General features: G+C 41.4%; 2 protein-coding genes across 2 annotated transcripts; both read right to left on the bottom strand.

The window, feature by feature from the left end:
- Nucleotides 1-37057: 37057 nt before the first annotated feature.
- On the bottom strand, nt 37058-53014 carry LOC131577556 (p53 apoptosis effector related to PMP-22-like). The gene is made up of 3 exons (XM_058835525.1): nt 52784-53014; nt 39152-39295; nt 37058-38900 (listed from the first exon to the last, which is right to left on the bottom strand). The coding sequence occupies exons 1-3, from the start codon at nt 52992-52994 to the stop codon at nt 38686-38688; spliced, it is 570 nt and encodes a 189-aa protein (XP_058691508.1). The 5' UTR covers nt 52995-53014; the 3' UTR covers nt 37058-38685.
- A 7692-nt stretch (nt 53015-60706) lies between these two features.
- Nucleotides 60707-71542, bottom strand: PERP (p53 apoptosis effector related to PMP22). The gene is made up of 3 exons (XM_058836648.1): nt 71202-71542; nt 63863-64006; nt 60707-63250 (listed from the first exon to the last, which is right to left on the bottom strand). Exons 1-3 carry the CDS (start codon nt 71410-71412, stop codon nt 63015-63017), a joined length of 591 nt encoding a protein of 196 aa, XP_058692631.1. The 5' UTR covers nt 71413-71542; the 3' UTR covers nt 60707-63014.
- Nucleotides 71543-72089: the final 547 nt, after the last annotated feature.

Genomic DNA, 72089 nt, shown 5'->3' with positions numbered 1-72089 from the left:
ACCTAAGTCTATATGAATGTCAAATTTAACATATTCATCACCAGAATTTCTTCCTCTCGCTTTTTCTTTTGTGCACTCAGCGAAGAGGACCTATCAAGGTAGAATTTCTTGTCATCGGGCTTTCATGATTTAATTAACCAGCTTTCAGTTCAGATAGCCTGGTGTTGCATCAGACCTTTATCTTTGCTCATCTCCTCTGTAAAGGGGCTGCACCAGCTTTCCACCCTGAGCACCATGATACACCAAATTCTCCTCAGAGTGGTAAGATTTTTTTCTGAGGATTTGGTTGGTTTGTGCATCTGCACACTGTAAGTTGACTTCCATCCACAACGTTGAGCTATATCACTGCCACATGTCTGTCCTCTGATACAAGCTCACTTTCCCCTCCCAGAAGAGAAACTTGTCATCAGCTGGGATCAGGAGCAGTATGATCTTTAACGTGCAGAATTTTGTTGTATTTTCCACATCTTCATGTGCTGAATTGATGACACAGCATTTCCAGCTTTAGCCAACTTCCCAAGGTACCTGTGACTGCATTTTGCAGTGCAATGAGGTTTCTGCTTCACTGTTTTCCCACTATCATGCTGGTCTAGGTGCATCTTCGTTTGCTCCCACTGTTGAGCCGGCTCCCAGGGCGTCATGTTCTTCTATTCCCTGAGGCTTTGGAAAAGATGAGGGTCACAAATGCAGCTTCCTGAAAATTTCTAGTCCCAAAGGCTCCTCCTTTATGCTTGCCTTCTTTGTCTTGCAGATGGATTTTTCTGTAGAAATGCAGAAGTCTGGCCATGCTCTGCGAAGTGCTGACATTCCCAATTTCACAGTATATTCTTTTTGAGTTAACAGTAAACAACTTCAAATTAAGCTCTCACCGAAGTCCAGCAGCAAACACAGCAGTTATGGGTAGGTTGTATCTCTTTTCTTCTTGTTGAGAATGAAATCTCAGTCTGTAATAATACCATCTGTATTATAGCTGCCAGAGGTGTGCTTAATCTTTTATCTTAAGCTTAAACTTAATCTTTTAAATATGCTTTTATTTTTAAATTATGTTTTTAATAACAGATATTTACAGTATATATTGTTATTCAGGGTGTAACTCAATATTTTCAGCTCAGGAGAAAGTTTAGCTAGATCACATTGAGATTTATTTTTCCCCAGCCAAAAAGACATATACTATTTAAAAATACTTGCTAATGCATAAAAGATTGACTAAATATCTAATTTAATTCTTTAATGATGAAAATATCATCAGCAGATAAAGTTAATCCAGAAAAGCCTGCAATAAATGGAAGATAAGCACAGGACATCAGAGGTATCATGAAAATGAGAAAATGATGAGTTTATAGGCACGTGGAGCCAGTATATGTTTAAAATCTCTTTGTTTTGAGCTGGTTGAAGCAGAGGCAAGTAGACACAAGAAAAAACACAGATGAGTGCTTTATTCCGAAACTGAATTAGAACACTAGAGATAACATCAAGGGCTGTGTGGAAATCCCCTGGATATGTTTTGTCATATTTTCCAGTGAATTTCTGTATATCAAGGGTAAGTGGATGACCACAGCTGGGGTAGGTTGTGTTTTGGTATTCCGCTTTTGCGGTGCAGACACACAGGGTGGAATTCATCTCTGTTGTCTTACCCTTCCTTGACTGCCAGGAGTGTCCAGGTGATTAATCCAGATGCAGATGTTTACACTGTAAAGGTGGCTCATTTGATGAGCTGAATCTCACAACCCATTTCTAAGGAGATGTTTCCTCTTGGAGAAAGTTAGAAAATCAAGGCAATACACATTCCTGACTAATCAGTTTGATGCAGCAAATGACAGTGCCACTCATAACTTACGGCAACGAGCACATCCTGAAATCAATGGGTGTTACTCTTTTAAATGCTTTGCATTTCTGGGTAATTAACCTCTGACTTTTTCCATTTATATCTGGAAATTGGAGAATATCTGGAAATCTGGAATAAAATTGGAGAAATAGCACTCAGCTCTCCTCAGTAGTTATGAGATTAAATTAATTGATGATTACAATGTGCATTGGCATTCTGAGATGAAAAGTCTGATATATAAATTACAGTAATTATTTCTACCTGCATTGAGGATGTACTCACTGCACACTAACCATCCCATAACTCTGGAATCAACTGAGTCTCACTTTTTGGAGACAATTCCATTTTTCTGAAGTCACTTTGTCTTGTTTTCTTTCAGGTACTCCATGAGATATAGAGGAATCAAAATTAAATTTGTCCAAAGGGAACATGTGAAACCACATGCATGTCTCTGAACTGGACAACATCTAAATATTAATGAACTACCATTCATTAGCATTGTTTTATTACCATTCCCTTGGTTATTTTCACTGTGTTCTAGAAATGTATTTGAATTCTCAAAAAAATTCCTAGTTCAGGGCCAACATGTTCTCATTGTAGAAAATCAGACCAAATGGAGGTGTATTCAGGACAGAGCTGTTCGGAGTAAGTGTTAACGGCAAGGCAGTTGCCAAAACGAATATATCCTCCATGTGCATTAATAATGCATTCAAGAAAATAGGATTTTCCTCTGTACTTAATGGAATTGCATCAAAGATCTACCTGGCTCCATCACCAGTTTCTTCTCTGAAAAACAAAAATCTGAATTTTTTTCCAACAACAAGGAAAAGTACTGAGTCACAATTTTCTGTACACCACTTGCAGCTGGCTGCAGATCAGTGTTCAGCTTATTTGAATCATAATACAGTTGAGATGTACCAGGGAATTTGTATCCGGCTTACACGGTGATTAATGTTATAAATTGGGGCAAATAGAGGACCCACTTGTTTACTCTGAGGTTTTCAGGGTTATCAAGGGAGATGAGAATAAACCACTGTGGCATGAACAAGGAAGTGAAGTGAGAAGTTCATCTAGCTGGCTTTTATCTGTTTCTGTTTTGACTTACTGACATAATCAAGGGATAAACACCCTCTTTGTAGTGGAAAAATATTCTTAATAAAGATAAAATTGTGATTTTAGTGAGACCTGACAAGAAACAGTTAAAAGTTTTAGAACTACAGAAGTCTAAGCATGGAAAAAAAAAAAAAAATTAGCAATGAGAAATACACGGGCAAGAAACTCTTTTTCTGTTAGCTTACCAGGACTTCCCTAAACAGTTTTACCCCTGTAAAACTGTAAGCTCATATTGTGCTATTTTCTCACTGTGCCCCCAATTCTCTTTGTTGCTCTCAGGATGTAATACCCCACTTTGTACTTTCCTGTACTAAAGTGCATTTGTTTCAGCAGGTCTAGTTTGCTAATCCAGCTATTTTATGCTGTCTGACTCCTCTTCCTCATTTATATTTAATTTTCCCAGTTTCTTGGGATCTTTGGTTTGTACCAAAAAATATCAAGTAATGACTTGATATTTCCTTCCTGGACAGAGATGAAAATGTAGAATGAGATCAAATCTGGCACTGATCTCTGCAGAAAATAACTAGAGAAATAATGTGGTAAAGATTTCTTATGGCAAATGTATTATAAATTATGCCAGGGTATCAGTTCTCAGTTTAATGGGCATGGGGTTTTTTGCCAGCAAGAGTTTCTAGATATTTCTGTCCAAGCGTTCTACAATACCAAAACAAATTCCTCACAAAAGTCTATGTATTTGCTTTTATGAACCAGGCCAGAAATTGACATCAGCAAAGCATTGAATTGGTTTATTAAAGAATTTTTTTTTTTCTAATCATTAACATGGAATGACACCGGCTGTTTTCCTTCTTCTTCAAGCAACTCTTGTAGGACTTGTGGATGTAAGTTGCATTCAAGAAGAAGTGATGTTATTTACTTGTACCACATATGAACAATAATTTCCATTGTATTTTTATTTAAGGGAAATGTTAGATACAGAATCAAGATGTTTGCTGAACATTTTCTCCTATGCTTAGAATTTTATTATCTCTAAAGGATAATGACTGATATTAATTGGATTATAAAAGTCCTTTCTTGCTTTTACATTTCCCTCCATGTGATGCAGGCACAATTCAGATTTGGGAAGATATACAAAATGTTCCTAAAGTCATCCTTGTACTAATATTCATGTTATGATAAAGTAGAATTCTTTGAAAAGGTTTAATCATTTTACACAGTCCATCGACCTTCAGTTCTGAGCTGTAAGAAGTTTTGACTTCAGACAAAAATTTACCTAGGGAGATCACCTACAGTATAAATGCTCTCCAGTGTCATTAATCTTCCGTATACCCAGTGTACCTATCTAATCCACAAGAAAAACAAGCAAAATCAAACCCTTGAAAAAGTTTCATATTAGGGAAAATTTTTTACCTACCTCTGTGGAAAAGGTGTAAACCACCCTATCTCTTGGCATCTGAAGTTAGACTTCAGGGAGTTTCAATCCCCATATGTGGGAGAGACATCTTCATGCTGTAAACAAGTCAGATGTCAAAAGAACAAATGGATGACACACAGGGTGCTGCTTAGGGTTCAACCGTCAAGTTTTGGCATTATGTGGCAATGGAAAAGTTCCCTACTCCTACATGTCTGCACCATCCACGCAACTCCTCTGCTGAGCTGCTCCAGCACAGCTGAGGGAAAGACATTTTGCTCCTTCAGTCTGGAAAATGTGATGCTCTTTATTTTTAATTCTACACAATTGCTGTGTTGCATCAGGGCTAAATGAACTGAAAGCACAATATGAGAAAATGGTGTGATGTTAGTTTCCTCTATCAGGTCACTGCAAATTTTCAAGAAGACAGCATTAATTAAAAAAAGTACTAAGATTTAATAGAAACACAAGTAAAGAATGTAAAGTATATTTGCTACCAGAAGAAAAAGTGCCATGTAAGTGAGAATTAAATAGTTTTTGGATTATCTTATATGCAGGATGAGGGGAAAAAAAAAAAAAAAAAAAAAAAAAAAAAAAGAAGCTTAAGAAAGAATTAAATATTTTTATTTTTCTAATTAAAATAAATAAAATATGACAAATTTAGTAGAGCAATGAGCATCAGCCACTATGCTATGGGGTGCTCTGTGGTGACTAGAATTCAGTATGACTACACTTGTCTATATGCCTGCTGAGGCAGGTGGCTAGGTTCCCCTTGTCCAGGACAAAGACTCTTTGTGAGCTCAGCCCAGGTTCAGGCTGTGTTCAAATGTCAAGAGTCCCATCAGCAGCCCTTCCAGTCAGGATCCCAGGCATGGTGCTGCCATACAACAGGTGAGATATGTGGCAGCTCACCTAGACAGAGCATAGGAATGCCCATCCCCAGAAGAGAAATGAAAACCCCTTCTTTTACAGGGGATATTTCTTTACCTGGGAAAGAAACACACCCTAGCCCCACTCAGTGGTGGGTTGGTGTTGGAGCTGGCCTTGGACATAATCCAAGGGAAGTCTGTTAAGACTTTAACTCCAGAGAAACATCCTTTTGGAGTTCCCTGTTACTCTCAGCTCCAAGAACATTAGTTTGCAGCTTGGAGGACTAAGGATTTCTAAGGACCTCAGAAACATTTTTCTTCATCACATTCATGCCAGATAGGTCTGAAGAGGAATCTTCCCCTTCGGAGGCTCTGTCTGGGGAGAGTCTTGAGAGGTGTTTTTACAAGGTGGTATGCAAAGAGGGGGTTTCCCACTTGTGACCACAGGAGATTACCATACTGCCTGCATAAAAAGAGTTAGTTACAACAACAGCACCTATTGACTCAGGCCAGACTGCTGGGAAGAATCTGGGTGAACCAGCTGGGGGTCCACTCCAGCGCCCAGCTGCTTGGGCAGTGTGGTGGTGCTGGGAGAGCACAGCACACCTCTGTGTACCTGGCACCTGGTCACCTCACCTTTTTCCATGTGAGGAACTTCCTCATCCAGGAAGCAGGAGGTCCTTCTAGGCAGGACTTCCATTTTTTCCTCATCTTCATGTATTTTGTATGCCAGCAGACACCAGCACCGCCACTTTACTATGAAGTCCCTGTGTTTGTAAGTTGAGGCATTTCCTGGCAGGGTACTCAGGCAGGTCAGGGCATCCATACCTGTCCAGCAATACCCTGAGTGATCCCTGAGTGCAAGGGCCAGAGCATTCCCCTTGGCATCAAAGCAATATACAAAACTGGGAAAGTCCACTCATTGAATCATATTTTTACTCCAAGCTCAATGAAGCTCCCATCAGTTCCCCTCATACCACACAAAATAACAGCCCAGGATCTTTAAGGTACATGGCAAAACCTCTTGAAGTCTCTTTGCTGCTTCCATAAGCACAGTCTTGGCTGAATCTTCTGGGGGTTTTTTTTAGGTTTTGTCACATTTTCTGTGAATTTTAAAAGCATATGTCTCAGAAAGTCCCCAAACGAGTGTGTTTCCAGCATGGGAGGAAGGAACGCCTCAGCAATGTTTCTCCTGCTCAACACAGCCATCTGCCCCAATCCAAAATGTGCAGTGAAGCATGAGTTAGATCTTAGTTTCTAACCACTGACAATGCCCCAGTCATCCACAAATAGACAAGCTTATTTGCCATTAAAGTCTGGTTCATCCATTCATCTCTTTTCAAAAAGATTCTGTAGAGAGCTGGAGGCATGAGTGTGGATGGACACATTTACACTTCACCAGTCACTTGGGGCAGACCAAGGTGCAGAGCTCTTTCTTTGTCTTGCTCACAGCAAATGAATCAAGGTATCTGTGACCTAAATAATTCCAGGCTTTGAAATTTCAAGAGAACTGTAATTACAAATTTAAGAGGCAACATTTTGCAGAAGTAATTTTTCCTGAAAAATTCTGTTCAGGGTGAAGAAAGAGAAAGCAGACCATTTTGTTGCTATGCGGTTTTTTGGAGTTTTGTTTCAGACTGCAGATTATCATTGTAAAGTTATCTCTGTCAAAGCAACATAAGGTTTTTCCAACATCATTGTACATAATGTCAAAACCTTAACATTAAGTCCTTGCCTGGCACAATACAATATTACTGAAAGGCTGGATAAGAGGACAGGGTATATTTGCATTGTACCTTGCCTTCCTCCATAACTAACGTAAGTTACTTAACCAAAGAAACCAGTAACAGGAAAATGAGGTCTTGCTTACACCATTATTTATCTTGTCACCAGAACTAAGTTTATCATGTCAAGATAACTTCAATTACAAAGCCATCATCTCACTGAATAACAGTGAGAAACAGGAAAAGATAAGTCACACCACACCCAGAAACTTCTCTTGCAGGTGATTTTTTTCCAGCCTTCAAACATTCACTTTAGTCCTCTCCTGTCTTAATCAAAGACCACGTGAAAACCTTAATTAAAAAATTTACCCTTAAGTACTCACTCATACTGTATGAGTCTGCCTTCATACCCATCAGCATTGCAGTACATGGACTCCTCTCAGCAGATCTCCCCCTGTCCCACCTCCTCTGCCCCTCCAGGCATGAAGCAATGGGTGGGATGATGTTCCAACAGGCCACATCTCAGCTCCCCTGCTACTTTGCTTGGACTCTCTCCAGAGAAATATTGCTACAAAAGCATATTTTATTTCTTTTGATCAATACCCACTTGAGTGTAATGGGGATTACTTCACCAGATGTTCCCTACTTTTCCCCTGGATATTAATTATGCATATCCTTCCCCACCTCTTCTCAGTAAGACACAGGGGAAACTAGCCACTGGTGATGGCTTATCTGCACAGATTTCACATGGTTTGTCATCACAAGATAGGGTTTAATAGATTGTGCAGCTTTTTGCTAGACTGAGTGGTTTATTCTGGTTTCTGTCACTTCGCTTTCTTTTGTTCAGAGTCTAGGATTTCCACAGACTGATGTTTTAAAAACAAATTCTGCAAAATTTAGGTGATATCTTTCCTCCTTAAAGTCTCTCTACTGAAAATCTAGGTTAGAAGTATTTCATGGTTCATTCAACCTCTTCCTTTCCCATGTGAAAGTAGTTCTACTTCTTCAGACACTTTATCTAAGTACTTTTCACAGTTCTATGTACCTTAGGTGGAAACACTCATACACAAGTCTCAATTATTCTTTATTTCAGTTCATGATGAGTTGTTTTAGATACACTGTTATCTCCAGCCACATCTCTCAAAGCAACATGAAAATATTGTCATATTTTTTCAAAACGTCACAGGTACTTTCATACATTTCAAAAGTGATTGTGGCCAGAAGATGTCAAACAGGAAGTAGGCCTGTGACTGGAGCAGCACATCCTGCACACTCATCTGGTGTCCTCAATGATGCCTTCAGTTCCCACTGTTCCACTGTCTTCCAGAGGCTGGTGGAGCCCCAGAGCTTTGCTGTGTGCACGGTCTCCCGTCTGCCCTGGCATCACCATGTCTCCCTGATGGTGCTTTCCAGTGGCAGAGACTGTGCCGGGTGACTCGGCTCAGGCATCAGGGCAGTGCCCGTGTGTCGCCCTGAAAACTCAGCTTCTGAGCTTGCTGACATGGTTTTCTAAAGACTTTCCCAGGACAGTAACTGTAAACATAGATATGTGTACATTCTTTCTGTTACACGTCTTGTGATGGGCATCTCTCATGGCCAGTGCGGTGAAAAAGTGTTATCCTGACCATCCAATCCCTGGCCGTGGTCAGAAGCCTATAAATCCTGGGAGGAAAAATAAACTCTCTCATCCTTTTCACTACACCTCGACCTGTGTCCGTGGGATCTATTCATCTTCAGCGGCAACACCCGTGGTCGGCACAGCTGCTGTCGTGCAGTGAGAGTTGTCACACTGGCAGCTAAAATAAGTTTCCTAGTGGGCAGATTCTCCTTCCTAGTTCCTCTTTTAGCCTTATCTTTTTTTGCCTCCCCCTTGCTTGTCACAGCCTTCTCCTGCCCGCTTGGCCAGCAGCTGGCCTGCCTGCCGCATTTCGTCTTCCCCTCTGCAAATGAGCCCTTTGCCCTGTCCCAAACACCGGCTTTCCAGCATCAATCCTTGCTGGGGCACCCCGAGCTCCGCGGGGAAGCTCTGGGAAGCCCGCAGCACTTCACAGCGGCTGCCGGTCTCTGCTACAGCTCAGCGCTTCTCTCCCTCTTTAAGAAGGTGTGGCATCAAAAGGGAAGAAGCGTTTGCCTCTGGTCTAGGAGGTTATTTAAGGCTGCCTGTTGCATAATTGTTTCCACCAAGTGATTAGCAGCCTACCCAGCTGTATCTTTTTTTTACCATGCGCTTGGAAGCACACCCAACCTTTTGCTTTGTGCTTAGCCATTTGCACTTTTCCCCAGGGCTTCTTTTCAGCGGAAAAGGCCGAAGGCATGCTTGTCTTCTGGGAAGAGCCATGTAAAGGCCCCCGGAAAGGGTGGCTCCAGGTGAGCTGCATCCATTCCCTCACCCCACATGGGACAGGCAGAAGGGGCTCCATCTCAGCTGGGTAAGGCAGGGCTGGCTCTCGCACTGCCCCACTGCTCTGTGTTTCAGAGAACGTGATGTGAGTGTACTTCACCTTGTCCCTTGCTAGCCAGAACACCCAGCACTGCAGCTGCTCTGCCACAAGATGAGGTTTGATTTCTAATCGTAACAAAAACAGGGGACTTTGCTACATAATGGGCAACGAAAGAAGTCATTCTCTAGACTTCCAAGAGAAACAATCTAGTCGTCTGTAATCCTCTACAGATATTTTCTATACCTACCTTTTCTGAGGTATCTCCTCCCCTGACGCATGCAGGTACCGTCTCTCCCTCTTCACTCAGACTGTGCAGCGTGCTTCCACATGCCCCACGGAGCCAGTGTCCTTCGAGAGCTGCTGTGCTCTGCTTACATGGGCAAGGCTAAAAATGGCACAAGTCCTTGGGAGAATTATTCCCTTAAGAACCACTTCCTGACATTTAAATAGGCTTTTTTTTCTGGGTTTGTGGGGGGTTTTTTGTTTTGTTTTTTGTTTTTCCTGGCTTGAGAAGTAACATAGCTACTGTTTGTAAATGTTTCCTCCCTCTTCAATAAAGTTCTCCATGTCTTTCCAGTATCTGTTGAAAGGAGAGGAAAATACCACAGGCTCCAGTAGTATAGTGCATTATAGAGCTCAATAGAATATAAACATACCACAGCAATGAGCAAGATACAGCAATGAGGGCTACAGCTTCATCGTCAGAGCTTCATGAGAAATTTTACCCATGCTTCTTTCTAAATGCAAAAAAAAAAAAGGGATGATACACTCTATATGAATCAGGTAAACAACCCATACTTCCCTGAGCACTTAATTTACAGACTGCACTGTGGTCAGCTTGAAGGAGGCAGACAGTCAGTGACAGCTTTCCCATTGAGCAGAGCCACTTGGAAATCCTCAGGCTCAAACACATCACTCTGAGGGCTAGGTTACCAGCGCAGAAAAGGAAGGAACATTTATCTAAGCATCCTCATTCATTGATTAAAACAACAAAAAGAGAAGACCAGAGAGGAATCTCTTCTTAAATTTCATGCAGATTTCAGTGTTGAGACTGGAAATGACCCAAAGAGCCACTAATATTGTTACTGTCCCAAGGGGTATCACAAGCCAGGCAAGATGTTGCTTGTCAACACACTTTAGTTCTTCCATAAAGAAGGCCCTAGAAAACCCCACAGCTACACTCTCCCTCTCTGCCTACAGTTTTTCAGCTTGACATTCTTTTCCTTAGGAAGGTGTTACCTTCACCCACTTTCAGAAAACCATGCAGAAACTGACCTGGCCTTACTTGCAGCTTGACTTGCAACTTACATTGCCATCCTTAAAATCTAGTTTCAAGAAGCAAGCCTGGATTAAGACCACAAGCTTTCCAAAAAAGCTTCCCCTTCATTTCAAACCTTGATTGCTGGTGGAACAATCCGATACCAAAGACAGTAGATGCTTAAAACTACAAATACAGAGCAGCACAATACAGGGGTATTGTGTGTGGTTGAATAAGGGGAAGTACTTGACCTTGTCGCACCCTTAGTTCCAGATGAGCAGTCCTGAACCTTTTGAATCAGTATCTGACAGCTTGCTTTTTCGTCAGGGTTTGTCCTTGAGGTTATGTGTCATATTTTTAATAAAATAATAATAACTTCATATAAACATTTGCTGATGGGTATTGATGACAGCTGCTAAAGCAATGCAGGACAAGCAGTATGTACCCACAAGAACCATGCTGCAGCTGCTGTGGCCCCTTTAACTTTAAGCCACAGAGAGAAAGAAGGAAAAGGTGAACAAATTATTCATTTTATGAAGAGAAGAAATAAGCATTGGAGTTTAGTTTCCAAGGAATATAGCATTTAGTTGAATCTTTTCTAGAGGCCTGTCTGTGAATAAGATGATTTTGTGAGTTTGGGAGGATGTGTGGCAGTTCTTAAGTCTCCGGCAATTTTCTTACATAACCTAGACAAGTCATTTAACCTGTCAATGCTTCAATTGTTGGTGTTTTTTTAAATAGCATTCCCAGTAACACTGATCTGCATAAATTTTCATATACTAGATCAGGTGTTTAAGATATTCTATACAAATGTATATTATATATGCACACCCCTCCCATCTTCTACTGCTGGTGCAGCAAACAAAAATCACTCTCACCTCTTGAAGGTACAATGCTTCTATAAGAGAAGGAGATGGCCAGAAACAGACTCATAGCTGACAAGCACTAAAGGGAGGCTCATAATCACAACCCACTTTCTATTTGGCGTCACAATGGGCAGTTTCATCCAGGACTGACTAAACAGAGATGCAAGATTAGTTTGACAGCCTGTTAAGAAATCCATCATTTCCCCATTTTAGAAGGCTGCAACTATGTGTTTTCTCCAAATTTGCATGAGTCTTGCTCCTGTTACTAGAAACAGACAGAACTTAGGACTCTTACTGGCAATTGACAGAAATGGACAAAAAGTTAATTAATAAATCACCACTTGGGGTAAGAAAAGTCTCTAGAGTATGCTTGTGTAATATTTTATTTGCATACTTTGAAATTTATTCTGATTTATATTGGCATGACATTGATAAATGTTTGAAAGAGTTTTGCACAATTTTGATTAAGTTTTGTAAATAAATTTGTAGTTGCCAGTTTAGATGATATACCCTGGAGAAAGAGTCTTGTTTTTACTGAAAGACTAAGATGAAGGTAAAATTTTGATTAAACTACTTCACCCTCAGAAAAATCTCATTATAGACACTTTCAGCTCACCTTAGTAGTTTTATTTTGAATATTGTAGCTAGTAATGTAGATTCATCTCAGCACTGGTGAGAGAAAGGTGAGAAAAGGTGTAGAAGAAACACCATTGTCTTCATCAGGGAATTTGTGACAAGATTTTGAAGACAATTGTCGTGGTCAACAAGATACACCAATCCCTGTCTGTGGGTCACTTATTTCAGTAGCTATTGTCTGGCCTGCCTGCCATTCTCCATCATTGTTTCTTCTTAACCCTCGCAGCACAAATCAGAGTTCCCACCCTGCAGCTCAGCCTTGTTGGGCAGAGAAGGTTTGTGGTCCACATTATCCTTCCAGAAAACCCCAGTGATTAACCCTGTGATGTGCTTACTGCTTACATTTCACTGTTTTATGTTAAGAAATAGGAACCTAATTTAAAGATTTTATCAGACACAGATACAAAAGCAAAAATTTCCTATCACTGGTCACTCATCTTAATGCTTGACAACTGGGATGCAGCATTGCTTCAGCTCAGACAGAACTGGCTTGAACTTTAGCTCCTTTCCTAAGATGAACCCACAATTTTCACATTTTAAATATACAAGGAACTGTTAAAGATTTTCTATTAAAAAAACAAAACAAAACAAAAAAAAAAACAAACCCTTACTCTTATTTTTCTAATCTATGTAGAAATACAACAGCTGTTTTACAAGGAAAAAAAATCCTTAAAACAAGTAATTTAGGTGTCTGACCAAGAATGAGACAGGTCAAAGAATCATAGATGGAAAAAACTTGCAGTACTGAAGTCAATGATGGATTTTCCTCATCTGTCTGTGAGGCCAGATTTCCATATTCTGCTTGTGAAATCAGCCTGGGTATCATAACAGTTCTAAAAAGCAGGTAGTCAGGAAGAAAATGCATTAGAAAAGTAAATAGCATACAAAGTGGTTGAAAAAAACATAACACAACACTTCAGAATTAAAAAGAAGCAATGCTATCAAAGCAATATTCACAATATCATGTCAGTTCTGCCAAAATACTGTTTCACAGGAAGTGAGAAACTCATGACATAATCAGATGATCTGCTTAAAATTCTCACTTAAAACAAATAACGCTGAAACTACAGATTTTTGTTAAATTGAAATTTCTGTGTGAATCCGAGCTAGAGTAATTGCAGACCTAGATTTCTTCTGCTGAATTTTTATCAATTATATAGAGTTCTTTGGTGGCAAGTTCAATATTCAAAAAAAAACTTTCGAAATCTTTTGTGAAAGAAATTCTTCAGCCTCTCATAGTGATTTTTAATTTTCTTTCTCTAAGATTTTTAACATAAGAATTTGATTTTTTAAATTGTACTAGAAAAAAGCCGATGATTAATATGCAATGTTTATTACTTATTCTGCATGTTATATTTCCCTTATGGAATGGATCAACATTTTCAAATAGGGCAGAGAACAATTTCTGCACACCCTCTCAGAGGCACTGAAGAAATTCCAGATGTGCCCAGGCTGCTCCCAAGGCTGTAGAAATGTTGTGAGCCCCTTCCAGTGCATCGAAGGGCAGTGCCTTCACAGCTATCATTGACAGAAGGTTCAAGAACAAGTAGACACACTAGGTATATATTTTCCATGATTTCTAGAGGGAGTAGAGACTAAGGAGGAGGCAAAATGAGGGAGAAGAAGCAGAGGGAACACGAGGGCTGGAGAAAGGGGGCAGAGATGGAATACTGGAGGTCCATATGGGAGCCCATGCAGCTGGCCAGCAGCTCATTGAGGATGCACACTAGAGATCATGAATATTCCTAAAGGACTGCAGCTTGGAGAGCCCACATCAAAACAGATTTTTTCCTGACAGCAGCTGCAGTTCATGGACAAATCAGTGGAGCAGAGGAAGTGTGAGGAGGAAGGGCTAGCAGACAGAAACCACTCTGTACTGATCATATCCACCCCTGCCATTTGGAGTGGGTAGAAGAGTCTGGATTGAGGGAGTTGAGACTGGAGAAGTGGACATGAAGGGTGTTGTTTTAATGTTCTTATTTTTGTTTTCACTATTTTAGTTGGCAATAAATTACATTGATTTTCCTTTAAGTAGTCTGTTTTGCCCAGAACAGCAATTGGCAAACACTGTCCCTGTCTTTATCCTGGCCCATGATCTTTTTCATTCTATTTTCTCCCTGTGTCCTACAGGAGAAGGAGGGGAGGGAGGAGGGAGTGAGCAGCTGGGTGGGTATTTGGCTGTTAGCCAACATTAACCCACCACAGCCTTCTTTTGGCATCCAAGGACTTCTTTGTGGGAGGGGGCAGAGATGTCATACTTTTGCATTACTCTTTCTCTGCCATCCAGAAGCATGGCTGGCACAGCCTCTGACAGACCAGTGCTCCATATCTGGGATTTCTAGCAGCATCTCAGACTGGGTCAGGGGTGTCTCCCCTTAGTTCCGGCAGGAAATGTCATCCTTGCCTCTGTTAGAATCAGGCTGGGTCTAGCACTAGGGGACAGCTCAAGACCTACACGCTCAAGCTCCACGCTGTCCAAGCTGTCCTGCTCCAGCTGGTTTTGTGAAGAACTTCGTCAGGGTGGGCTGTCCTGCCTCTTTGGCCTGTCCACATTAATTTTACCATGAAAAGACTAATTTATTTTATAGAAAATGATACTGCAGCCTTAATAGGGGTTATAGCAGAAGGCACGTGTGGCCTTTTGTTGCTGAATACAGCCATCTAGTGGCTGCACCTTGTTTCGTTTTCAAAAGAGAGACGTGCCAACAGAAGACCAAGAGAATGACGGGGCGCAGAAACTTCCTTCCTCGTACCTCACACAGAGGATGTCTTCACCCTGGATGTCTTGGCCCTCTTGGCCACTCGGCCATCTCAGCTTGTGGCTATTGCCAGACTTTTTTTAAAAAAAGAGGCATAGCAAGGTCAGGGCACTGAATGCCCGTCAATACCAAATGGGTAATGCCTGACAGAAATGGCAACTGTTCTTTTGCTCCTTGGATTAATTCAGTATTTATGTGAACACATAGCTATAAAAACCCCATACACAAACACTTAGCATCCTGGTGTACGTTTGATCCTTTTCTTTCACACATAACAGGTTCATTTCCTAAAAAAAATACTTTGTTACTTATTTTCAAAAAAAAATCCTAGGCTATTTTAGCATTTCCACTTTGGTTCAGAGAAATGTTGACTCGAGAGTCTTCAAGAAATGCACAAAAACTGAAATAAAAAAAGAACACAAGTATTAACAGCCACACAGTATTATAACATTATAACAGTATTATAACAGTATTATAACAGCCTTATTTCATATAAATTGCTTCACACATCCTAAACAGGCCATGTGGGAACACTTACTATTCAGCTAATAGTCAAATCATGAAATAATAAAAATGAGCTGCAGAAGAAACTGCGGAAATGTCTGACAAGTAATTAAATCATGCCCACACACCATGTGGAGGATGGCAGTGTGAGGAATGAGTGTATTTCAGGCAGACAAAAGGAACAGCAGTTGTGGTCACTTATGCCCAGCCACAGGTCCCCCAGTGCTCCACTGCCTATGTGCTGGAGGAGCTATTTAGGGGCTACAAAGCTGTAGCACCTCCAAGCAATGTGTGAAAGGAGGCAGGACTCCCCCCACTCCATCTCTTAATGCTGTTTGCTTTAACCAGGGACATGCACTGCAGTCTAGATCTTAAAGTGTCAAAAATAAAAATTAAACAGAGTAGCTTTTAGCAGCTATGTGTGTATTCTCATGCCAGTGCAGTTTGCTCTACCTTGTGTGGCAATCTGTCTAGAGAAACAAATCAGCATTTTAATATGGGTGCATACTAATGAGCCAAATCCCTTTTTAGCAGTTATGGACACATCATGAAGACAAGCCCTTTCAGGCACATGTTATTAACATAGAACATATGGTTTTATACATATGGATTTATATATATGGATTATTTGGGTTGTAAGAACGTAGAAATCTAGGCTCAGAGGAAGCATTCCAGTTCCCTGGTTTAACCCTCTGTATCACATCAGCCATTTGTTTCACTGTCAGCCTTTTCTTTCATTGCAAATGAGTGTGAATATTATTCCTGCAATAGGAAACAACAAATTATACTGAGCTGAGAACACCCTACAATCCTAAGAACATACTACTGATACAGCGTGGTCCTCACATACAGATTTCCAGTGAGAAGGAAGGATTCAGGGCCTTCCTGTTGAAAGTTCTTCTATTTTGTGCTATTTAGTGTCACTGAGCTTTCAAGCAATATAGGGCTGGCTGGGCACTGACCCCACAGGTCTCTGCGTGTGTGCTCAGCTCCTGAAAAAAGCTACAGCCCAAAGCAGTGAGAGGGGTCACAGCCCACGGCTCCTCTGAGGACAAGGTTCAGCTGCAGGGCTCTTCACACGCAGCCAGACTATGGCATCTTCCTCATCCTGGGGAGAGGTCACCGATCCACGCGTCTGTCCCCACCTGGGGAAGGCTTGGCTTTAAATCCAAGGTACTCCTGGGACCCCGTCCCACGTTTCGTACGAGTAGTGAGTGTGTGGCTATCAAGAGGACAAGGCAGTTTCCAAGCTGTTGCCTGGCTGCTGCTAATCCCTTCTTTTAGGCAGATGAGGGTAGGGAAGCCAGGATGGCCGCGCGGGAGCCCAGTGGCTGCCAGGAAGGAGCGCGGCTCCACCGGCCCGCGCCCGTGGGAGCTGCTCCTGCCCGGGCCCTCGCGCTGCTTAACACCGCACAGGGAAGCCAAAAGCTCTGCCCGCCGCCCTGCGGCCGTGGGAAAGGCCCAGCCTCGGGCCAGCTCTTCCACGGCCGATTGCCCAAAGCGGAAAGGTATCTGCCAGCCTTTGCTCCGCCTTTGCCTCGGTGCTGAGGCCGGCCCGGCTGGCGAGGCCCGGCCCTGCCGCGCCCTGCTCGGCCCTGCCCCTCCCTGCCGGGACCTGGGCCCCGCGGCTGCTGCGCCGCCGGGCACCGGCGGGGGGCGGGCACCGGCGGGGGGCGGGCACAGGAGGGCAGGCCCGGCGGGAAGAGGCGAGGGGCACGCAGCGAGCCAGCGGCAGCAGCAGCATCCCGGGAACCGCTTCACTCAGCGCTGAGTGCCTGGAGAACACGCTGCTCCGCCCTCTGGCAGGGATGGGCAGGCACTGTCCTCGCTCTCTCCCCCTCATCTCCTTTCCCCTCCCCTCTCCTCTCCCTCTCATTCTCCCTCTTCCTCTCCTCCTCCACTCCTTCCCTGGGCCACTGAAGCATTTTCTCACAGGTCTTGCCCAGCCCAGCCCAGGCCTCCTTTCTGCATGGCAGCTTCTTTGTGTCCGGCTGTGTCAGGCTGTGGTAGCACTGGCCAAGGGAAACATTACTTTGTCACCTAAAAAGGAGCAAGTATGAAACTAATTCCAGAGGGACCCTACAGGCTCGGCATGTGAACCTCATGGCATTCAACAAGGCCAAATGCAAGGTCCTGCTTGTGGGTCAGGGCAGTTCTGAGCACAAGTACAGGCTGGGTCAAAAATGGGTTGAGGGCAGCCCTGAGGAGGACTTGGGGGTGTTGGTGGATGGAAAGCTTGATGTGACCTGGCAAGGTGCACTTGCCACCCAGAAAGCCAAACATGTCCTGGCCTGTGTCAAAAGCTGCATGGCCAACGAGGCCAGAGAGGAGATTCTTCCCCTCTAGTCCGCTCCCCACCTGGAGTGCTACACCCAGTTCTGGAGCCCCCCACATAAGAAGGCCATGGACCTGTTGGAGTGAGTTCAGAGAAGGGTCACAAAGAAGATCAGAGGGATGGAGCCTCTCTTCTGTGAAGACAGGGTAAGAGAGTTGGGGTTGTTCAGCCAAGAGAAGAAAGAGACCTGAAGAAAGAAGAAAGAGAAGGCTCTGGGGGGACTTTGCAGCATCCTTCCAGTACCTAAAGGGGACCTACAATAGAGCTAGAGAGGACCATTTTACAAGGGCATGGGGAATGGCTTAAAGCTGAAAGTAAGTTTAGGTTAGATATAAAGAAGAAATTTTGAGGGTGGTGAGGCACTGGTACAGTTTGCTCAGAGTTGTAGATGGCCCATCCTTGGAAGTATTCAAGGTTGAATCCATCCAACCCCACCCTGGTTGGATGGGGCTTTGAGCAACCTGGTCTAGTGGAAAGTGTCCCTGCCTATGGTGGGATGCTTGGAACTGGATGATCTTTAAGGTCCCTTTAATGTATGTATGATTATTCTATGATCTTATATCAAAAAATATCATGTCATTTTGCATGGCAAATCTCCCTATGGTATCTCTCAGAATTCAGTAACTATTTCCACAAAAGCTGAAAGTGGCACTTGCTGCAGTCTGTGACACCTTCAAAGTGCAGCTCACCATTTAAGTGCCTCACTATGATGGCTGTGATGGAGTCGCTGTGGGCTTAGTTTGCGATATGTGAGCTATCACATAAGTTCACAATCCTTCAGTATATTTATGCATGCAGTTTGCTCATAAATATTCTCTGCACTTTTGTATCAGAGCTAACGTCAAGGACTCTGAGCTGGGAGCCTGAAGTAATTATTTCTCTAACAAACATAATAATCAGAATTAAGTCTGTCAAGGACACTGTCCTAAAGCAGACAAGGCCTTGCATGGAAAAGTGATTCAAATTAGTTTGGTGAATGACTGATTTAACCATGTTAGGAAGATTGTGGCTTTTCATGCGGTGACCCTTAGGGTCACCGTCACGTATTTCTCCAGGCAAAGGAAATAATCCAGATTTTTTGTCAAATTCCAATCTGGGTTACTTCATCCAGTGTACTGGAAGTTCTCTTGCAGGTTCAACCACCCTTGTTGCTTCTAATGCAACATAAAGGTACTTTCCCACTTCTCCCACTGCTGTGGTATGCTGTCAGTCAGCTCCTTTATTATAACCTGCAGTGTGGAGAGATGAGAAATAAATCCCTGTACAAATTGGTGATACTGGCCTTTGAAAGAGAGCTGCTACAGTGGACACACTTCTGCAAATCTTTTCCAAAGAGATGTGCAGGTGCAAAATAAATCCCCAGTACCAAATCCAGGCCACCTCGTTCCTTTCCTGGGTCTGGCCTAAGTCCAGAGTTAGGGCAGTGGAGTGTGACTGTCAGAAAAGTGAGATGAAGAAACAGTATTTCAGTGTGAAGTTGCAACTCTTTGTACAAATCCCTTTGATCTTGTTCTCCCTCCTGCACAGGGGGGAGGCAGCGTGCTGTGAGCATGGCTCCAACAAAGGGAGGCAGAGACTAATCTCAGATCACTCAGCCACTTTATCTTTTCTTCAGCCTATGAACATGCCTAACCAATTTGAGGAGACATCAGCTTCCACCAAGGATATAATCATGGGTAATTGCCTCAATGCAGAGCAGCTCAGGAGTTGGAGAGCTGTACATGATTTCTGCCTTCTGTGCATGTGGCGAGGCAGGACGGGCAGACTGACAGGTGCTTTCTGTCTGAAACCACCCCAGTTTGGGTGGAGCAGGCTTCACATGGCTTCAGTTGGCAGATTCACTCTGTTTCAAAGCCAGTGGAAGCAAATTAAGCTGCCTGGAGTTTCTACAAATAGATATTAATCTCTGCCTCGATTATGATTAACTCCTTAATGCCATGCTGCCTTACCAAACAATTTGTTAATCAGCCATAAACATGGGTCTCTAACAGCTCACTGCCCCTCCTGCAAGCATGCAGGCAGTGACTCTTCTTCCCAAGTCCATGGCTTTTGTCACCACAGGGACTTGACAGAAATGGTACTGTCTCCTTGCCCCAGGACTAGCACAGAGCTCCAGTCAGAGGCAGTAGCTGAAGGAGACACCTGCTCCAGGAGAAAGGATATATCCAGTAGAGATGGAGATCTCCATCACAGTTCTTAAAGTGCTTTTAGAATAAAGGCAGTACAGTTTTAGAATAAAGACAGTGTTTGCTCATGCTTCTTTCATGTCTTTGGGAGGTCTGAAGCTGAACTCTGAGCAACAGATAATCAAAATGGAGTTATGACATGGTTAAGATTTTCAGTAACTGGACAGGAGCCAGAATGTGTCTATACAAGCTGAAATTGTATCATTAGACATGATTAATGTTGTTCTTGCATTGGTTGGAAAGGAATCACTTAGGTAACTACTTTATCCCCAGTTCGGGCAGCACAACATGTTAAGTGATTTTGTTCTTATATCTGTAATTTTGCAACCTTTCTGTTTGCTTATGCCTGCAGTTTACTCAGAGTCTCCTCTCTCTCTTCAGTATTGGTTAGAAAGATGGATATAAAAAAGACATTGGTAATAAATGGTGCACTGTCAGAATGAAGCACACGTGTTCAGATCAGCAAACTCCTGTTCAGCTGCTCTCTGTTTCTGAAGGTTTCTAAATACCATAAGTGCCTTGTTCTTTGACATGCTCCCGCAGGTAGAGTTGTCACAATGCCCAGGGAGCCTGAGGTTCAGCTGTCTCCCACAAAATACATGGCCATAGCACTTTCTCTCATGCTGAATCTCATGACTTCACATCCCACTGGTCTGCAGAGGTGTGACAATTCTGCAGCACAGTGATGAAGGTGCTCATGTGGCAGAGAAGGGAGAGAACCAGGAAGCTGAATTATCACCACCCTTGTCCAGGCACACAAATATATGCACATAATCATGTCATGTACCAGTCCTTAAATGTATAACCAACGCTTAGAGAAAAGACAGAATCTTAGACAGAATCCCTAAGACATGCAAGGCATGCTGATCTCTGAGACCAGGGCACATCCCTTCAATCTCTTGCTTTGCTCTTTTATTTACGTTCATTCTTCCTCAGTGTTCCCACCTCGGGAGGGAGTGTAAATGCTACCTGGCAAGAGAGATGCAGTGTTTAAAACCACCCCGCACCTTGTCCTAGCTTTACGTGCCCATGTAAAATGTTGTTCTCCCTCTCTTTTACAAGCTTCCTTTAGCTGCTGGAAAGCTCCAGTGAGGTGTTCCTGGAGCCTTCTCCAGGCTGAACAACCTGATCTCGCTCAGCCTTTCCTCCAAGGAGAGGTGCTTCAGCATTCTGATCACCTTCATGGCCCTCCTCTAGACCTGCTCCAACAGTTTTGTGTCAAACCACTCTATGATTCTATGATTTTTACTTCTGTTATTTCACCTCAGCGGCACCAAACTGCATAAATCACATTTGTTCCTCTGATAAATAGTGAGATAGCACTCCTGTTGAGCATGACTCCCTTCCAGCACCTAGTACAACCTGCTCATTTGCGGCACCAGTCTGACCACATCACTCTTTGTGTGTTTGTACAGGTCACTCTCCCTCATACACAACACACAATACATTCTGCATCAGCAAGTTTGGAAAACTGAATCTTCCCTTCTCTAATCTGCTGAATAAAAGTGGATTGTAGAATGGCACTGTAACTTCCTCTACCTGCAAGAGCTTAATAGCTCTAAATGTGTTAACAGTGTCATTTTTATGTGACATGAAGAAGTGAAACAATGCTCTCACCTGTTATAAATGTGTGAATCTTGTAAACAATGTGGACAGGTGCCCACCAAGTGGCACATGATGACAGGACTCGGCCAGTCCATTAAATGATTCACTGTCAACCGCTTGAAACCAGAACTGAGAAACTGAGTCTTGGTTTCAGCATGAGGGTCTAGCACTTTTGAGCTACCCTGGAAAATGTGTCAGAGAATACATGGATAAGGAGATTCTGTACCTTTGTCTGTCTAAACAGTTGATTGACAATATCACAGCTCTGTGTGTTAGTCTGCTTCTGGCTTGAATCATCTGAGGTTTTGCTGTGTGTGTGAGCATGGACAACATGAAATCAAATTTAGACACATTACAGCAGCTCTGTTTGCAGGTTTTAGGCCTCTGGGAACTTTCAACCTTCTTGATCACCATGGTCACATTCAAAAAACACTCAGGTCATGGGACCTGCAACCTGGGCACTGACAACAAAACCACCTGCTACCAAAGGAGGCAGAAAAGCCACTCTGTCTGTGACTACAACATTGCTGTCATCCTTTCCTCTATGGGAGAAGAAGTGATTTTGTTTACACAAAAGGAAGTAATTCCATTTTATAGAACAATGAAAGCTGATCTGTTTACCAAACTTACTCCTAAATGTCAAACTCACCATACCATAGAGTCTTCTACATTTCTTATTAAAAACTCAGTGCAAGCTGTTTCAGGCATATGTCCATTGAAAAAGGCTAAAATCATCTATAAGGGCAGGTGAATGGAATATTTAGAGCTTACAAGACAGTTAAAATGCAGATGGCCCAAATATTGTATAGGAATGGTCTAAAATAGTAGCAGTGGAGGCTGGCTTCTCAAAGGACCTGAAGGGAACTGGGAGCCCAGTTGTCTTAAAAATGAATAGGAATGGGGAAAATTTTGCAAATCTCTTTTTAAAAATCTATGTTTTCTCTCTTATTTTCAAATAAATCTTTTTTTTTCTGTTGTCAGCTCATAAATTATGATCAGCTCCAAAATAAACAAATTAACAAGAGACACACAAATGTCTGTAAGACTGAATTTCAACCTTATCCATGTGAAATGCTGTGTCCTTATTTCAAATTCTTGATCCAACATTGCTTCAGTTTAATGCCAAAAGGGACATAAGACAGTTCAATAATGACTGGCTACTGGAACCTTCTAGGAATTTTTCCAGATTTCCAACTGAATTTTTAAATGTTGGGGCTGAGAATCTTAAAAGTCTCCCTAAGACCATCAGACCATCTGCACTAATGTTTACAGCCCCTCTTTCCAAAAACCAGTGCACCTTTATAGCCACAAGGTCTAATTGGCCCTGTCCACTGGGGAAACCAGCTGAGAGCAGATGCTTATAGTTTGCCAGATAATCACTGGCAGGGATTACAGCCTCCTTACTAGAAAAACTACATCTCTAGAAATTAAATTAAAACAGGCCAGTGTAGCCACTAATAATAGAGAAAGCTAAGGTTGCTTCCAAAAAAACTGAGAAAAATATAAATTCAGATATCAGCCAGCCACCTCATCAAAAACTAAGTTGTGATCCTCAACAGAATTTTACATGGGATGACCCACCAATCAATTTTAGAGTTGTTATAGCTTTACATAGCAAATTATTATTTTTCTTACACAATAACTAACCTCTTAATTGCAAAATGCTGTCACAAGGGCAAAGTTCTCCCTGTTTGCCACTGATATGGAAAGGCTCAAGCTTCTCTCATGGTTTGAATAAGCAAATCAAAATGTAAAAAAAAAATCAAAACAAACCAAAAATGAGTAAAATGCCCAAAGGAGATCATTGGTACCTAAAAGTTAACTTTAGAAGCTACTATTCTGGCTGCTGTACTCAAACTAGAAATCAGACTGCCTCTTCCAGAGCAGTTTCAAAAGGATAAGATCCATGAGATTCTTTTGAGATATTTTTAGGAGAGCCATTGAAAGTCCTAGAACTTTTCTACCAGAAAGATAAAATTTCCTGGTACAAGAGTATTAATAAATATTAATCCTTTGTACCTTCTGATTAAGACCCATACCCATGCACAGCTAGTTATTGTTTACCTGGATTTATTTAGGATAAATTTCAAAGAACTCCAGAGCATGGTAAGCTGGAGCTGAACTTGTGAGTCTTCCTAGTGAAAAGTGTTTCTAAACTCTGTCTTTTAACTATTTTGTGCCATAAAAAAAAGATCAACACAGAGTGGGATAGGTCTGTTGGTAGTCTGTTATAGCTGCAGAAGGCTGGCTTGTAGGCCTTTCTAATAACAAGTCTGCACCTAAGGTTCCTCGTACCTTTACCAGGTGGTATCAGTGCCAGTAAGTGTTGGTAGCCTTCCTGAATGCTGCTGTTCATTCTTTCTCTTATGTGCTCTCCCCTACTAACTGTAATGTCTATGGCAGGGGGTCTCAGTGGGTTCTGGGGGATTTTTTTTTTAATGAATGAATGAATTAATAAGAAATTCCATCTGTAAGATTGGTTAAGCTCAGTGGAGTGGAAAGCAAGGAACCAAAGTAAAGAGCTCCTGTGCTGTGTCCGTGTCTGCAGGATTAATTTACAGTTATATTATGAAGCTCTGGCTGAAGAAAGCAGGGTCACATCATCTCTGGAGAAGGAGATTTTAATGAACCATTGAGCTGCTGTCCATAAAATGTAGTCAGAGGGGATTTTGTAATTCACTTTCACTGGGAAGAGGCCTGCAAGAAGCTGCAGGGGCCACAAATGCAGAATCCCTTACATGCTAACCCACAGGAGTTAGCAGTGCTGTGCTTCCTGGCAGCCTGGTTGAAGTAGGCTTCCTCAGCTACTGGGGAGCACTGTAGAGGTGGCTGTGCTAGAATCCAGCAATGTCACCGGCTCTCACAGATACAAGCCTAAAAATTCAACCAAGAAGTTTTCAGTTCTTTGCTTTACACCCCATTGATCTCAGCCTTTTCAGCCCTTAGAGAAAAAAATTATCCCAGTCTTACAGCTTATGACTTTAAACAGCAGAGGACAAGTGACTTGTTATAATTTTCCCAGTGAAGGCACTGAAACCAAATCTTTTCAGTTCTTCCTTTGTTTTACAGGCCTTCTGTGCCCAAGGTCTGCTGGAGGCTAATGACTGAGCCCTTTTCCTACAGAATAAATGGAGACTCATCCCTCCTTCCTGACAATTCCTGATCCTCAGAGTGTCACCCCCAGCTTGTTCCAGGAGAGGAAATCCCAGGCCTGTGTGGGCTTCTCTGGGACAAGAGGTCTCAGCAAAGCGTTGGATCATGAGACCCAGGTCGCTATGAGAACTCAGTCTCAAGCTGATCCCAACTCAGCCGTATGGAAAAAAAGCTGTGAAGCCTGAGCAGCATTTTCTTCCCACCTTAAGATGATACAGTATTTAGAACAAGCAAAGAGGTTTTGCTTAGTTTTGTTTCAGTTTATTTTCTCCTGTTAATTCTTCAAAAGGGTAAGCATTTAAGAAGTTGAAAGAATGATATGAAGTCTCACTATAAAGGCTGAGTTTGGCAGTATTGACATTTTATTCATTAAAAAATAACATTATTTGTTGTGTCATGCAAGAGGCAAGACTGTAGTGTTAAGTCCCTTACAGTCTTGAAATCTGAGATCACTAACATTGATCCATGAATTAAGGGAAAATGAGTCAGACATATAGACTGCTTAACCTCTCTCAGGCAATCTGCATGTTTCCCAAATTGGTACTAAATTTCAAAGCTTCTAATTCTTGCAGAAGCCCTAAAATCCATTAAAGATACTGTTCTGCCAAAAGGTGTTGGCTGGATCCTGTTAGTCTCTCTATGTTCATCTCCACATGCACACACACACACACACACACACACACACACACACACACACACACACGCACACACAATATAATTTGTGCACAGCACCTCTGGCTGTGAAGCCAGGGGATTTTTCCTGTGAGTAGACTGTAGTTTATTGCACAGGCTGGTCCCTGACCTTGACAAAAACAACACTAGTGTTTTCTTGGATCTGTATAGGATTTATTAGACTTCCTTGTTTAGTGCTTTCCCCAAGCCAAACCCTGCTAAGCCTGAACAACACCCTCATGATTCATCATCCCCCCATGCAGTAGCAATGTGTTGCTCAGTTACCAGAACAAACCAACATCTGCCACGCCGCAACTTCCAAGACAGCCCGAGTAATCACTGCTGTGCCATAAACTGGGAGGGGGGTGACAACACTTGCACTGCTAATGCCACAAGGATTGTTATTCTGGCATCCTTGGGCCACTGGACCACTGCTGCTGATCACAGAGGGGTAGGCTTCAACCTCTCTAGCTTAAAGAGCTTGAACTTTTAACCAGATCTGCAAAAACAAGTGATGCTGGTTTCTGCTAGAACATACACAACTCCCAAACAGTTTTCAGGCTGCTCAGAATCCTTCAGAAAAATTGAAATATTGAAAATATTCTTGCTATTTTGAATATGCTTCTAATGAAATAATTTTCAGCTATCACAATTGCTCTCTCTAAAACATGGGAAAGGACATAAAAGGCAGTATTGCTTCACCTGCTTCAATTGGTGTCTGACGTAAGCAAATTGGGATGAGAGGACAGAGAGGACTAAGAGGAAGGCAAGCAGCTTCTTCCTTTCTTTTTAAATCAGGGTGTTGGTTTTGTTGCCTTGGGTGTTGCGTTTGAGGAGTGGCATCCTGAGGAACAGCAGGCTGAGATTGTTTGCCGGCTTTAGAAATCAGATAAATTGAAAAAACATCCACAGTTTCAGTGTACCTTTCAAATATGCATCCTTTTAACAACCCTGCAAAAGGTGGCTGTCCCTATTTTACATAGAAACACGTTTGGAGGAGGTAAGTGGCAGTGGAAGATTCCAGCACTGTTCCTGCACTCACTGAGTTATTTGACATGTTTTTCTGTTCATCCTTAATATCCTTATGTGGGCAAAATTGAGGTTCCCACTCAAAATAATAGCTAAGGTCAAGCCCCCATGGGTTCCCTTTCCTCCTAAACCCTCACCACAACAAACTGCTGAAAGATGATGACTTTCCTGAAGCAAACTATAACACTGAAATCCCAGGTTACACATTTAGCTCACTAAAATCTTTCCCCACAGTACACCCACATGAATCACAAACTGCAGCAGTAACAAGAGGCAACTGAAAAATAAGATTAAGAGCAAATTTGGAATTTTGGCATTTCACATCAGGATTAGCTGCCATTTCATCCTCTTCTTGAACTGCTCCCTCAATGTCACATTTTTCTTAGAAAAGACTCTCAGGATGGCCTCCTCATCAGCAACAGTCTCTTCTGTAGCTCACTTACTGACCTGACCAGTCACAGTCACTCTGCATTTTCTGGAGGAAAGTAGAAAAAAAAAAAAAAAAAAAATTAACTCCCAATCCTTTTTATATTTTCTCTGTGGTTTCAAGGTTTTCTTCACTAAGACACCAGGGTTATGAGTTTCTGGTCTCAGAGGACTTCAAGTGTAATGAGACAATAGCAGATAAAAATGTAGATTAATATTAACTAATTGAAACTGGAATGACTCTTGTCTGGAGCATGTGCATTTGTCCTTTGATCCCACATCTTTCTTGATTGATGGCTGAAAGATTTCCAATCAGAGCAGCTGATAATTACTCAGTCCACTTTTTAGTCTAGGGTAGCTTGAAAAAGCTTTAACATTAATAAAAAGCTGTAACATTAATAAGTCCTGAAGAGCTATGAGCAAGAACTTATGTGAGAAATGGCTCCTTGTTTGTGCTGCTATAAAAGCTGCTACTAAATTAGTAACATTTCAACATATATAATTTGCTAATTGTACAATTAATAGTCTTCCCTTTGCTTGTAATCCATCTTGTACTACACAGGGAGCAAAGGAAATGTCATGGATTCCACCCTGGACTGAAGAAGAAGCCAGTACTTCACAACATGTTATCTTCAGCAGTAGTAGCCGCGTCAGTCAGAAATTGGTCATGTTGCAACACCTCCCACTCCAAAGAAAGAGGAAGACCTGGATTCAGCTTTGTCCCTGGATCCAGCTGTGTGTCCCCAACAGCCTTGTCCCAAGACTTTTCCCCATGTAGACCTAAGGATGTGCCAGGTGCAAGCAGTGCAGATGGTGCTGAGCACGGCTTCACTTTAAGGCAGTGTCTGAGCTACGCAAAGAGGCTGCAGCCCCACTGACAGAGCTCGAGGTTTGGTCCTCACTCTTCAAATAGACAGGGCATTCACTGTCCCTCCAGGATGGACATTTCTTCTAACTTTTCATTTCATTACATGAATATTTATCATGCAATATTTCTCTTTTCCACATTTACTCACTTTTTCCTGTACAGAAACTTTTCCTTAATGAAAACCAAGTCATGGTTATTCATCAGAATCAAACTTCCATAAAAGTGATCCCTAAAAATTCCATTTATTGACAGTGGTCAATGAAGAAATTTCTTTTCTACTACTTATGTTTTAATATTTTTATATTTCCATCTGTTGTGAGATAAATCTAAAAAAATCTATAGGAAAAGTTATTTAGAAACATAAACTAAGGATTTACTGAAGTGATTTCCATAAATCCTCTTTTTTATTAAATATTTAATCTCATTAAGCATTGCTTTTGTTGTTCCACAAGGATAAAAGGAATATTATAATTAAGTGCCTAAGTCTGCAAATGGAGCGTTACAGTCTTATTTTGTCCAGATCTGCTTTTTCCAGTAGGAAAGGTTTCTATACTATTTTTTTTTTTTTTTCATTTTCTGTTTTAATGGCCATGCAGGCTCTTATTAGCTGCAAAAACAAACAAGAAAACTGCAATGTCTAGAAATGGAAGCAGGCTGGTAAAGGTTTAATACAAGCCCATAAATCTCTAATTATATAAATTATATTTGTTGATAAAAACACATTCTGTTAGTCACAGTTGATGGAATAAGGACTATCAAAGTTAAAAGGAAACTCTTTATTACACAGAGGTAGAGAGAAACATCCTTTTAACATCCTATAGGAAATATTAAATTATTATTATTATTACAATGGGCAAAGTTGTTGCTTTAAGTGGCACTCATGAGATTATGGTCTTTCCTTAATTTAAACCCACATGAAAAGAATGGATGCTGCAGAGTTGTGAGCAAATGAGCATGCAAATGAGGAGGAGGAGGAGACAGTGTCAGAGGAAGACCTGTGTGTTGGGTAAGAGATGTTTCCTTCACAGCTGCAACCTACTGACCAAGTAACATAATCCAGGAGGGGAGGAAGACCTGTTCAGATGTGATAAATCAGAGAGCTCTTAGCAGCTACATGCACCTTTCTTCCTCGTTAAAGCAGGTGCAGCCAACCTCCATCACAAGTCTAACCACAAGTTTCTTCTGTGCCATTTGGCATTCAGAACAGTTTACTGGTCATTTAAAGCTACCAGGAAATTTCTATTGGCAAACTTTTGGAGATGAAAATGTAGCTCTTACACATTCTGAATCTGAATCAGAAGTTGCCAACACTTGAAAAAAATATATATATAAACCTTCAGTTTATATATAAGTTTATAAAGGTTTATAAAAGTTTATAAAAACTAGGAGACTGTTCACAAAACTTAAGTGAAGAAGTATATTAAAATATTATTAGTTGTAGAGCTTTGATGTTCTATCTTTCAAAAGATCAAATTACTGAAAACATTGGTTTCTAGGTGCAGTATCTGGGTCGCCTAAGATGAGGTAAAGAGAGGAGTCCTACAGAGAAGACACTGTCTAACACCTAGGTATGATTAGGAAAACAAACTTGTAAAAGAATATCTCTTGCTGATACATCCAGCCTAGCACTTCACTCTAGACAGTCACAGCTGGCTGACAATAGGAATAGCATCCAGACTGAAGCATTGCAGTTTTTCCACTGCTTTGCTACCTTGTCTGTTTCCCCTCACCTTTTGTTCCCACTGCATTTCCATTCCACCCATTGTCCATTTTTCCTTTTGGCTTTAAATACACCATCAGTAAGTCTAGAAGAGAAAATTAATTAGGTGACGAAGCTGAGTAGCTGCTGGTTGTCGCATAAAAGTAATTTCTCCAGGTTGCTGTCTACTACTGATCTACACAGAATGGTCCTTCCTGGCCTCCTCCCCCTGTTTGTAAGATGTTTGCAATCTCTCCTGGGAAGGGTACAACTTTAATTGGAAATTAGGGCAAGAGGGCGGAGGCTTCTAAAACATAATTATAAAGCACCCTGCTATGTCCCAGCACAGCCATGGGAAAGCAGCCTGTAAATTTAATTTCGGTGCCGTGATGGCTTCTCTGCCAACTGTCTCAATGCCCTCAAGCGATTGCAGAGGAGCTGCTCCCAGCACCAAGCACACTGGATGACTGTGCCTCCTGTCTCCTTGCCAAGGAGGTTTGGAGCAGCCCAGCCCTAGCCCGAGGGGCATTTTCTACCCAAGAACTGATACTGAATGTCTCATCACCAGCGTCTCAGCCCAGGGTTTTCTGCCGATTCAGCTCCTTAGGACAGCACAGTGTATTTCTTAATCTCTTGCGACAGTAGAAATACACTGGCTGCCCTAAAGCTGAAAGAGAGGCTTTCTGTTGCCCAGACCAATTGCTTCATGCTGAGTTTAATTTCATGTGAGTAGATGTTCTAGATGCCTACTATTTGCATCTATATAGTATTTTGTTGGTCCCAAAGCCTGATGGGAATTGCCCTTTGAGGGATATGAATTCATATAATTTTTGTTTGCAAGAGGTGGATAATACTCCTACTTCCCATAGCCATGGGGGAAGAAGGAAGCACCGTGATAAAGCTCTGTGAGACTGACAACACAAGCACTTCATTTTTGAACATCCCTTGCATGTTAGTTGATTCATTTTTTTATTGCTAGGCCAGCCTACATTTTCATTATATTAATACAGATAAAATGAAGCACCCTTGCATTAGAAAACTAAAACACCTGTAGATCTGTATCAAGGCACAGTTTCATTTTCAGTGGCAGGAGCATAATGCAGAGGCACTGTGTTATTTTACGTTTTTCTGACTTCAAAATGTTTTTCACAGGCTGTCAAAAAGTCTTTGTGTTTGTGTTTGACTTGGCAGGGACTCTCAAAACCAGGAGAGTAAATGCGGAGGAGCCCTGGTACAAGCCCAGTCATCTGTAACTTGGCTTAGTCCTCTGTGATCTCTCATCTGATAACCTTCAAAGCCTCTGTTTGGATGGTGACTTGAAAGAATCTCTTTGGATTACATTAGCTTTACATTAGCTGTACTACTGTTTTTAATAGCAAAGCAGCTACTGTATTTACAATAGAACCAGGCCAGTTCTGGGGCAAATAGTTTACTCACTACAAATCAAATCAGATATCAGCTCCTCAGATCTCTTTAAACCTTCAAATTTGTAATTTATTACTATTTTCATGCACTAGAAAATAAAAATTAAATGTCCAAAATGTCATGCCTACATGCTTTGGAAAAAAGTCCAAATTTTCCATTTCAAAATTTTATTATTCTAAAATTTGGGGAAAAAATACAGCAGGAAAAGGAAGCTGAAATACGTATTTTGTTTTGGGATGATGTTCATGAAAATAAGCTAAATTTTAAAAAAATTCCCTGAAGAATAAATCATTCAAGGCAAACAATATCATACTTCTGAGTTTTTTTATGCAGTAAGCTACAAACACAGCTCAGACTGAAGCTGCTTTGATGATACAAGGTTGATGAATATCAAGCCAAATTTCCAATATTAATCCAAGCTGGTACACCAGCTGTAGCAATGTTTACTACATTAGTACAAAGCGTTCTTTTCCAAAACACACACTGTATATGATCTGTGTAATCTTCTGTGTAAACAAATATTATATATAGGAGGTGATAGTCCACTACGATGCCTGAAGCCACCTTTCCTCCTCGGAACTATTCTGGTTTGATTCTTTGTGTTAGTTACACTCCTGTTGCTGATTCCAGAGCAAGCTTTGAGTTGCTTCAACAGGAGGAGGTGGAAATGTATGTGAAGAAGAATTCTTTCCACTTTCTTTGAACCTTTAAAGGACTCATTCCTGCAAGCACCACGGTTCCCAAGTGCCCTCAGGAGCTTGGGAGGTGAAGGCAGAACATGTCATTTCAAGTCCAGCACTGCAAAAAAGAGGTTTGGCAAAGAGTTCTTGTGTCCTTACTTGTCTTTACTGTGCAGATGGAGAACCAAAAAGTTCATTTTAACCTTTTTTTTAATTTTTTGCAATGCTTCCCCATGCTGGCTTTGATGCTCTTTAGGCATGCACTGTCACAAAAATGAGCAAGGCTCCCCTCCAGCCTGCTCGCACAGCCAGGGTGAGGAGTGCTCCAAATCTGGCTGCTGCATGGCCAGCTGAGAATAGTTGTGCTCTAGGCTGGGCAAGAGAAAGGAGAGACTTAAAGGATGCCCAAGACACTTCTGGGGATGACAGTAATTACCCTTTGTGGCAGTCATGGGAAATGAGGCAGCAGCTGAGACAGGAGCACAGATTTGGAGCACAGTCTGCTGCTTGGGGAAGGATGGTTTTAAAGGAACGGAGCAGACAAAATGAAAGTTTTTGTGGTTGAAACAAGAAGTTGTGATGGAGGAAGCTCAGCATTGTCGCTCAGAGGTGACAGTGCTGCCCCTGGATATTGCCATAGGCAGTGCCAAAAGTTTAGGTGCTCTTCTTGTCTGGCTAGCAATACATGTTGGATGGAAATCAGAGGCTGACCCTCAGACAGTTTTCCAGAGCAGCCTCCTATGACAGATGGATGGAAAAGCAGAACTGGAATAAGATAATGAACAAGATGATAAGCAATTTTCTCTGATAGCCAGAGACAGCACTTGGTGACTCAGGAGATCCTCACCTGTGCTGTGACTCAGGGTAAAGGGTAAAGTTTCACCTCTTTGTACTCATCATCCTGTTACTAACGCAGAGTATTTCTTGGTGTCAAAGCATCAGGCCTAACAATTATGAACATAAATAGGTGTGTGCATTCCCTCCCTTTTTCTGTCTATTATACATGGGAGTATTTTAAGGAAGGTTGTAAATCTTGACACAGTAAATCCTTGTTTGCAAAATTCTTGGGCTAACCACTATGAGTCTCCAAATCTCTAACCTTCCTCTGCTCCCACACAAAAACTGATGAAAAAGATGGCAGTTTCAACTTGCTAGGAACTTGTTTGGGACTGTAGGATAAAGCAGAAGGAAACTTTCCACTAGGGTGGGCAACCATCCCATCCTGCCATGAAGACACCAGCCATGTCACACAAGGGCCAAATGAGTCCTTTGGGCTTCTGCCTTCAACGTCCTTTCCCTGGGCACTGTAGGAGGCAGACACGATGGGCAGCTCCTCCTTCTGCATACTGGTGCATTCCAAAACCAGTGCCCAGAAAATTTGTAGATGCTACTGAAAAACTGCAAGGCAACAGAAACTACACACTCACATGAAGGAGGGGGCTGCAAAGATGATTTGGCTGCTGATCACCCCAAGCCATTTTGCTGTCAGGACTGCAAGTAGATTTTGGGATACTGTTTTTGTACTGGACTGGGTTTTTCTCTTGAACCTCAGTTCTTGCTTCTCTCTTCTTTTGAGGGTTAATTCTAAAACAGCCCTAGAAAATCTCCATTCTTCTAATTTTCCTAATGTCAGCAGGATTTTATTACTTCAAGTATTTTTATTTAAGAAGAAAAGAAGGAGGGTTAAGGGATAAAAGCCTAGTTGCACTAATATTTTGTATAAGCTTCAGATATGAGCCTGGCAAGCACGTGTGTGCTTGTCAAGACAGGGTGTGATAGAATCAGGACAGCTTATGAAAAAAGCAGTAAGGCTTTACAGAAGTGAAGTGAGAATTCCATATGGGAAAATATAATGAAAAACTGGAAATAACAGCACAGCCCCAACTGTGATTTACACAACTTTGGTCCATCCTCGTTTGCACTGAGGTCAACTATGGACTAAATTGTGATACTACGTAATTATTTGTACTATATATATATATATATATATATATATATATATATACATAAAACTATGTACTATTGTGATACTATGTTCATGTAAATACTTTATGAAATATTTTTCCTTCATTTTCATGTTTGCATTTTACTTGTTTGATGTTCTCCTGAGGGCAAGGTTCTAGGGCACCAGTTACTTTGTAAGAAATGGGGACCTGGGCATGTAAGCCAGGTCTACAGCCAATAATTAAATCTTCTGGGTTTACACTATCTGTGGAAAAATCCTACAGACATCTGCCTCTCTGTTTGATCTGCATTTGAACAATCAAGGGCAATTTAAAGTGCTTTTTGATGGATTCTCTATGGATACCTAATATAATTTCCTTTCATTATGATACTAGAGTAGGTTTTCACAAAACTGTTTTTACAAAAAAACAGATGGCTTGGGCAAACTAGGGCACAAGTAAAAGGATGTATCATAAAAGCTACCCAAGAGAGGACAGTTTGATCTAATCTCACCACATTCATCTTAAACAGGAAAACTGTGCAAGTTTGAAATTTTGCAGGTTCCTGTAAATTTTCCTCACTCCCTGCAGTCACATGCAAAATCCTACGATACATCCACATTTTCGCTTTGATAATGAAAAATGAAAAGCAAAATTGAAAAAAAAGAATTAATTCATGCATCACTTCACGTGCAGGAAATCTGTGGAACTAACCACTGTGTGCAGATGAGCATATGAGCTCTAATATGTCAAATCATTTAAGGAACCATCTATGAAAACAGCTCTGATGGCCCCATCGGAATAATCTGCAGCCTTAAGGTTATTCAGGTGCTTGTTTGCATTTTGGCACTTAACACTGAAGAATTTTGCAGATAAAATTGAGGCCCAGACATTCCTATGGAGCTGCACCAAAGCAACAATTCTTTTCTTGAAAACAAAATTTCTGGCAAAAGCAGTATTTTGACAGTGTAGAAAAAGATAAAGGAAGACCAGACTGATTTCATCTCTCTTTCCCCATTATTATCAGTCTTTTAAATCTCAGGATGGAATTTCGAATAAGATTCAGAAGGAACTCTTTGTTCATTCAGATCACTATCCTAACAAGATGGTTTGAATCCCACTTTCTGACAGAGTATGCAAATGGGCCAATCCCTTTTTCCCTTATCACAAGCTTGATTGTTTCATTCTTTTCCTAAACCTGCTTATCTTCAGAACACAGAGAAATCCACTGGATATAGAAACGTTCCAAGAGATTGAATTATAAGAAGTAATAACTGTCACACAGCTGAGATGTGCCAAAAGGAAAAATGAACCTTTTCATGTGACCATGTTGTACACCTAGCAAATGTGATTTAATTATACCCAAATTCTGCTAATCTTACACACATTGACTTGCCCTTTATTTTGGAAATGATATGTCAGCTGTAACTCTTGTTTCTTACCTCATACATACCAGCGTACTATTTCAGAAGTAAACAGAGCTGCTGAATGGAGGATGCATTAGAGATATTAATTCTGAAAACATATAAAATAAAGGGTATGCACTTCAATAATAAAATGTCCCATTGACAAAAACAAATTAATGTTTTGCAAGTGATGTCAACAGGGTCAAACCTTCAGTCTTCTCAGTAGTTCCTACAGCAAAATACGCACAACAAATACAATTGCAAACTAGATTGCATTTGAATTATTGATCAAGAAGGACGGATTTTAAGACCAAGTGGCAGGTGCCTGAGAAATGAAAGTGAATATGGACATATTTGCAGATAAAATTGAAAAGACTAAGATGTTCAAGCTCTGGAAGAAACACCAGAAATTATATTGAACATATTAACTTACCAGCAGGAAGTTCCCATTATTTCTTTTGTTTCAGTTTGTACCTGTAGGGCTGACATTCCACTTGTTTTCAACACAATTTCTTCATTGCTTTTCAGCAGTGAAGTTGAATTAGATAAAACAAGTTTGTTGAAGGATGTTTCCCTAATTCTTAATTTGACAGGAATAGTACAAATGCCTTTGGCAGTCATCTTTATTTTGTTGTTGTAGCAGACTTAATGTTCCCAAAAGCTTCAGACATCTGTTCTTCCTGCACTTTCTTTAGCATTGCCATTGGGCACAATGAAACTTTAAGTCCTTTATTGTGCTGCCCTTAGTGTTTCAGTGTCCTTTTCTCTTACAGATGAGACTTGGATCGAGAACCCTGGCTAAAGGAGATGTCTCCTCTTTCTCTAGCTTCTCCTTCGCTTGAAAACCCAAGCTTTCTGACTGTGACTTAGCTCAAATCAATCTAACAATTTGCTTAGTTAACACTGTAATTGATCTTAAATTAATTAATTTAACAATTTTGTTCAAATTCTAGCAGTTGATAGTTAATAATCTAATAAATTGAGGCACATCCTTGGCTCTGGATTCAGCTTCCTTTTCTGTCAGAACCGATTGTATTTTGCATGTTGTTTTTGCCACACACCCCTGTTGCAGAATTCACAGGAAACAACACTGTCATCTGTAAAACAATTTTATCCTTCTTCACACTGTTTTTCTGCTGCAGAGTTCAAGATGTGTTTTTCTAGCAATCTGTGTTGAACTGGCCTGGCATGACTGGAAGCAAACTATCCCAAAGACAGGATTTTACTTGAGTACTAGTACCTGTGCTAATTCCGCTTTTTGGGCACCCAGCCACCCACCCACCTTGTTCTTTAAGGGAAAGACTTTCCAGTGAGGGCCTAGGTCAGGGAGCCAGGCTACAGTGCCTGATGCTGTGCTGGGGTCAGCAAGTTGCTTCATTCATCCCCTGTCCCAGGAATGAAAGGTGGCAGTGGGAAACGGGAACTGGAGCTGTGTCCCGCAGACACCTGCCCTGTCACTGCTCAAACACCTTTAGGGAGGAGGAGGAGGAAAAGGGAAGAGAGGAGGTGGTGAAATTGCCAAGATCAGCAAGGAAGAAGAGAGGAAGGGAGATGATCACTGTTGATTTTCCTTGTGTTTTAATTACGCTCTGCTGTCTCATCAAGGTTGGAGTCACACTCCTAAACCTTGTTTTGTGCACCTTTCCCCACCTCCAGGTGTTTTGTCAGTGTCCAGCTAATGCAAAAGAAACTGTAAGTGCAAACGGTGGTTGCTTAAGTTCTCTTTAACTTCCTCAGGGGATTGCCACATCTGTTGGAGCAAAAGCACTGAGCAGGACCATGCTGGTTTCCCATTCGGTGAACACAAGTGCATTACTGTCTGTGCCAAAATGAGCTGTAGCACATAATGGCACAGAATCATGTGTGTAGGCACTCAGCACCAAAAACTCATAAGCAAACAGAGCCGTCCATAAGTGTCCACTATTCTCATGTGCTTGTGAACAAGGCCTTGGGAGACAGGCAGCAACAGGATTGAAGAATAACACAAGCTGTAGTTGTCATGCTGGATGTCAAATTTCAGCCAGCATGCTCAGGTACTCTGAGGTGGTGCCTGAGAAAAGGAGGCTTTGGGGGCTTCCACAATTCCCCACTCTCAGTAGAGAACAAAAGTTAAGAGTCATTTTTGAAACAATAACATAGATACCATCTTTTATTAGGTGTAATAAGCATAATAAAAATATTTATGATAAGTTTTTTCTCCTGAATGGGTAATATTACACAAAGAATTGCAAGTCATTTTATACAAACCGTGTTCTCTATATTTCACTTTGCTTTTCTTCCAGCTAGGAAACATTTTTAAAGAATATTTACACGTTCTTGTCTAATTATTCCTTACTATCCCTACACTCTCCCCATTGTTTGTACTCTTCCCATCTCTCACTCTTCTTGATCAAAGTTAGGAGATACTCCATAAAAGTGAATGGAGTTAACTGCTTAAAAAAACCCAACCAACCAACCAACCAACCAACCAACCAAGCAAAAAACTCCAAACAACCCAGGTGAAGCTCTGTGCCTTTATTAATTTTAGCTACCAAAACGTTTTAACTAAAAAATTTTCCACCTCTAATTAATTGAAACAAAGAACACTTGGCAGGGCATTTCATAGTACGCATAGTTACAAAATTGCAGATGTAAACCTCAGTAGTGAAGGATTTAGATGAGACTCCTTTTCCATATATTATCTATTTTTTTTTTTCACTTAAGAGAATAAATGGAATGCTATAAAGTTAGGTTTAACAAGGCAGAAACCAGCAGTCTTGATTGCTTCATTGCTCACAGTACATTGAGGCTTGAGGCACCATGGAGTATAGGATGCTGGAAGATATTTTATGATGTGATTTTCTCTATGAGAGCTTTAGTTTGAGATGGTAAGGGGTATTTATGCACTTTACAATTGCATATGACAGTATACACTTTCCACTTTAAAAACACTTAAGAACACCACATGAACAAAAAAGAGGCCTTTTAGCAGCGGTACAATACTTACACTCACTCACGCTGCTCCAGCCCAATTCCTGAGGTGCAGGGAAATCATACCTGACCTTTCTACACTGGATAAAAAAGCTGGACAGTATAACAGAGCATTTTAAAGTCATACGTTTTGATACAGGAGAAAAAAAGTGTCAAGATACCCAAGAAGAAGGCCACACCAGGACCTTTATCAAACCAGGTCTGCAGATTGCAGGGGTGGCTTGAAATCCCTTCTGCCTCTTCCCACTCTGTACTCACACTAGCAGTGGCACACCAGGATTCTTAAGGCTTTACTGGTGTTCCTTTCTTACTCTTGCAAATATTTAGAAATAAATACATTCCAAATGAATGAGGAAAAGTCAAGATGCTGGCTCTGGTAGGAGCTTTAATCCCTTCTTTACTCTGTCCTTGTGGCTTAAGTGAATGAATAAAAAATAGAAGCAAAACTATGAAGTGCTGGCTGACTAATTTACTACTTTGGCAGTCAGTGGGTAAAGATATTTGACTTCTTTGAAAATTGCGCAAAATCTTCAGGTTAAAGATGATACATACAAAATGGGATTTTTTTGAGTAGCTTTCCTTCAGGAAGATGATATGTGTTTTTTGTTTATTGCCAGTTTAATAAGCTTTTTTGAATTTCATTAAAATTGTGAATGTTTTTAGAATGCAATGGAATCCACATAAACCCCATTCATAGGAATGAATGAGGAAAACCAAGGGGTTTTAATATTTGTGCTTTAGCTAACCAACCCACAATGAAGGTCCAAAATACAGTAGATAACTTTATTTCTGGTGCCAGTGCCATTTTTCTACACACATTAGAAAAGTTTCCAGCCTTTTCTACTATCATCTGATGACAATATTCTGAAAAACGTAGCTAGTCTGTCAGGTATCTCTGGAATATGAACACATTTTTCCTGGTTCTTATGGGGAAGAGTAAAAATATGTGGGCTTGACATTACCCAAGATCTGATCTTCATAGTTAGGAAGGCAGCAGAAGAAGAATCCCAAGCATATTTCCATAATGGCGGTGGTCCAGCCAAAGCCATAGGCCCAGCTGAACATATTGATTCCTGTCATTTCAATTTCAGATGAGAACTTTACTGGATAAATGACCAGGCCCATGACGGAGAACACAGCTGAAGAAACAGGAGAAAACAAAAGAATGTTTAACACCCAGCACCACTGCGTTCGTCCATAATCCCTGTAGCTAAACCCATCCATATTGTGGAGGATCTGAGAATCGATCCAGTGCCATGACAGACTTTGATTTTTCATAGAGAGCTCAGCTACACTCAGGAGAGAGTTGGGTATAGAATCAGCTGAGGAAAATATCAGTTCTAGTATGGATATCTGCACAAGCTAAACCTGACTCCACATGCTGCCTTACCAGCCACAAAAAGCAAGCCTCCAATCCCACGAATGAAGTTGAACCGAAGTGTGTCAATGGCAAATGCGATGATGGCCAGTGCAAAACAGATGACTAGAAGTAGAAAGCCAACCAGGTATGTTGCAGCAGCGGCTCTTCCCCAGGCTGAAATCAGAAGGAAGATACTTTAGAAAGGAACAAAAGCAAAAACAAAGGATGGCTTTCTCTGGTTAGTAATTAAAGGTTCATTTTAAAACTTGTGAAAGGAGGATCATCTCCCAAGAAAGAAAGCGTGGGAGCTTTCTCTCCTCTTATATGTGAACATTTCAGTTCCACAAGAAGTCATGTACTAGGTGCAGAATGCATGAAAACTCCAGCTTTTCTTCTCATGCAGAATGAAATGAGGGCTTGGGTGTGAGCTTACTGTTTAGTTTTAACAATTACAAATTAAGATAGAAATGGCTTTAAAGATGTAAAAATGGATGTTGTCCTTCAATAACAAATATTACCTCAGCAGATGCCATAAAACCAACCTCCTTTTGCACAGACAAGGAGAATTAAACTGTCCCTGGAACTAATAAAAATTTTCCCTTGAAACAAAGTGTCTATAAAAGCACTACCAATCTGACAAACTTAAAGGTATGGAAATAGTCCATAAATGTTAAAATTCAGTGAGTTCTGTGTTTCAGCTTTAGTTTAGCTTCATGTCCTAAATGGAGCTAAGGATTTGGAATCTTTTTTGTAGGGAAATTGGATCTCTGATTTTGGTCCAAATTTAGAACCAATTCAAAAAGCTTGCTCAGGTATTAATTATTTCATTTTCAAATTATAAAATTTTATAACATGTTAATGCAAAGCATCTCGTATTGGCATAACAACTGGGAAAATAATATTTATTTAATATTTCAAGATCGAGGAGCAACTACTGCTCAAAGAGATCAAAGTGTCTCTTCTTCTGGATGTAAAAAAAGCCACTTTGACACATTTTAAATTGTGTATTAAATTGAGTAAGCAGTTAAAGTCTGCTAAGCTTCTACAGACTTCATCCCCTCATCTAACCACTACGCCTTTATCAAATGCTGGCTTCTAACCAAATATATGCAACAGCAGTGCCAAAAAATTATCACAGCCCAAAGAGCTCTGACAACAATTACAATTCAACTTAAATGCAGCACATGCTGTTCAGTAAAAGTTCCATCTAAAACTGAGCAAACCTATCGATTGGTTTGCTTTAAGCATGGAAGTAATAAAATGCAAAGTGTCCTGCCTTTCCCTTGACCAGAGTCAGGTAAGCACAAAAGCAACCATCCTGTCCCCAGTGAGTGGCAGCTTGGTGTTCCATCTCTCTTTGCCCAGGGCCCACACCACCACTACTATTAAGCAAGAAAAATGGATCAGGATTCTCCAGCTATCCTTTTCTATCCCTCAGCCCATCAAAACTAATTTCCCTTTTCTTTGCTTTTCAGCATTCTCCCTGCTTTATGATCCCTGCTGCTTTCTAGCTTCAGTTTTATGCCACGTCTCTTCTCTTTCTTATTCCACAGAGTTTCTGTCTGCTTATAGTGTTTTCACAGTAAACAGGCAGCTGCCTGGGAAGAGTGAAAGGGACAGCAAAAGTGTTCTTGCATTACATTTCCTAGTCCAGTGTTTTATCTCAAACTCTTCTCTCTAGGAGTTTACAGGGGTAGATTTCAGAGGCAGAGTATGCAGTGTGGAGGCACAGGAGGGAGAACAGCACATCAGGCAGAAGAAACAGACAAGAAGAGGAATTTCTTATACTGCTCAATACACCCCATTGTCTCTCTGTTACCCCTGTAAAACAGAAAAAAAAGGGCACCTGGCCGTAAGAGAAGTTTCTCAGCAATGGTGACCTCACTGTTCTTGGATATAAGAATTCTGGATACTTCTGGCAAAAGGGTGAAAAGACAGGAACACCTAGAGGTGATGTTCTTTCTTCGGTGCATAACTGCTTGTGGTTAGATACAAAACTCCCAGGCAAAGGAGCAGACTCAGAGTACAGCTGCCTGCCCAGCAAGTTCTGAGACACCAAGAGTCCTTGGGGTTCCCCCTGCCCCGCTGCCCAAGCTCAGCCTTGCTTCTCAAGAGCAGCTGATGGTAGAGCACCAAGCCCTGGGCTGAGAACAGCGCCTGGGCTTGGGCTCAGGGGGCTGTGCCTGGTGCCTGCAGACATGTGCGGTGGCACCTTGCCTGTGCCAGCACCTCCCTCCTCCGCCAGGCTCACCCAGGTGTTTTCCTGAAGTAGTGTTCCGAATGCTGTGACTGTATGGAAGCAGATTGAGCGCACGCCCAGCCCTCTGGGCACTGGTTATGTGGCAAGAAGAGACATGCTTGTTGCAGGATGCTTACAGCATTTGGAGGCATTGCTTAATCTCCTAACAGCCAATTTTGTGGCTCTCAGTTCTACAAAAGAGAAAAAAATAACCCTCAATGTTGGAAGAAAAGCAATACACCGCTCCAAGACAGTAGAGCAAGATGGAAGAGTGAGTCTCTACAGGGTTTTCTTGAAGAAAAGTATTCTAAGTTCATCTGTCCTTTACAAAAAGCAGCAGCTATCAGTAGTCTAAGATGACAGTGTGTAAACATCTTACCTTTCTAGAGTAAATGTAACAAAGGCTTTGTGCAGCAATAATTGCAACTGTTTCTATACCTGAGATGCTTATTTTATCTTGTGCCAGCCAGGAGTACTAGAGTAGTTTAGTTCTTTAAGAATAGAACTAAGACTTAAAATTACTTTAAAATGTCAGAATTAGAAGAATTAAATTGCTCAAAAAACACTGACAAGCAAGTGGCTTATTTGGTCTCAAATATTTTCTTATCTTCCAATGTTGTGGGAGTTTTTGTCTTTAACATGGAATAAAAATAATAATAAATTGTTCTATCTGCAAAGCTTTTTCTTAAAAATGTGAACTCCAAAGACTCCTCACAGGAGCAACACCAATTCAGTGTATTCTTGTCTGTAAAGTGAGGGTATTTAAAAGCTAAAAGGGCTCAGTCCACCTGTCACCAAATCAAAAATTGAAACAGAGGGAGCAGCAGGTTACAGGATAGCAAACTGAGTTTGTAAAAATATTCAGCAGTTTTTAAGATCTGTTTTTTCAGCCCCAAAAATTGTGGTGAGCTTTTGGCTGTTTAAGAGTTAAAATGTGCTTGTGAGGAAAGAAACCTGTTTATACAAAAGTGTTCTTGAATACCAGAAGCATCCTGTAATGCTTTGGTGCCAGTCCCATTTCTCCCCTTTTCAGTTCCTGCATCAACTGAATGAACATCGGTGAACACTGTGAAAGGGTTTATGGGCAGCTACACACCAAAACTCATTCTCACTGGCAATTTTCTGAGCAATTTGGTCTTGAACAAGACATTGCTATCCCAAACAGGCAAGAGGAACCCACGTTTTCACATCTGTCTCAAGTAGAGCAAGGACAATGCTTCTGATAACAGTGTTTTGTATGTCAGTAGCAATGATTTGTGAGATCTGAGCTATTCAAAGTGAATACAGTAATATGTTACCACTGGAAAATGAAAATAAGTGCCTGACTTCTATAACTCCCTACTGTGTGGGAAAACCTCCAAGCAAATTTAGAGACCAGAAAAAGCCCTTCATGCCAGGACAGTGCTCATGATATCTTATGAGCTACATAATTCACTAAGACAGAATTAAATAATAACACTGATTTATTCCTCTGCTATTAAAGCTAACTCAGTTTGAAGGCAGCATGACTACCTCTTGTATTGCACCATATAAATACATTCTGATTATCCTGTATCTGGCTGCAGCCATAGGGAAGCTGATGGACTTAATCAGACATCTAGGACTAAGAATACCTCCAGTTTCCTGCCTTCCTGATTTTAGTCCCTCACACATCTTAGAGTTTAAGAAAGTGTAAACACTATCTGTGCTTCACACAAAAGAAACAAACTTTTTTGCTCAGCAGTAAGTTGAGCCAAAACTTTGAACCACCAAACCTAGTATTTCCTTAGCCTGCCATCTTTCATGCTCCAAATGGTGCCTTCAAAAAAAGAACTGTTGTGTCTTAAAAATAGCATATGACTTCTGCTTCCTCCATGACAAATACAAATGCCCATGTTCCTGGTGTATATGTTTCAAAACATGGGAAAACATTCACAATAACATTCTCGTGTTTTTCTTGATCTGGTACTCCCACACCACATGAACTGCTAAGTCTCTCCTTGGGTGACATTTTCTGAAAGCAACCCCAGAGAGTTCAGAAGTACTGCTCCTTGTATAATCAATAAGAACATATTTCTCCAAATTTTTCTCTTGGCTTGAAGCTAAACACAACTAGCATTGGAAAGAAAAACAAATATTTATTGCCAGCTCAAAGACACCAGCAATTATCTAGATGTTCTTGCTGACTGATCATTGTCACACTGCAGTGAATTGTGCAGCAATTTGAGAAAGGGTAGCTTTAATTCACAAGAACCAGGGAGAGGTGAAAGAAAATGTAACAGACTAATATTTTGCTCTGTTGTCCTTCATACCACTGAGGGAAAGAAACATAAACGCTGCAGTTCTAGCTACAATCTTGCAAAGCAATTCTTAGGAGAGCTAAAATCTGCAGTGGTAGGGATTCATCCCTGTGTTGTACGTAATGAGAATGTTTCTAGGCTGAGTTTGCAGAGCCCAACCTGTTTAACATCTCTCTGATTAAAGGGAAAGAGCATTATTTTGGAAACAAAGCTGAACTCACTTGAGTTTCTCAACCTGGCGTTCTTTGTCAGGGTGTGGCAAACACTGCAGAGCACATGGTTCACTTTGAAAAGGAACTGCTTTGGCCAGGTTTTACCCATTTCCCTTTAGTTGGTTCTCAAGAAAGTTTCCATGTGAAAATGCACGTGTTTGCAGCAGAACTCGTGTTCCCTTAGCATGACTCTTAAGGTGGTCCATCAAACCCATAACCCACACCTCTACCAGCCGAAGGGTTACTAGCTGCTGGTGTACATGCATGCCACTGTCATCAGGACTCTGGATTTCCTGTGCTACCTGTGCAACACTACACAGTGCAAAACCCTGTCTTCTGGAAATACTGACTCTGTAACATGCCAGCTATGGGGAATTTCTGCGCTTTTTCTGGAAACAAATGCACACTATAATCTCTGTAATTGTTTGCTGAACACGTGAGCTGGCATTGAAATACTAGCGTGCATGTGTTTGTATGCAGCCAAGATAAATCAGAAATTATCAACAGCAGCTTCTTATGAATAAACTGCATGTGCAGACTGAAAGCCATTGACTGAAAATTATTTCAAAAGAAGTTGTACCAATGAGAAAAAAAACACATATTAGTCATGGGTAATTTATGAACAGAATAAAACAAGGAAAATAACATCAAAGGTGTGGTTGGATATGTACTATTTCTGAGTTTCTGTGTTCATTGCCTCTGGATCATTCTTAAAAGAACTTCATTCTCTGTATATCTTTCACATGGGTAGTCAGTACTGGAGGTTTTTCTTTGGATTCTTTTTTTTTGTGTGAACTTATATCTTTTGCAGTGGAATGCAGATTTTTTAGTCTTTCTATATGGCATCCTCTTTGGCAACTCTGTTCTTTTCCTCCTAGCATTAGTTTTTTAGAATTCATTGGCTGTTAATATGGATTTCTCATTTAATAACAGAGTATTGTCTTATAAAAATCATTTCTGTGTGAGCCAGAACCAGCTTTTAGCTTGCCATTATTTAAAAGACAACCATGGAAACAGAGAATGACCTATTTAGGTTCACACTAGGATAATGCCATTGCCAAAGTTTCTCAATGATTAGTAACAGGTCTCATATAAATGAGAAAGGATTAGGACTTTAGGACAATTACCCCATAAAAATGATTTTAAATGACAACATTAAGGAAAAGAACCTTTATGAGTACGAGTTATTCTATCTATAAAGTACAGTATATATAAGCAGAAGGCAGTTTTTGTCCATAAGCTGCATGCTAAAGTGATAGCTCAGTGTGGCTTGGTGGGCTTTAACTCCTTTAAAGGAAAAACCTATTAATTCCTCACCACTGACTTCACCCAAAAACAAACACAAGCAAAACCTTTATGTAATCTGCAACCCTCCTTTCTTACTCAGGCAAGCAATTAAACTTAGAAGCTATTCTGACTTGAATTTGAGGGGAGGAGCAGTTACGTCTTGAGGGAGTGGTTCAAATTCATCTCATCATAAGCTTGGGCATGTACAAGCTTGAGTTAGCTGGCTTCTGCAAATCTTGTATTAATGAGGGCTGCTCCCTGATGCTTACTTAGTGCTGGGAAGGCAGAAGGGGCAGAGAGGGTGTAGAGCCATCATCAAAGGGAGTACCAAGGGAGTAAGTTAGCTATTAAATATAATGCACACACAGTGCCTCAAAATTAAAGGTTTGCTCATGAGAGAGTCAGGGAGTACCCCTATCTCACATTATCTTCAGAAGCAGTTGCACACACTGAGAAAATCTCAGGATTAAAGTTCAGCCTCATACACTTTAATGCTATAACATTTTTCTTCCTATTTCTTTCCTATTTATTTTAAATTAAGGCAGGATTACTTATACTTGGATGTGTACATGGGGCTTGGGAGTGTCAGATAAATAAAACAGGTTAGGTATTGATTAATCAGTTCATTTACATAAGCTCAGCTAATGAGAATAGCAAGATGTACCTGCTCCGTAATTACCCCAGAGTGGGTTGAAATATTTAATGTGAATTAAACAGAATCAATTTCCATGATAACACAGGCTATGAACTAGGACTTTTAATCAAAACAGTAGAGCGGAACCTTTCAAAAAAAAAAAGCTCTTTTAAAGTTTTATATTCCCAGAGTCATTTGGGACTAATGAACACTGAATTTACATCTTATTTCCATGTGGACTGAGAATTGTTGTCATTCTTGATCTACAGTTTTCATGCTGTGAGCAAACTTTGTTCTGAAATCTTGCTGAAAATCACCTTTTGCGCTAGGGAATTTCCCACTAACAGATAGCAGCTGTGAACCTGGATCTGATTTTCCAGTAGAGGCAAAATTTTATTATTTGCGAAAGAAAACCCCCAGCATATGAAGAAGTCATGCTTTGTTGTCATAAAAAGATATTGAATTTATTTACTCTTCTTATTAATGAAACAGCTTTTACAATGCATCCTGAAAATCTTTGTCCCTTGCTGCTTACTGCTGATGAGGTTGTTAAATGAACTGCACAGACTTCCTATTTTTTGGGGGCCTGATTGGGGTACAGCATGCATATAGCAGCACAGTAGGTGACATTAGATGTATTCAGTTTCAGATTAGTAATTCAGCAGGACTGAAGGGAAGTGTTATTTAGTACTAGTAGAAGGAAGCCAGATACCTCTGGAACACAGGCTAGTGTCAGCACTCCACAGGCTACTTTGAGTTCCTGGGAATTTTTGAGCAATGACTTATTTTCTAATGGTACTTGACAAAGAAGAAACATGTTACAATGCTCACTGAGTCAGTGTGTTTGAGGTGTCTCAGAACAGCACAGGCTGCCAGTGAAAAGTGATACAGAAACGTGAAAGAATGTTCTGAGAGTTCTATTTCTTTTGCTGTGTAACACCTTCCCACTTAAGTAATCTGTTTGAACCCACAGTGGAATTTGCATCTTGCAGCCCTTATCACTGTTCAGACTATGGAGATGTTATTATAGCCATGCTGTATCAGATTACCTCAATAAACTAGAGGAACAGAGGAGGTGAAGAGGGTTGAGAGTTTGACCATGCTGTCAAGTCTCCACATGCTGTCAGCAGAGGTGCCTCCTGTGTAAGTGAATGGAATCCTCTCTCCAGGACTCCAGGGCCTGAAAATGCAAAGTGTTGAGGATCTTCTCAAAATCCACAGCACCAGCAGTTCATATCTCCTGATGGGCAGATGAGAACGCTCCACATGACTGCTATTTTTCCACACAATCTAACCGTAATTATTAGGGGAAAGCTGGATAATAAACTTGGGATTACATGTCCAATTGCTCTCTGGAGAGTTAACTGCTCAAGAGCATTACTATTATTTAGAAAATAATCTGATTAAAAGAATCTTCCGCTGAAATTATAAAAGTACAAACTCTAAAACTATAAGGGAAAGTACACAAGCAATTGCAGATAAGGAATAAAAATTGCCACAGTAATTAAATGCTTTGGCCTTGATTCTCTTCTCTTATACCTGGTTTAGAAACAATGGCATGTCTCCTACAAGCTGGGGAAAAACCAAACCTTTTCTTTCTTTCTTTCATCATTCCTTACAAAATTCATCAATCCAATCCTGTTGTGGCTTTTTCATTAGCTACATGTTTGAGACTCTATTTTTTCTCATTCTTAGTTTTGAATAATTATTGAATATTCTACATTATTCAGTAACTAATCTTGTAATCTCATTTCTCACTGATTAGTCCCAGGTAACATTGCACTTTAAGGAGAATGACGTTTTAAGAAATTATATGCTTCTCTACACACTGTTATTAAAACCACAGACAATGGCTTTATATTAATATAAGCATTTTATGCTACAATACAGCAAGAATAGCAGCAGCCTTTCGTTTTCAGTTCAGCCTGTGACAAAGGAGTAGAGGTTTGCCCTTTAATCCAGGCCATGCACAGAGCAAGCTGGGCTCCATCTTGGGCTTTCCCACAGGCTTCCTCGAACTGGTCAGAAACCTCCCCAGCCTCTTTCCCAGCTGCAAAGACACTTTTGCAAATGTCCTTGGATTTTACCAAATTGTGAAAGCTGTTAAGTGCAGAACCTTGACTTCAAGAAAAATCTGCAATAAAGGCCCAGTGACTTGAGCTGATCCCTACTTCAAAAGCACAGTTACTTGTTTACTTCATTTCTATTTTGATGTACAGACACCCTCAGATGCCAGAGGGCCACTGGGACATCTTGTTTGTCCTCCATCTGCTGTATTCCATCCTGTCCCTCTGGAAATGTCCCCGTGTCACCCTGCTCAGGATGCTTGCTTTATCTTGGGGCACGTAAGAGTTTCCCATGCTGGGATTAGGTGCTGGCTGTCAGATGTGATGGGAATGTGGGGGAAGGAAAAACAGTTTTACATAGGTAGTGTGGCAGTGGCAAAGCTTGGTGCCTGGTGTGTCCTGCGCCCCAGGTGTGATGAATCAGTGCCCTGATGGAGAAGGTAATTTTCCAGAGGGAGGCCTGTGTGGCCAGCAGTGCAAGGCCAGTGGGAGCTGTAGTACCAGGAGAGAGACCTTGGAAACTGATCCAAACCACACCATGTAACCTTGCTGTTGTATCATAACTTGGGGATTTTTAGTAAGGGATTTCCATTTTGTTCTTCCTCCAGGATAATAAATGGTGCTGCACTGTAGGAAAAGATTCCCTGGAAACAAAAGTCTGGTATAGGCAAAAAGGGGGAAAAAATCTACTCATCAATGAGGATGCAGAATATTTATTTTCTCAAAAGGATATTACTTTCACAACATTTCCTTCTTTCACTTATCCTGTAACCATACTTATCTGCTGCCATATTTGAAGTAATTTTTGTTCATCATAATCATACTATACTAACCTTATCTTGTAGTATTGCATTCATATTCATAGACCAAAATAAAACTGGATACCTAGAACAGAGTTGCCCATTATTTACCTGGAAGACAAGCCCTACGGAAGTGTCCTTTCCAGATGGCAAAATCATTCATGCCTCCACTAATCTCCACAGCCACAAACCCCTCCACACATCCCAGGAAAAGCTATAATAGAATATTATGATGTGAAAATAACTGAAGATGTGGATTCCATTTGCCATATGGAAATGGCTTTTCCTGAATATTTCCCCAAGATCTCTGTTTGCACTATGCAAATAAGATTATCTCATCAACATACGCTTAGAGTTTTAAAATTTCAGTTGTTTTGATGCCAGCACCTGCAAATGGAAGAACTGCAAGGCTGGGTGGAAGATAAGAGGGGACAAATGTAGTCACAAGTTTTTCATCCTTTGTGCATCGCATTCAGACTAATAAAATCAGTTATTTCCCCCCACATCATTTATGTTTATTATGTATTTACCTAAACATGTTTAAACATCTTCAAAGCCTGCAGTGGAATAAATTACATACTGAAGAAATGTCTCATGTCTGCAAGACACACCTTGTTCAGGACAGGTAATAAAGCCAAAGAACAAGAAAAACAAAGGAGTGCTGTGCCAGTGTCATGATGGAGTTTAACCTGTGCATCTTCTGTGTAAGCTCAGCCATGTCCCACAGAGATACATTCCATATTGCTCATTATCTATCCAAAAAGTCTTAATCGCTCTTTGTATATGTTCAAGCGTGTCATCAGATTGAGCCCTTTGTTTTTCCAAGTGCAAGAACAATGAAGAGCAAGAGCAATGAATCTCCCAGTCCTTCATCCTAAATTCCATGCATTTTGAGTAAGTATCCTAATGCACTGGATATTTTTTCGTAAAAAGTTCTATTTATTTGAACTAAATATGCTTGAAAAGCAACAGTCTTTGATAATGTCTACATGAGTGTCATATGTTTAAAGCAGATGATCTGAAGACTTGGAGAAGATAACAGAGTGTATAAACTCTTCATATTCTCACTTCCCACAGAGCCCACAACCTTTGCAAAAGACCATGGGTGAGCAGATGCTTTCACAGAAGACAAGTGTACCAGTGGAGCTACTCTATTGCCTTTCCAAAAAAAAAAAAAAAATCAAAACCTCCAAACTCTGATGATGCAGCCAGTGAAATATCCAACCTTCCTCCCTTCCAGTATAATCAACCTCAATGACATTGGGCTTTTGCCTTCCAACTGCATAAACATATCTTAAGCCAAACAGCCGAGATTCAAGGGGAATTATAAACATTGCACGTGCAGAATTTGATTTGAATTTGCACATTATAATTAACAACTTGCAAGGATGTTGCAATTATATCTAATTATGATAGGACGAAGATGACTGCAGTGGATTAAGATAACTACACTGTCCAAGTCATGTTGACAATATTTGCTGGCAGCTGCTGGGGTACACATACAAATCATGTTTATCAGTGAAACCACCCCTGCAGGAGGGCCAAATTTCAAAACCTACCCAGCCAGTGGCAGATCAGGCAGGGAAGCTGAGAGTAAAGGTCAGAAGAAACAAGATGGAAACTGTGGAACAGAGGGGGGAAAAGAGATCGCATCTCAGGAAGGCTGTAAAACACTTCTGTCCTTTACGTTTACATCACATCTTTGTCTCTGTGCTCAGGAAGGCGTGTAATTACACTTTGTTTAACCAGCACTGTGTTTAGCTTGGCACAAAGTTAAACATCCCACAGAACATGATGCTGAATGCTTGTTTTCCACGACCTTTATGGAGCACAGCAGACAAATGTAATCCCAAAATTACTAAAACCCTCTATTTCATCACTAGGGCAGGTACAATCAGGCTCAACACAAGACCTGGATGCTCACAAGTGACATGCTCTCATGGCTTGATCTTTTGGGTGGAATACAAGATCAGCATCGGCCACCCCTGCCCTGCATGAGAAAAGGTGGGAGTCACAAAAGAAAAATCCCAACCCTGCATCAACTGAGCAAGTAAAAATGGAGAACAGGATTGGATCTGAGCACATCCCACCTCTGGAGAGAAGGGGTCTGAGGGAAAGGTCTGGAAAGGATCAGGACAGTGACATGAGTTTGCAGTCTTAACAGTCAGGCCTACAGTCCTCTCCTGGGTCAGGGGTAACTCGCCCCCATGAAAGGCAAGATCTGCATTTTAATGGCACAATCTGGCAAAGGCAGAAGCCTGGCAGCATAACCCACTCTTACCTGGCCTTTGCATACCTTGTTTACATACAGCTTTCACATATTCTCCCACTGGCTAGGTGACTCCATTGTACCAGACATATTCAGGAACTCTTTTTCAAGAAGGATTTTGACAATTTGCTTAGGCTTCCTGGATATTGAATCACCTTGAAGAGTTCAGGTAATAGATGCATGTCTATTGGGGGCATAATGCAGTCATGCAGCTCATGAACAGCATTTCCAATGCTTTCAGAAGTGTCAGTGGACTCTTCAATGTACCTGCTGGATAATGTTCTGCATGTGTGTACCAAGTCCACAATGTTTGTGTTAAAAGTGCTGGATTTGATGTGGATGTGATTCATGGTAACCCCAGACGTTGCAGGACAGTCCACACAGAGGATGACCTCCCTGGTTTGTCTGTAGATGCTGTCCAGTTTCCAGGGAAACTGTGCATACAGCTGTGGAATTTAAAGCTATCAGAGTGAGGCAGGATAAGGAAGGAAACTAAATATCAAACACCTATCTAGGTCCCGGAAGCAAGGAGAAATTTCTCTTGTCTTATCAAGGGAAGCAAGGTGAAACATCTCAGTGTTTTCTGTCCAGTTAAAGCTGGCATTCATGGCATTCTCCAGGGCCTAGCCTGGAGCTCAAGAGGAGGGCTCACTTTCCAGGAAACTTAGGAGGAAACTCAGGTCTGAGAAGCCCTCTACTAAGCATCATGTTCTTTCTCCTTCTCTCAAGTTCCATGTAGCAGAGGCCAATTTGCTGGCTTGACTTATGCCCAGCCACAGAGCTGGTGCAGGAGCCCTGAGAGCAGGAGTGGATGGTGATGCTTGGTGGAGCTGGTTGTGCCTGGAGCCCTACACTCACAGAGGCCTGCTGCAATTAACTCATTACAGATGAATTTTGTGCATAGAAGGTAGAGTTTCATGACACACAATAAACCTTCAGGAACAATTCTGAAACACTGTAATAAATGATCCCTCAGATTGCTTCAGCAAGTGCTTTTACTCTTATTTTTAACACGAACAGCCGAGATTCTGAGCCCTAGAGAAAAGGTTCTTCCTTGTAATTTGAATGAGCATAAATCGTAAGAACCCTTGAACTTCCTTTCCAGCTCAAGCTAACAGACCTTCATCCAGAATTACTTGTTTCAAACCACGGCCAATACCAAATAAGCAGAAAGAGAAAAAAAAGAAAAGAAAGAAACAGAGCACATCCAGAGTGACCCTTCTCTTGGGCTATTCTCCTACACTTGTGGTTCACATCTTTTCAAGCTGAAGATTGCACCTGAGTCAACATGTTTAATAGCCACCAAAACTTAGTACAAACAAGAAATCCTTCCATCTTTTAAAGCTTTCTTTCATAATCACGAGGAGACTCTTTCACACGACCCACCTACCAGAGCAGTTTCAGGACAGCATTCTGTAGCCTGACACTCCCTGGGAATATCTTGCTACCATCTAAATTTTTACCTCCCTTTTTCTGGCACTCAGAGCAGCTTGTCACACTAACGCCAGGCTTACCCACACAACCTGTTTGGATGTTTGATCACCGGTAGCCGCTAAGTTTCCAAAAGCAGTGATTAGTGAGAAGAGGTTACCAGCTTTCTCTGAGAGAGGAAGAAAATCCTGTATTATTTTCTGTACCAGAACAATACCATGTGTGGGGTTTTTATGTGTTATGCAATCCTGTAGGTTCTCTTCTGCACAGAGGTGTGAGGGCATTTTATTTCTTCAGCCGGTTAGTCAAAACTCTTGACGCATTTAGTGGCAGTCCCTATTGCCCGTGGCTTCATACGTAAATGCCAGGGAGATACTGTTAGGAGACCTGCGGGATGTGACCCTCTGCCTCAGAGCCTGCTCCCGCCACCCCTGCAGGCACTTACCGTAGCCCATGAGGGACTCGCAGTTCCATTCCCCGCCCTGGTCAGCCCTCCTGCAGTTCTGCCACAGCGACGCTTGCTGCACATAGGGCAAGGTCTGCGACTCCAGCCAGCCCCTGCCCGCCAGCGCGATGATCCCGAAGATGACTCCTATGCCCAGGAGCAGGGGCAGGATCCACCTGCAGCGCGTGTAGTCGAGGCCGTACTTCACCATGGCTCAGGGCGGGCGGGACAGGGCCCTCAGCCGCGGGCTCGGCGGGAACAGCGGCGGGGCCTGCGCGCAGCTCCGGGAAGGCCCAGCAGTAGCTACGGACGCGTGTGCAGATGCTGGAGAAAAGCCTTCCAGCCAGGACACACAGCAGAGAGAGAGGGAGGGAGGGAGGGATGGATGGAGCTCCACCTAGATTCAGATGAGTAAGAGCTGCTGCTGAGCAATAACCAGTTGAGCTAGGGAGAAGCTTCGAGGCTGGGTTTATCTGTGAGATCTTCTCTGCCCTGCTGAGTAGGTAACAAATCGGGAGGTGTTTACCCTCAGCATTTAACACTTTCCTTCCTGACATCCCCACCAGCAGTTGTGGTAACACCTTTCTGTCTTCTAATGTATTTGCATTATGGCAGGAGAAAACAGAGACGAGAGGAAACTATTTGCATGACACGGTGGATGCTTCTGAAACTGGCCACCTGGAGGCTGTAAGCTGCCTTTCTAGGACTCCATTTAAAAATAAAACCATACCTTATTTTTTACAATTTTTACAGTTAAAGAAATTCCCATAGCTGTTATAAAGCTAAGGCAATAGGGAATGTCACTGTCTGCTCCTCCCCTTCTGGAGTGTAGGTACCGAGGAAAAGAAAAATATAGTATGATCTGGGTATAGCCTCATTGGGAGAACAAAAGCCGAGTTCTGGTTTGACTGAGCCTCACAAACACTCCCTGAGTGTGGATCTGGCGGTACACACACTGCCTGAGGCCTGTCAGAGCCTGTCTGCAGCTGCCAAGAGTGCAAGGCAGAGATGAGCCATCACCTCTCCATGCCCTGGGAGGACACCCAGCCGAGTGCGGGCTGAGTTTTCTGTCAGCTCAGAAGCGATATTGCTGTGTTCCCTGCACATCCTTTGAACTACCACGTGCTACAACTGGTGTTTTGGTAGGGCCCAATTGCATTTACATCTGAAAGCAGCTGCGGCCCTTGATCAAAGCTGGTTTGTGTAAAACACTGTTAAGTCCAGAGGATGCAAAGTATCCTTTGCTCCCGGTGGATTTTGTCAGGTGGGGCTGCAACCAAGCACTGCTGTCATTTACTCAAATTTGTTATCATATTGCAGCTTCCATGGTGCATTTGACTGCTATGAACTGTTTGTGAACTGCAAACTCCACAACATGTTTCTGAATTAATATTCAAAAATCAATAATGGCCCAAATAAAAGAAATTAATAATTTACATTGTACTGACACACTATGCCTGAAGAGACATTGAGCTTGCAGACCACCAAACTGGAACATCCACAGCAATGAGCTGCAGCACACTGAAGAAGTAGTAACTCCATGAAGAATTCAGTGTGAAGAAATTAATTTGACACCATGCCTTACCTCTCATTAGATACCTTATTTGCCTGCTGGTAGATTAGCAGTGGTGTTGGCTGCATTATCTCTCATTCTGGCCAGCTGAAGCACCCTGCCAGCAGCTGCCCTGTGGCACAGACCATCCAATATCCCTGTAGCTGTGAGAGGTCCATTAGGAGTATCCAACAGGCCTCTGTGAGAGCACTGAATTTGAAAGCCACAGCCAATGATGAAGACACCTCAGCTGCTGTTTTGAGTTGGAAATAAGGGACAATCTCACATTTTTTTGGTAAACCTTACGGAACAACAATTTCCTTAGAATAGAATGTATCTTCCATTGTAGTCCACATTTCTGCCATCCACAAATTCAGTTATCATTAACCTAATGTTTAAAATATAATTTACTTGTTCTATAACACTGCAATCTATATATTTTTATGCATGATTTAAAGAAATGCATGATTTTTATGCATGATTTGAAGAAATGTTTACATCAAAACCAATATCATTTGAAGCCCAACCTTAGTATGCTATGCTGTTACCTGCAAGTTGTCCGAGTCTAAATATGCACATTCCTTCTGTTGCCACAGCTGGGGTAGAAGTGGACACAATAGAATTCTAAAGTTTGAGAGAACACAGAAATGTTTTTTTTTTTAAAAAATGGCTTCAGAAATACTCGTGAATGTGGCAGTAGAGGGTAGACAAGCCTTCACTCAGCTGTCTGAATCTAGTCTCTCTCCAAGTTTCAACCTTTCACAAAATTACAGCTTTATAAGAACATAGGCAAATCAAATTAAAGCAAATCAAATTTGTACCTGAAATCTCATATGAAGACTGGTACTGTCATGCATTTGAAAGCCAATGTCTGTTGGGGACTAAAATGGTCCTCTCTGAATTTAGAATGCTCAGCAATGTTTCAGGTAGGCACTTACTGAAGGATTTGTCATCAGTTTCTATTACAGCTCACCTGTGGATGAATGCATACTGTCACAAATGTTAGCATTTGCAAGGTGATACCACAGAGAACATTATCATGTTGAGAAAGAAAGGTGAGTAGTATTCAGTCACCATGAATGTTTCTGTGTCTTGCCCACCTTTGTCATCCTTAAGGAATTTAGAATTACAAGCTGTCTTCACATTCAGTAAAAGGGTAATTTGAGATATCTTAAACAGTAGAAAGGGAGATACATCCAAAGGTAACAAAACAATGTATCTATCTCATGTAATTCTGGTACTCATATGGCAAACAGGGAAGAATTATTGGGAACTAAGTGAAGTGATGACTTACTTTCACCATGCCTTGTCTTTTACAATATGTAAATTGTGTGTTTACATGAAAGCAAATGCTTGTTCTCCTTCTCCAATATAGACTCTCCTGACTAACACCAGCATCGTCTGTCAGAAATGAAAGATATATAATCAATGTTAAAACAGATTGTAGTGCACTTTCTGCACCTAAAAATATTGCTAATGAATCTTCATTATTACTTGAGGTTATCAAGTAAGCAAGAGAACATTAATAAAACAAACAACTCTATAGCATTAGAGTTAGAAATAAAAATATGCCATTTTCAGTCAAGACACAAATGATTTTCTTAGTGGAAGAAGAAGCTAACAAATCACTGGCAGCATATTTTTATTCACCTTTAGTCTCTGACTGGTCATCTAAGCTATATAAATGACTGGATTGGCTTAAGCTAACTGGCTGTGGCACATGTTCATGACTTCTACAGCAAGCAAATTTTCATTCTCTGATAATCACACTGCCTATAAACAAGAAGTCCCCAGAGTTTGAATTTTAAAGATTAAATTGCTAAGATTGTTTTGTGATCTGTTCTCTTGTGTGCTACCTTACATCTAACAAGTAAATTTGAGCATAGATATTGTTACTACTATTTTTATTAATCTATTTACAACCATAGGTCCTTTTCTTTTGCTGGTAATGCCAATCTACTGTTTATCTTTGGAAAGGGCTGCACTGCAGTTAGTTACAACCACAGCCCAAAGAGTGATGTAACTCAGCCAAATTGTACCTTGTGGTCACTCCCTGTACCCTGCATCCCCTGGGCACTAAGGCAGTAGTATTCTCAATGTGATAAATATTTCATCCATACCGAGCATGTGTAGGAAAAGACCTTTAGACATCATTGTAGAAATCATCATGTAGCAATACATTCTGAACAAGATTGGACTTTACTTCTTTGCAAAATAAAAACACCCTCCTACAAAAATGCATGCAGTTGAGACCTTGTAGTTTTGCCCACACCAACCCTTTCTGAGGAACTCTCCTGTGGTGGCCAGGCACTGTGACTGCTCCATGACACTTATGATGACCTGGGGAATGGCGGGTGCTCAGCCCTGCCTCTGTGCATTTGGGAAAGCTTTCACACACAGCACAGTAAAGCTCTGCAGATGTTGGATACTTCCTCTGTTCACTGACTGCTGAGCTCAGAGGAAAATTCCCACAGGAGTTTGTTACGATTTTTAGCAAGTCATCCAGGACCAACTTGCTGCAGGGCCTCCAAAGCCTGCCCCACATGCAGGCTCCTGTCATTAAAGCAGGCTTGCCTTGACAGGACAAAGGCTTAGGCTTAAAAGGGCTTTCTTCCTCTCCTTAGCAAGGCTACATGTGCAAACCAGTAAGTTTTAACACCTGAGATGCAGACATGGGGCGGCATCCAGGACTGTCATTTATGTGAGCAATTCAAGACTGTATTGGGAAAATACAAATAAGGAAAACACAAGATTAGGAAGGTACAAAGACTCTGTGTGCCCGAGAATGGATTTAATTGTCAGCTATTTTTTCTTAAGGATATGATAAGCTCTATATTGGAACAAGGTTAAATCCCCAGGTATTTCCTACAGAGGCTCTGTAGAAGTTTAATCAGTTCAGTCAACTCCCCGTTCTCCAGGCAAAAGGCTGAAATCAAGGGTGTCCTGTAATCCAACTATACTGCTAGGAATTGAGATGGCCTCTGGACACTTGTAACCATTGTGAGCATCTGTATTTTCCTTGAGTGGCTGTCAGGAGCACAAGCTCTCTAGTGAGCAAGCAGAATTATAGAATGAAAGAATCATATCATGTTGTGTACAGGGATTTTTTGAATCCATGGGTAAGCAGTTAGAGTAGTACAGTGCAGTCCTGTACTACATATGGGATAATTTTATTTAAGCTACTTGCTTTGGGTTTCAGAACTTCTCTGTGGCATAGGTAAGCTAACTAAATACTTGTCCTGTTGTAGTGCATCTTAACAATAACTCGTGGTAAAGCATAAAGCTCAGTTGCCTTAGGAGAGGAATAAAATCAGCTTCACTTAGGTAATTCCCAGGTGCCACAGCCTTGTTACTTACAGTTCTCTGTCAAAAAAATGGCTTTTATCTGCACTGCCTTATGGGTCAGTTGGGAATAGCTACTTGTTTAAACACTCTGAGATTTACAGATATGACATGCACACTAAGCATGTCTTAGGGGTTTCAGCCAGGAATTTTCATTTTGAGATTCTCCAGCCAAAAGAAGGATTTTGCTGAAACTCATGTTACACGGAAATTATGTCTTCAGTTTTAAATATTTGATGTGAAATTGAGTTGACAAGAGGGCTAAAATTAAAATTAGCAACATTTATAACTTATTGTCTTACTACTAAATGCCAATTATGATTTTCCCAAGCTTTGTTTTGTGAGTTGTTTTGTTTTTCTATTTCAAGTCAGAAGTTAATTTTCATGTATAACAATTCACCTATTTTTTTTTTTTTAATTCTTATTTACTGTTGTAAGGGATTACTAACACAAAGAGAGCTTAAAAATAGGTTATTTCCGAAAAGAGACTGTAATGGCCACAGGTCAGCTCCTGCCCCAATCACATACCTCTGTGCACATTCAGGACTGTGACCATCAAACCAGCCTACTTATATCCATGATCATTTCCCAGGGCAGCACACTGTAGGGCAGGACTTGCCTCACTTTTATGTTCAGTTTCATCTGAGTGCTCACTCCAAAGCTTTCTGGGCCCTCTCAAACTCAGTGAACACTGATTTCCAATGTATCACCTTGAGTCTTAGCAAACTTTGATGCTTATAAAATATTTTATGTTCACAAAGGATTGTGAAAATTACCATGTGTTGTCCCCATTACCCTGAATAAATAAAAAGCAGCAGCCATACCAACTCTTCTTGTATTATTCAATCCTGCAAAGATGAACTTTTTCAGAGGAATATAATTAATTTCTCTTTATTAATTATATTATATAATGCATAGTTCTTATCACAAATTCTTATTTATCTTGTTTATTGCTATAGTAACTATTAGTATATTACTATTGTTTATAGTTGTAATATTTATATTATAAAGCTCCAGGCATGTCTGTATGTGTTCTTCTACAGTCTTTATTATAAATACAGCCTTATTAAATTTCTGCATTCAAAAATCCTTTGGATTATTCTAACAATTTTCAAGTAATTTAAGTGTAATTTTACATAAGGGAAATTTAAGGGCACTGGATTTTTGCCTGGATGGAGTCTGTAGATGTCAAGCTTCATAGCTGGTGCAGCTTTGCCCACACCTTAGGACATCAGGAAATCCCAGACAAAAGGCTGCTTACTGTACCAGTGCAGACCTGCACCATGGAGTCATTGGAATTATCTCATAAATACACAGCACACGTGCAGGAAATGGGATCTACACATAAAAACTGCTGCCCCTGTGCAGTAACACTGCCATTTACCAGGTTCTGTGAACCCCCTGCATAAGGATTTCACTACTCCTGTACCGACGCCTGTTACAGGAATCAAATTTAGAAACTCAGCATCCTTATTTTTGAAAAATGCATCCTCCAGATTTAATTAAACTTTGTTCTGGTTGTATCATCTCCCAAGTCCATTTAAAAACCTGTGTTACTTCACCTATTGGCACAGATTAACCTGTTTTTTCAGGGTTCTGCTCCATATTGCCAGTAACCCCCACTGCTCTGGGTTGTAGGACCAGTACCTCAGCTCTCAAATGCTGTGCAACTCCTGAAGCATTTTGGTTTCCATAGATATATGTGCTTGGTTTATCACTAGTTTGTAAGTGCCCAATGATCTCAGCAACTTTCTTTGCGTGTGTGTGTGTGCAACATTTTCTCTTAGCATGCAGTTGTTTTTGTTTCTGGATTGCTTATCACCATAACAATCCTCCCCCCTCCCAAATGAGCTGTTACTACACTCCCTTGATTTATGTATGCATTCTATTCCAAAAGCCCTTCTATGCAGGATGGAAAGGTCAGGTGAATAATCTTTTAGAATTCTATCTTGTCAATGAATTGTCTGAAAAATTAGTCACTTGTTGTGTCAACTAAAAATACCAAATCCCAGTGGGGTGTGGCAGCTGTTTCCCATAGCCATGAGATTTAAGCATTAATCATCCCATTCAGGTCAATTAGTCTTCCCTGGCACTCAGTCATGCACATTTTTGATTGCTCATAACTTCTCCTGAGACAAGGGCCAACTGCTCAGATTCCCCTGAACTGCTCTCTCTTCTCACGAGCTGGATTAGAAGGAACAGCCCTACTGCCTGAAGCTCACTGGAGATATTCAGCTGATTTCAATGCACACAGATTTAGGTTGCAGCTTAATACAGACTGGTAGGTAAACAGGAGTACAGATTTTCTTCCTGATGAAAGAAGGGCATTATAGAAACCCAGCAATTATCTTGAGAGAATTTAGGAAAATCTAAAAGGAAGCAAAATATTTTCCCTATTTGTTTATTTAAAATTAGAAGTAATTAAAAAGGGGGAGACATGGAACCAAAACCCAAGAAACACATGCAAGACACCAAAATTCAGGGTACTGAATTAATTTTAAAATTAAGACATTTAGGGAAGAGGACAGATTTAAAAAAAAAATAATAAAATTAACAGCTGAATGGTGAACCTGTCTTTCCAGAAATCAGAACCCACAGGTTGGTGTAAGAAAGCAGTGACTACTGATTTGCCCTGTTTAAAAATGCCACTAGGACAGGATTATAATATGGGTCATGCATAAAACGAGGTTAGAAATGGGAAGGTTTCTGATCACGGGAAAAGTGGAGCCTTCCACTGAAAATATCGGGTGAGTACACCATCTTTTTTTCACTATTTGAATTTCTTGATCGTTGTAGGAAAGGCACTCGGAACAGTTTTGTTAAAGAACAGACTTCCTACACAAGACTTCCTGTAGACTGTTGTGTATTTAAAATGTTTAAAGTTCCCCCTTAAGCTGTGATGCACTTAAAAGGTTTTGGCTTAGGAAAGAACATTCTATGCCTAGGACTTCAATGAAACTGCACAGACATGTTTTGTAGTGTATACTGAAGCTTATTTGACTGGAAAATAAAATTGCTGCCTTCTGGACAAAAGGTCTTTAAATTCATTTTATTAACCCAACACTTTATGGATACTGATATTCAAGTTAAGAGAATAAAATAATGGCTTATTTGTTTGATTTTACAAACTCAATATACAAACCACAAGCACCACTGAGTTTCTACAACCATCAGTTAAAACATTTTTAATTAAGCCACCACATTTGAAACGAGTGTCACATACATTAGTATCACTTGAAAGTAATTAATAACTATTTCCAATAGCTTTCTCTGGAACATCTTAGTTGTGTAACATGCTGGTTATGCTTTTACCCCTCCCAGTACATTCAGAGCCAAGTTTATTTTACATTAGTGATCTTTTAGCACAACTTATGCCAATGCTTATAAAAAAGCTTACAAAAGACTTAAATTATGCTAAACCTGATTACCATATTACCATACCATCCTCCCTGTCATTAGGAAAGGTGTCCATTTTCTTACATTTTTTTCTCCTTTTCAGCTTTAGTTGTGCTGATTTGAGATTCTCTGCTGTGTTTAGAATTCACTAGAAGTAGGTACTATCATTACTTATGATAAAGTAAGTCCACACAGTATTCCCCACTAGCCATTACTGTACAGAAAAGGGAAAAAAAAATGTTAAAAGGACACATTTGTCACAGAACTGTCTTATTCAGCGGAATCACAAATACAGTTGATTGTATATGCTGCAACTGAGCTCATAACACAATTCTGAAGTCTGCAGACATTTATGCTCTGTAAAGTTATAAAATACAGGCCTAGAAGAGACCTTCAGGAATCACCTGGCCTCTCTAAAACAGGATCACATGCAATATATAGCATTATCAAATTTAAAAAGGTGTTACAAAATGGAAAGCTATACAATATATGATACAAGAAATACAGGGCATTGCAAAAGATCAGTTGTAAATTACTTTAGCTTTACAGTCTGTTGGTTAACGCTTTCTAAATTCTATTTTGTACATGTGCATGAATACACATACCCACACACTTACCCTCTCCTAAGTACCAGGTTCTGAGAGTAAGAAATAACACAGAGCAATGTGCAGCATTTGCTTTCTACCCCACCTGTACCCTCCTCAGTCTGTCTTTGCTAAAGCTGCTTCTCCTGTAGCTGGAAGAGTTCAAAAAATGAACTTCCTTCTTTCCCAGCTGAACAAAGCCCTGACAAAGATTATAGACCATAATTAAATCTGCTGTAAAATGCTGCAGGTCCATGACCAACACAGACATGGCTACGCCTCACTGGAATACTTATTTGGATGCAGAAACACAAATGAGGAGCCAGACAGATTACTCTAATGCCTGTATGAAGTTTACATATGTAAACTGCTCACTGAACTGCCTTTCTATTTCTACCTGTTACCCCTACTCACTCACAAGGCAGCCCCAAGTTTACTAAACTCTGAGGTACCTCCAGTGTTAGAAATCTGGGAGGTTTTTAAACACCTAATATTAAGATTTCCATGAAAAGCACACTTTACAAATTTTACAAAGGCAAATATAATAGTTCATGTTTCTGCCCAAAGATACATTCTAAATCAGCACCCCTCATATTCCATGTAAAAATGTATGTAGCTTAATGTCTGAATCCATGACAACATATATATGTGATTCCATCACAAGTTCTGCTGTGGCCACAAACTCACCAATATTACATTAGCTGCTGTTCTCTCATACACACCAGCTCCATGCTTTGGAAGAGGCCTTGTCCAACAGCACCAATTGGTGGAAAATAAATTTTAATTTTATTTTCCTCTTATTTCAGATAGTTAATAGTCAACAACAGTCCAGTAAAAGGAATGAGAAAAGATTTTTAGGCAGCAGGTGACTGTGATAGTATCACAGAAATTTCTTCCTTGGGACCAGCTTTGACAGAAGAAAAAGCATTCCTTGGAAGGCTGTGTTTTCTCCTAGCTCCATTTAAAGCAATTTTGTCAGACATGAAAAAAAAGCAACCTATCTCACAGTACCCACTAATAGGTTGTTTAAAATCTATCCTTTTCCTTTCTACACTTGAAACACTATCATCTATATTCATAAGAAAATATTTGAATAAAATAAGGATGACTCAACTAATTGGGAGGGGAAGGAGCAAGTAAACCACCCAAACTGAATTGACATGAGAATATGTAAATAATACTTTGGGTAAAAGCTATTTGGCTTAAGATGCCAATGTTTTTCCTAATTTATTGCCAGGCACAGTAAGAAATATGCTGGCAAAAGTAGGTGAGTTTTTTCAGTCTCCTACAATCACACCAAATGTACATCAGAGGTGCTCCTCTGTTTTGACAGCTGTCTGTACTTGGACTTAATCTTTCAATTTAAGTATGGTGCTCTCTCTGGGGAGGAATAGTAATAGGTAGGCTTGATGTTTCCCAGGACTTCATCTTCCCAGTTGGGGAGGCAGCAGAAGAAGAAAGCACAACCTATTACAACAACAGTGCTGGCCCAGCCAAAGCCATAGGCCCAGCTGAACATGTTATCTCCTGTCAGTGGAATTTCTTCTGTGAATTTCACTGGGTAAATGACCAAGCCAATGATCTGGAATGCAGCTAGAGAGAGAAAAGAAAGGAAACCAGGAGTAAGTTAGAGTGAACATGTTACGGTTCCCATTAAGAAAAGGTACCTGGAGATAAGTGCATAGTTCAGATATGTAAGGATTATCTTCAGACCTGCAATCAAATCTGCATTGTTACAGAGGTACGTGACTTCTGTCCCAGGCAGATCCCCACGCCTATGTGGCTGTGGCATCTCAGCTGCCACTGCCAGGTTGCTAAGGCACACACCTGCATGCCGTGACCAGCCCTGTCCCACAGCCAGCACCAGGAACCCTGCCGAGCCAGTCACCTCCCAGAGCCCTGTTCCTCCTCCTCCCATCAGAAAGCTGGGAAGCACCCAGGCCTCTCAGCTCTTAACATATGACATGCAGGGTCATGTTGGGTGTCCCCATATAGTGCTTTTGGGAAAGTGAGAGCCGACAAAGGCCACTGGAGCTTCCCTACCCATTATGCTTTCAGAGCACAACTCAATCTTCCCCTGTTCCCCATGAAAATGAGTCATAAACCAAAGACAGCTAATTTCGTAAGGGAGGCTCCATCTAGCATGTTTTTCTGCTGATGCCTGTTTCACATCTAAAATAACCTTGCCTTTTTGCCCAGCCTTACCAACAACAAAGAGCAGGCCTCCAATTCCTCGCACAAAGTTGAAGCGTAGGATCTCAATTGAGAACGCGATGACTGCAAGGGCGAAACAGATGACCAGGATCACAAAGCCAACGAGATATGTGGCAGCTGCTGCTCTCCCCCACCCTTGAAGATAAAACAAGAAAGGTATTACACACAGCAGTACCCTCCTATACTGGAGCTCTTTGGTTTCCTTTAATATTTTTTTTTTTTTTAAATCCTTTACTGTAAGAAGCATGTCCTTATGTCAAAGCAATACTGAATGCCTGCAAAGCACACAGCTGGAGAGTAGGGGGCCACCATCACAGCTGAAGCAGACAGGACTCCCTACCTGCTATTTATCTTGCTGAAGAGGGGTATAGAATGCAGCACAGAAGAGAGATAATACCTTCAAACTCTGTATCTGTAGGACACCCACAGACATCTGAGCAGATAGGGCACACAACTGCTGACAATGCCCTTTATCATTACAGCTCCTGTTCGATATGCAAGTTTACAAAACCACTTTCATGCACAGGGAAGTGTGAAAGCAAACAAGAGGGTACCACCACAGGAGATAACTGCTAGGAAATAACAGTGCTGTCTGCATAAAACTTCTGTTTGTTTATGGCAAGAATAGAGCATGTGGAGCATGGCCAAAAAGAAATAAACTCACAATAACAGAAATGATGACAAAAAGAAAGTTCTTGAAAATAAGTATCTATTCACAGTTAAAATGTAGCAGGTGGAGGAGAAACAACAAAATCTGAGGTAAAAGTTGATGAGTCCTCTTTGAATCATTACTTTGACATTTGCTGGAACAGAGTGTATGAAGCTACTTAGTACCAAGCTACAGCATGCTGGAGAGGCTCGGGCACAAAGCAAGTGGCTGTACTCTGACAGAGCAGCACCAGCATCCAGAAATCACCCACCATGGGCCAGGGGCAGGGCAACAATAGCAGGAAAACCTAGAAAAACAGCCAGCAATTCTACTTTGGCAGTAACAGCCTTGTGAAAAGGCCCTCACACACCTTGTCCTCTTCAGAAACCAAGTAATTTAGGTGAGCCCAGTGCAAATAGCTACAAGCAAAGGTGTTCCTGCCCTGGAGGCAGGATACCTGCCCACAAAGGCTAAACCATACTGGTTAGTGCTTTGTTTTCCAGTCAGCTGTCATCACAGTTCAATTCCCACATCTACATATTGTGGGTTTCTACTTTCACACATACAGACAGAGGTAGGGCCAGATCCTGAGCTCCCTCTAATGTAGGAATAAAGAGGCCAGTGAGATCTAGGTCAGAACATTAAAAAAACCCAAACAACTCTTTCATCATAGCTGTCCATTCCAACACAGTTGAAGTGACCTTGGAGATACCCTGCTTTCAATGTAGTCTCCATTCTTCCTCTGCAATTTGCTATCTGAAAGTGAAATTTTGTTTTACAGTTATTTTAATTAGATTTGTTTGAACTGGTTTCTTTCTCCTCTAATCCAACAGCAAAAGTAAAATACAGCAGGTATCCATCAGCCAAATCTCTGCCAAAACTCCCAACCACCACCACCACTTGAAGACAATAAAACTGACACTGAAAAGATAAGGAAAAGTTTCTTCTTTTCCCTCTCCCTTCTTGGAGCTACTCAAGATAGCAAAAACTTCTCAAATTTCTTCTTCAGCTAGTTGTGCATGTCTCATACCCCTTCCCCGAGGGAATGCTGAGGGGAAGAAGCAGGGAGGAGACTAATGAGTGTCTGAAGATTAGAGCTACGTCAATGGTTTGATAAAATCTTTTCATACAAAATATTCTCTGTCATACCTAAGGCAGGTATTGACTATTGTCTCCATAATAGGATTTCTTTAGTGATAACTAATACAAAGGGATATGTAACCATTACTCACAGCCAGCCCATTAAGAAAAAAAAGCACAACACGAAGGAATGCTTAGTTACCATAGCGTATTCCCTTTCAGATGTGTTATTTATGCTGACAAGGTGTAGGAAGACAAATCTGGCATCTTTGTTAAAATTTAGGTTGTAAACTCAAATGCACCTGCATATTAGACACCTTGAGGTCTAGTGTAACACAAACACAACTGGAGGAGTACAAGGCAGAATGCCCACAGTGCTCTCTCTGCCATTTTAATATTATCTGTACTCTCTTTAGAAGTGCAATAAGCTTTTGGATACAGGTCAGCCCTGCATCTGCTCGCAGTGATTTATTTTCTTGTCTCTGGCAATAAGAAAATGACAACACATATAGCTGCAGGAGATATCTTGTCAGGAAGATTAATATCAAGCTCAGCTTTGCTTCAGGTCTTCAGAAACAAGGCATCAGTGGGTACAATCATTATGAAACTCACTGAGTTTTGTGTTCATGTGTGACAGAGCTCAGCACTGGTGACCCAGTACCTTCCATGCTTTCTTCTGCTGGATTATCCTTTCCAACAGCAGTTAGCAGCAGGTTGATGCTGACAAGACCTGATAAGACTGAGTCATAGGTGCCAGCCAAAGCACTAGATGGGTGTGCTCTGGGCTGGATGAGTGTAGTCAGCCACAGAACTATCAGCCCAGACACTTGATCCCCTGTGGGAATCACAGGAAGAGCAGCAAAAATGTCTGGATTTACAGTTAATTTTTGAGATTTCTCTTACATTGTGTGTGTATATGTCTTTTAATAAGTGACTGATGGGAGAGATTGGAGTGGGAGGGTGCACTTTTCCTGAGCATAGGATACAGCCCTGGGATGTTCCTTATCCACATGACCTGTTGCCACCCCCACCGACAGGGCGAGTTTTCAGCAGAGGGGCTGCTGCAGAGCTAAAACTGAAATTGCTGTTTCTCTGTGAAGGATCTCCCTCATCCCCGCACCGATCGAGTCAAGCTCTCCCCACTCCTTTTCCTCCTAAAGGCTTCTGAGAGCTGATCAAGCCCCCACAGGCACCCAGCTCTCCTGTCTTTCTAAAAGATCCTCTCACTGCATCTCCCAGCTGCCAGGAGGGGAGAGGTGCAGGTTTGCCCTCTCACTGTTTGCTGCCGTAAGAGCTGGAGAGACCTGCTCACAGTCAGAGAATGACAAATTACCTGGTTTATGCTCAAAAGTACCTTGTAATCATTAGACATTTGGCCAGAATTTAAGTTTTTCCATAAAAATAGAAAATTCTCAGATGCATTCATTTGGCAGAGAGTATTTCTTGTACAAAATAGAGTATGATAATAAGTATGATGTCTGTTTATGCAATCAATCAAGAACACCACAGCCATTTGCAGCTGCATAAATAAGAAGGCAGAAGAATAGGAGAGCAGAAAAGCAGAGAAATAGTTGGGGGTATTAGTGTTTCCAGGTCAGCTTGGCCTCAGAGAATAGTCAAGTTCTTTTCATCTAATCAGCAGAAAAGTATTTATCAATTATGGTGGTGTTGAAAGAACATTTAAAAAACAACTGTACAGAAGCTGAAGGTCTGTAATTATTAGGAAGGATTAAGAGTTTTATTACATAGCATTACATTACACTAATGATTACTATGGGAAGGAACTAAGCTGCAAATATTATCATGCAAATAACTAGGAGGGGTCACGATTACTAAATGTTAATGATGAGCACCAGTGATATGATGAAATTAAAAGAAAGCAAGCAACAGTGCCTTAGTGTTAAGTATATTTCCTGATTTTCATTTAGCCATGCCTCAGTGTCACCAGAGAGAAGGTGGAATTTCTATAGGCTAAGATATTTAAATCTAGATTTCCCTTTAGAAATCAATAAAAGAGCTGTGAAAATAGTCTAGCAGGAAGATGAACTGCTACAGGATTTGAAGTAACATGACTCTCATCTTTGTCCATTCATTTCCAGAAGCCGAAGATAGTTTGTTAGCTTGTGAATAAATGTAAGTTTTTATTATGACCTGCAGAAACTGGGCACGTTTTTGCAATGTAGCTGTAATATTCTTGTGTATATAAGTGGCAGTAGCAATCTTTGTTTGGCCTCAAGAGCCCATTACACAGAATGTCCAAAAATACCTCACTTTTTTGATGTAATAAAGGAATAGTGGACTGTGAGCAGAAGAGCAGTGTCAGCACTTTCTTGCTCAGATAATGTGCAAACTTCCATGGTAGCATGACTGGTGAGAGGAAGCTATGTGCATACCCACCATGAGCATAAAGGAGTCCAGAATCAAAGGTTTGCTGAGAGGGCAGGTTGGATTTAATACTGTGAGTCACAATCTGTTTCGGCTTTAGGAGTGCAGGAAAAGCAATTGCTAAACTACCAAAATATTAAATACAAGCCTTCTAGCACAAACTTGGCTTCAGCTGAGAGTTGAGGAGAGGCACAATCCTACACATTTCCAACTTTTAGTCTCTGGATCGTTAGCAGCAGAAGTGTGCCTGCACAGAAGCCAGAAAAGTGCCCTGGCAGACACCAGCCTCACATTTCACTGGGATCTTTTACCAGGAAGTTGCAGTAAGTGTTTTCTGGGTGTAGGCAGGGACACCAACTGCTACACCTTTCCCATTAGCATTTCCCAAGTGCCTGCGCTTGCCTGACACTATAAACGATGTTAGTTCATCTTGAATGCATCCTGGCATTTGCAAATCAGACAACAGCATGCCTAAAAGGAGGTGTATTGAAAAGGTAAGCATACACCTAGCATTCCTCCTTTATTTACCTGGCCCCTCAGCAAAGTCTCCACATGCACTCAGTTTCGCCTATAATCTGTGGTATCAAAGTCCATGCCTCTAGGGACATAGGTACAGTGGCACAGATGCAGTGAAACATGATTCACAAAGGCTGGGCTCCTACCTCTAGGTTCCACCTTTTATCTTTCCTTTTTTTTTTTCTTTTCTTTTTTAATTTTTTTTCTTTTCTTTTTTAATTTTTATTTTTTTAATACTAAGGACCCAGAAGAATGCTTCCCTTTTTCTTTGTTGGCTGGTATGTATTTAACGTATACGTGTGTATGATGTATACTTAATGAATACCAACTGGCTGTTAGGAATATAGGAAAGAGTTAACCTAATGGGGTTACCTTTACTGCACATGTACACACCCATCTTTTACAGAGTTAATTCAAAGCAAAGTCACTGGGACCAGTCACTCAGAACCAGGAGGGCACAGCCACCCATAAATATTGCTCCTAAATTTACAATCTCATCACTTTAAAGACAATCACCCTTTCCAAGTTACACAGTGCGAATAATCTTTGTCATAGCTGATGGCTTGCTGATATGTTTTAAACACACAGTCAACAGTTAAATCCTGCAATGGTCTAGACCAACTCATCTTGAGTCATATTCTAGTGCACTACAGCACTTCTGAATTGCAACATTTTGATAATACACAGACGCTGCCAGCCAGGGCACTTCCCAGACACAAACCAGTAAAGAACTCCAAACAAAATCCCTTCCCTGCCTCCCCACCACATGACAACCCTCTTGTCTTTTTCCCTTTCACTTCTTCCCTCTCATGTGGTATTTGAAAATGTGCATTAAGGAGCTATGCAGTTTAGGAGACATTCCTATTTGCAAGTCTTTGTTTGTGTTTTCCCCTCATTTAAAATAAGTGACTCGCCTGCTTTTTTTCTTCCTCTTCCTCATACACATGCCACAGCTCAATTAAGAATTTGTCTAATGGAACATTCAGTTAATGGAGATCCACTCTGAAGTCTTCATTTCATCAGGAGAGGTGCAGGATGGTTAGAGCACAGTAATTATTGTATGCAAAACACAAGTTATGCATCTCAATTAGTTAACCTCTATTTTCTTGCAGCAGTGCTATAAATGCCTGCTAGGCATTTTTTCCTTTGTAAATGCCCTCACCTATTTTGACAGTAATTGCATTAGCATAGAAGAAAAGAAAACAAAACAAATCAAACCTGAACTCATGTGTTACATCCTGTCTCTAGATGTAAATACTATTTGAGTAGACAGTGGCATTGATGTTATGAAAATTTGAGAGCAGGCAAATTCATATAAATAAGCCAAGGATTAAAATAAGTTTTGGTTTAAATAAGCCAAGGTTTAAACAAGTGAAGTCAAGGATACTGTTCTTCTGTGTCAGCCTGTTAACTAGGAAAAAAAAAAATGCAGAAAATTACTTTTGTCCCACAGTGCTGAGGGCTGACGCAAAGCACACACCCATCAGTACTCAGGGACGTGTGAAGCAGTGTCACTACAGGAGAAAACAAATTCCAGCAGCTGTACTGTATTAACACTTTTTCCCTGTGCAATGCAAATTTCAGCAACTCTGCACCAGCTTTTCTTCTCTGTTTAATGGGGAAGATGGGTATTTTCATCTCACTAGCCAGATTTCTTCCACCTGCAGTAAAGCCCAAAACCATCACCCAGCTGAGAAATGAAGACACCTCTCTTAAAGCATATTGAGGATTTAGCTTGTGCATGAGTGTTGCAACAAAAAGTTTCTGGAAGTGAGTCTGCCGTGCTCAGGCAGCAAGGGATCTGCACAGGGAAACAGTCCCAGCTCTCCCGGCTGAAACACACCCTTCCAGCCCCCCAGTCCCTAAAGAACCCTCATCCAGGATCTTAAGGCGGGTCTGCTTATTTGTCCAGAAATATTTTGTCTGAGGGAAAAGTAGATGTAATCAGACCCACGTGTTCTAGCAATAAAACAAAAAGTCCCCCAAAAGACCTAGAAACAGAGTGTGCAGTAAAAGAATGTTAGTGGCGATGCCAGATACAGAAGCAGCTAAGCAAGTTAAAACAGAGGCACACTTATCCCTGATTTAGGCCCCAGTGCCACAGAGAGGTACAAAGGAAGGAGCATATTTTTTTTCTGCCTGAGAACCCCCATAAGACCATTTTAAGCTGCAGATCAGGAGGCATTTTAATAGCTGCACTCCCCTGGCCAGGAGGGTTAAATTAAGGTGCTCTCTTCCCCCGAAGGGTCGGGGAAATGTCGTTTTACTACTGTCCAGGCATGGTTCTTCATAGGACACCCTGCATGAAGTTTTCCACACTCGCCATCCGACCGGGGAAGCCAGTGGCACAGGGAGGGAGCTGCCGGGTGCCAGGTAAGGCTGCGGCACCGCAGCCCTATAAGAGTTCAGGGGAAGCAGACAGACTTGGAGCCAGTTGCTATCTTACTTTGGTTGTAAAATAATTTCAGGAAAACCCAAAATATCAACACCCCGGCTTCTCAGTGTTGTACTGATAAAAAAAGATCGCTCTGGAGCAGTCTAGTCCTGTGTTTCGGTGCTGGTTTAAGCCCGAAAACAGCATGGATACTGGTTCTGAAGGGAAGCTCCATTCCAGAAAGCAGCTGCTCCGCAACAGAGTTAGGGGAGGTCAACAGCCTCGGCGCCCACTGCCCCGGGTCCCTCGGAGGGTTTCTCACTCACCGTAGTCCATGAGGGACTCGCAGCTCCAGTTGAGGTCCTCCTCGCCCCGCGTACAGCTCTCCCACAGCGACGCTTGCTGCACGTAGGGCTCCGACTCGGACTCCAGCCAGCCCCGGCCCGCCAGGGCGATGATGCCCATGATGATGGCCAGGCCCAGCAGCAGGGGCAGGAGCCACCTGCACCTCCAGCAGGCGAGGCCGCACACCACCATCGTGCCCGGCCGGCGGCGCGCCCAGCGAGCCCGGGCGTCGCGGGTAAGGTGCGGCGGGGACGCTCCGCCGGGACGGGAGACTGCGAGCGTGCCGGTCCGAGCGAGGTTTTAAGGCGCCGGGGAGGAGGGAGTCCCACCCACATTCCTCTGACTAAGCCTGCCGCCGGCGGCAGCCCCGGCCGCTGGGGCTGGCGGAGAGCGGCGGAGGGAGTGCGGCCCGGCCCGGCCCGGCCCCGCCAGCCCCGCTCGGCTCGGCCCGGCCCGGCTGGACTCACCATCGCGCTTCTCCTCTCGCCGTCCGCCGCCCTCCTGCACCCGCTCCCGCTCTGCCGTCGTGGCCTAGACGCCCACAAGACGCAACCACGGCGAAAAACCTTGCTGTTCTCGGGGTTCCACGAGCCCTGCCTTCCTCATGGTGGTGGAGATCATCATCATCCTCTCTGGTCACTGGGTAGAACGACCAGCATTGCCCAACACTGATGGTGTTAGCCACTTCAGGTACCAAAAGCTTGCAAAAAGTTGCTTTTGCAGTTGACAAAAAAAGAGACACCTTTAAGAAAGGTATCATATGAGGATGATAATATGACTTTATTAACAAGGAAACCATAATTTATTTCTCATCACGCTCAGCATTAAACAAATGCGTGTTTCCTAATGGCCATCTAAGGAGTGCTTCA

This window comes from Poecile atricapillus, chromosome 3 (genome assembly GCF_030490865.1).
Source record: "Poecile atricapillus isolate bPoeAtr1 chromosome 3, bPoeAtr1.hap1, whole genome shotgun sequence".
Classification (NCBI taxonomy): Eukaryota; Metazoa; Chordata; class Aves; order Passeriformes; family Paridae; genus Poecile; species Poecile atricapillus.
The sequence above is the reverse complement of the archived record's forward strand: the minus strand, read 5'-3'. Positions and strand labels throughout refer to the sequence as shown.

Coding starts and splice junctions, on each gene's coding strand:
- LOC131577556 (XM_058835525.1), bottom strand. CDS start 52,994: ATGGTGAAGTACGGCCTCGACTACACGCGCTGCAGGTGGATCCTGCCC. Junction 39,296..52,783: donor CGAGTCCCTCATGGGCTACG/GTAAGTGCCTGC, acceptor TTCTGATTTCAG/CCTGGGGAAGAGCCGCTGCT. Junction 38,901..39,151: donor AGGCTTGCTTTTTGTGGCTG/GTAAGGCAGCAT, acceptor CTGTTTCTTCAG/CTGTGTTCTCCGTCATGGGC.
- PERP (XM_058836648.1), bottom strand. CDS start 71,412: ATGGTGGTGTGCGGCCTCGCCTGCTGGAGGTGCAGGTGGCTCCTGCCC. Junction 64,007..71,201: donor CGAGTCCCTCATGGACTACG/GTGAGTGAGAAA, acceptor TTTATCTTCAAG/GGTGGGGGAGAGCAGCAGCT. Junction 63,251..63,862: donor AGGCCTGCTCTTTGTTGTTG/GTAAGGCTGGGC, acceptor TTCTCTCTCTAG/CTGCATTCCAGATCATTGGC.